The sequence below is a fragment of the Pseudochaenichthys georgianus genome, chromosome 1, assembly GCF_902827115.2.
Source record: "Pseudochaenichthys georgianus chromosome 1, fPseGeo1.2, whole genome shotgun sequence".
Taxonomy (NCBI): domain Eukaryota; kingdom Metazoa; phylum Chordata; class Actinopteri; order Perciformes; family Channichthyidae; genus Pseudochaenichthys; species Pseudochaenichthys georgianus.
In genome coordinates this window covers 37,876,663-37,948,751 of record NC_047503.1, presented here as the reverse complement: position 1 = coordinate 37,948,751, position 72,089 = coordinate 37,876,663, and the positions used below count along the sequence as shown (strand labels likewise).

Here is a 72,089-nt window from a genome sequence, read left to right as displayed (position 1 = left end):
ACATTTGGAAGCAAATGTTTTACTTTTTACTCCACTATATTTATTTTACAGATTCATTTAGTTACAGGATGGTGTGGTTGCCTTGGTAACAGGTTATTGTTATGACTTGATTATGCAATGGAATCCTTGGGGAAAGAACAATTTCCTCAGTGTTTTATACAGTTTGATTTATCTTACTGATGTTGTCATTCAAATATGCTTTTAATATCTTTTACATTTTTTATTTTATTTCATTTAAGGTTTGTTTCTAATTTCAGTAAAAAGCCACTTCTAAAGCTTTAAATGTGTAACACACTGTAAGAACTAAAATATTGCCAAGTAAAACTGTTCTAATATCTAGTCATAATATGTCTTTACACTTGCTATAAGACTTAAGAAGATGAAACCATTTTTTTAAGCTGCTGTGGTATTTGTAAAAGATGGATCATCTTGTTTCAAGAAATGAATCTTACTTGATTTTAATAAACAGTTGTATTGGAAACACTAACACAAGAACATCGAAAACGTTTCCAATCATTTCCTGATCCTGGTAAAATATAGTTCTAAATAATTGTTCAACAAATCTTCCCAAGCAAATGTTCACTTGCCATATTGGCAGGTTAAAGAGTGGAAGTGAAAACACCTTATTTTTATTATAATTTAACTTGATTTACGGGCAGCATTTTTCCAGTGCACAGTCTCTGCCCCTGAACGGCACATGCCGTGTCTACATAGACGTTAACCGTTATATAGCATTACTAAATAATAAATAATAATTCATTTATTTTATATAGGCGCCTTTCAAGGCTCTCAAGGTCGCTGTACAAACACATAAAAACAAGATACACAATACCTAACACCAGCATAAGAAACATAAACAAGACAATGCAGTATATAACATATCAAATAAATAAAACAGAGGATGTGTGATGGATAGCGATCAGGGTGGATATGCGAGTGTGAAGAGATATGTTTTGAGGCGTGATTTGAAAATGGGGAGAGAGTCAGTGTTGCGGATTTACTTCGATTTCCAAACAAAATAAAGTTGGTAAAATAGCTATGTAGTTTCTTATCACCTACCCAGGACCACAGCCGAGATAACTGCAGCCAGATAGCTGTTTTGAAGCACGGCATCCCGGCATTTCTTCACTAGGCCCCGGCCGTTTCCGAACCCCTGTTCAGGAACGTCAGTCTCCATCTTCCTACAGTCTGGTTGTTAGCTAAAAGTAAATAAACAGATATTAGCGTAAGCACAATTCTGAAATCATATTTAGATAATTTAATAATAAACATTCAGATTACATTTATAACAAACTGACATATTAACTAAAGCTTACTCACCAACAAGTTAAAAAGAGCTCAGCCTGGCTGTTGGTTGAAACTAAACAAACTGACATTCCAAAATACTTAACTGATGCCAAACATTCAGAGAAAACCGTTCAAACGTTTTTTTTACTGAAATAAAATGTATACATTTGACAGAATAGGTTACTCACCAGAACAGATAAAGTGAGGTCCGTAGCACCAGAACTTGTTTTAGTGTTTTTATTCAAACTTCATTTCTAATAGACCTAACGTGATCTATGAAACTCAACAGATCAGGCTCCATGGCAACCCTGAGTCCCTGACACATTACACGTTATGTTATGTAAAACATTCTCATTCTGTTCAATTGTATTTTCTATGAATAATATCTGTCTGCAAAGTAGTTAATATTGTAATGTTCCTTGTATGCACCGTTAGGGGGCGCCATTGCACCAATACTATCAAGCAGTCATCCTTCCTCCCCTCACAGGTGTTTTCGGTGCTTGTTGGTTAATATCATGTTCGTCATTCAGATTGTTTATTGTAACTTTATTATGTGAACATGACAATTATGCAGGCTTGGGGAGAAACAGATTACATATGGGATTATCTCTTCTCAGGATACAAAAAGGCAATAAAACTGTATCGCTTTGCAGTTACAATTAACATAGAGGTTACTGGTAAATTTGTATTTAAAGGGGATCCCTTGAAGGATTATTACATCATTCATTACATTTTGAAATAAATATAAATAGACTATAATGTCAGACGTACTGCCTGAAATGTATTCTTTGGTTTTTATGTAGGCGATTTTTCTGAGATCGAAGGTGTAGATGCTTTACATAATTGAAAGCCCAGACAAATGTGTGATATTCGACCACAATAATTGACCTGATTTGACATTCCATGTACGGACTCCTGTTGGGGAAGAACATTGAAATGCACTACAGCAGTGGTTCCCAACCTTTTTTGAGTACTGTACCGCCAAAGCATTTCAAGCCAACCTAAAGTACCCCCTACTACGCAATCAATCGTGGTGATCCCCAGGATATATTTAATAGTCTATATATTGTGGCAGACGTGCGTGTGTGTGTGTGTGTGTGTGTGTGTGTGTGTGTGTGTGTGTGTGTGTGTGTGTGTGTGTGTGTGTGTGTGTGTGTGTGTGTGTGTGTGTGTGTGTGTGTGTGTGTGTGTGTGTGTGTGTGTGTGTGTGTGTGTGTGTGTGTGTGTGTGACCCAATCAGACAATTAATGTGACACTTAAATCATATTCAATCATAACTAATCATATACATTATAATAGCCATTGTTTAAAGACTTTTTAAAAAGAAGTAAGGTATCTCACCAATTAATGTGACACTTGAGCCTGTTTCTCCCTCATCAGTTTTGTGAGTCTGGGGGAGATTGTTGCAACAGCTGTGACCAGGTTATTCTCCAAGTTGAGTCTGTTCCTGTGTTTAGTCTTGATGTGGGTCATGGCGGAGAATGTCACCTCACACAGGTATGTGGACCCAAAAGGCAACAGTTCATTCAGGGCATGTTTCCCCAGGATACTCCTTCTCCACACCACACCAGAACTGTGTCAGTGGTGTGCTTGAGTACCTCATCTTCAGGCTCCTATCTGAGGACACATCTATGAGGTCTTCTTGCAGTCTGGCGGGAATGCTGCTGTTAATGCACGTCACAAATGGATTACGCACCCAGTCCAGTGTGGATGACTTGTTGTCAATATCAGGGAAGTAGGAGTTGAACTCATTCTTGAGCTTGGACAAATGTGTGTGTACTATTTTCACAATTGGAGCTCTGTCACATTCACCAGCAATGTATGCGTTCAGCTGCAGGAAACAACTTGTATCCCCTTTTTCACATTTGCTCTGCCAGAGCTTGATCTTCTTCATTAATCCACACACTTTGTCATACAAGCTAAGAATATTCGTGTCTTTACCTTGAAGAGAGATTCAGCTGGTTGAGTTTGCTGAAAATATCAGAGAGGTATGGTATCCCAGCCGAGCTACCCAGTCAGCGTCGTCGAACATAGCCACAAGTGGGTGTGTGTGCTCCGACAGAAATGCCCTCACTTCATTGCGTAGCTCGAACAGCCGCTGTAACATCTTCCCTCGGGATAACCAGCGGACGTCAGTGTGAAGCAGGAGCTGTTCATGTTCTGAGTCTGACCCACCGTCTTCACAAAGTGACTGAAACAGTCTATGATTCAAAGGCCTAGACTGTATGAAGTTGATCCCTTTTACGGCATCATTCAAAACATCATTCAACTCTGGACTCATTCTTTTGCTAGCTAATGCTTCTCGGTGAGTCATGCAGTGCGTCCATGTAACGTCAGGGTTTACCTTTTTTATGTGGGCCATTAATCAATTCAGGGCCGTATTCACCATATACATTGGGGGGGGGGACATCCCCCCCAATATTCAGATACACTCAAAATGTCCCCCCCCCCCCCAATAAATAGCATGAGAATGATTTTTTGATTTTTTTAATTAAAATAAATTTGCTATTCTATGACTTCTTTATTTTGGTTATTTGTATACTTGAAAATCTATATTTTCTGTTATTGTGAACTTCACCAAAATGATATTTCTTTTCATATGTAATGGTTCCTTATTTTGTACCCGGGGGTGTATTTCGCTGTTGCACGTCTGAGTCCACCTTCAGTTAGCTTGATGCTCCAAGCAGGTCAGTCATGTTTTAATTTGCCCTCCATCAGTTCTGGTATCTTTTCTTAGCCCTAAAGTCATCTATATTATTTTATTTCGTAATGGTAATGTTAATGAACCCGCCGGTTTAGCTTCTTTGTGTAAGTAACTTGTAGTTCTGATGTTAAAACCGAACTTTTCAGGAATAGTAGCTAACTAGCTGTGGGCTAGCTGGTTTCAGTTGTTAGCCAGGGTTTGGCGGGCTAGTGTCAGCTATGTGGAAAATGACGGTGTCGTTTTGGATGTAATCCAATAGATATTTATTCATGTGGATTATTTATATTTTATTTTGTAATTTGTAGGGGGTGGAAAGATTTAAAACTGTGATGTGTGACACCTATGAAATACCAAAGGTGCCAGAATTAATTAAATAATAAATACTATAATTATTATGAAATAGTATTTCATAATCGTCAGAAGCATTTAAAAGATACTCACACGCAGGAGCTTTGTATTGTGCATCATAGCTTGTGCTGGGTTTAGAACGCTCAGAATTGCTAATAAACATGTTTAATTATCTTATATCCAGCGCTGCTGACCCGTATTCATCACATCAGCAACTGCAGATCGCCGAGGTCAAGCTGTAAGCATGAGCAAGAGGAAGGATGGCAGTGACATTAGACAGTTTTTTGGGCAGCCTCAGAAAAGAAAACAAGTAAGTTAAGAGCAGTGAGAAAGTGAGTATTGTTACCAGTCAGATACTGATAATATTTCTTCCATGTTCACTCTGGTGTGTTCAGAGTAAAGAGAGAGAGGGAGAGAGAGAATGTGAGCATGGCGAGCAGACAGGGAGAGTGCGCTGGTGACATGGAGGTAAGTCAGAAAGGAGCTATATTGATGGTTAAGACAGAATAATGACAACATAGCAGTTTAATGTTAAAGGGGTCCTATCATGCAAAATGCACCTTTGTACGTCTTTTAAACATGAATATGTGTCCCCGGTGCGTCAGGGAACTCACCAAGAGTTCTGGAACGACCTGCCCCCTCATGTTAAATTGTCGCCCACTCTTGAAGCTTTTAAGTCCCGCCTAAAAACCCACCTCTTTCCCCTCGCCTACCAGTCAGTCTGAGCTGTGTCATACCTATTTGTATGCTTTCACTGTCTGTCCATAGCCTTTATGTGCCTTGTATTTATTCTTATGTGTGCTTTTTTATCTTTTCGTGTAATATTATATTTTATTATAATGTTATGTTCATTGTGAAGCACTTTGGCAAACCCTCTGTTTTTAAACTGTGCTATATAAATAAAGTGGATTGGATTGGATTGAAGAGTCAGAAAACACAACCCTCTCTATTTTGTGCCCAAATCTCTAAAAAAGGGGCTGCAACGGATCTGAAAAAAACGGATCCAGATTGAGCACCGTCCTGTCAGCGCGACGGCTATTGGTCCAACTCCACCAATCAGGAGGAGACAGCCACGTGCTTTGCCGTTCTAACGCGCTGGAGAAGCTGTAGAAGCTGTAGTACATTTAAAAGGCCAAAAGGTGGTGCTGTTCTCACTGAATCCAAAATGTCAGGCTCAGTGTTAATTTGAGCGAAATGAGGAATGGCTAAAATGCATGATCTGTTTGGTATTTTTTAAAAAAAAAAAGTATAAATATGCCTTATGTAGGTATGGTCCTACACTATATTATTCAAATATAGCATGATAGGTCCACTTTAATGTACAGACTCCTGTGTCCCCCCATATGTATAATGTGTATCAACAGTCTTTCTAGTCAATAGTTTACTGATATTTCTTCCATGTTCACTCTGGTGTGTTCAGAGTAAAGAGAGCGAGAATGTGAGCATGGCGACCAGACAGTGAGTGTGCGCTGGTGACATGGAGGTAAGTCAGAAAGGAGCTATATTGATGGTTAAGACAGAATAATGACAACATAGCAGTCTAATGTTAAAGTTAATTTAAGATGAGATCATCCTCATATGTATTTCAGATAATGCCATCAAGCAGGGAGAGTGAGTTCGACAATGAGAGAGAGAGCAGCCAGGCAGGCGAAAATGAAGGTGCAGGAAAGGAAGGGGAGGAGCTTGGACTTTGCCCAAATCATCCAAATGTGAAAGTCATACCCAGTCAAACCCTATCGAATAGAATACTCTCAGGAGAAGTGGTTTGAAGATCATCCATGGCTCCATTACAGCCCCTCTGTAAAAGGGGTCCTCTGTTTCCATTGTGCCAAAGACTTTGCAGCACGAAAGTCTAAGCTTGCGTCAAAAGGAGCCAGAGCCTGTTAATGTGCAGCTTTCACGTGAGCTTGAAAGACGGCAGCAACAAGTGAGAAGACATCTGATGAAGATTGTTGAGGGTGTGACTGAGGTACTTGGCGCGGCGAGGTCTGGCTTTTCGAGGCGATCAGAAGGAGAGTGGGGATTTAAGCCAGCTTCTAAAGTGCAAGGCAAAGGGCGATGCAGAGCTGACCTCCTGGCTAAATGGTCCTCTCGATTTCACCAGTCCGGAATTGCAGAACGAACTGTTGAAGGTGATGGCCGATACAATCAGCAAAGAAATTGTGTCGGAAATTACATCAATGCCAGTGGTCCAGTTCGCAATTATCATTGATGGCACCCAAGATATATCAGGAGTTGAGCCGGAGTCAATATGTGTGCGCTCTGTAGATGCAGATCTACAACCAAAGGAAGAATTCCTGGGAATCTACCAAGTGTCCTCAACAACAGGGCGAAATATAGCCACGTTGGCATGTGATGTGATGACGCGCCTACATCTTCCTCTGTCTCAACTCCGAGGACAAACTTATGATGGTGCCGCAAACATGGCTGGACGATTGCAGGGAGTCCAAGCCATTTTAAGGAAAGAACAACCGCTGGCTGTGTATTGTCGCTGCAGTCCCCACTGCGTGAACCTAATTACGCAGGCTGCCTGTGGAGACTGGAAGTTGGGGGTCTTTTTGATTTTGAATGAGCGGCAAGCAGCTAGTGCGAGTCGTGGCTGTAAAACAAAAGGGCAATAAAGTGTTCCTGTTTCTACTGAAACTGCGTGGCACAGATCTTTCTATGGATTGGAATGCTTTAATGCAGGGGTGTCAAACTCAAGGCCCGGGGGCCAAATCCGGCCCGCGACTTCATTTAATGTGGCCCCACAAGAGCTCTGAAAGAATATAATAAGTTTATTATACGGTTACATGCCGATTTTACAGAAGCACATATACATATGTCATATATCTTTTCATATAGTCTAAAAGTCACAACCGGCCCTTTGAGTGCAACCATAATGCTGATGTGGCCCGTGATGAAATTGAGTTTGACACCCCTGCTTTAATGTGATTATGGTTATAGTTGTACTTTATTCATCCCTAATCTCTGCCATTACAAACAACAAAACAACAAAAGCTAAACTAGATAAAATAGGGCGATGTAATACAATGCACAATTAGACATTATGGTAAAACATTTTAACCAGTTAAGCCCCAAGCCTGTTTTTCAGGTCTCAGGCTCGAAAATGACATTCCCAAAACAATTGACTATATCTTCACTTCTAAAAGGGGTAAATGAATAATCTTTTTTCTCAAAGCAATCATAAACCTGTGAGTTGGATGTAGAAAAAGTCAGAATCAATATAGATGTTTTAGTAAATTCAGATTGAACATAGTAAAAAAATGTAAATGATAGTGTCCGTGCAAAAAATAAAACATTACTTATTGTGAAAACCACCCTTGAATGATGGGATAGTAGAATAAAAAGCTTTAGGAATCCAAACTATAACATGTAATAAGTACCCTGTATCAAGATTGATGCAAAACAAGTATTTCCAAGGCACACCTTGTGTCACGGATGAGTGAAGGAAGCAGGACCCAAATGCAGATAACTCTTGAGAAACCCTTTATTCCAAGGATACAGACAAACACAGAACAGAACACTCTCCGGTGAACTCCGTCACCAACAAACAATGACCCAACACTGAACACAGACAGAGACAAGACTAAATACAAGAAGGGGTAATCATGACAACGAGAAACAGCCGGGCAGGGGAGGAGAAACACAAGGACAACAGGTGAACACAATCGGGTAATCAGGGAGGGAAACAGACAGAAAGCAGACAAGTGTTCACCCCCGTTTCCTGCCTAACACAATAAGACAGGAAACCCAAAGACAAGAAAAACACCAACACAGACAAAACTACAAACGTGACATAACATGTGAATTGTGACAGAACCCCCCCCCTCAAGGGACGGATTCCAGACGTCCCTAAAAAAAACAAAACAAAAAAGTCCAAAACCCCAAGCAGGGTGGGCGGAGGGGGTCCGGAGGACAGGTCTTGGGCTGACAGCCCAGGAACACAGCGGAGGACCAGGAAGGGGTCTCGGGCGGACGGCCCGGGGGGCAAGGTACAGTCCAAAAAGGGGGATTCGGGCGGACTGCCCGGGGACAAGGCAGAGATCCAGGAAGGGGTCTCGGGCGGACGGCCCGGGGTCAAAACAGAGTCCAAGGTGGGGACCATGGAGGACCGAAGGCAGCGGCAGGAAGAGTCAGGAACCCGGGTCCGAGGGCGAAGGCAGGAAGAGTCAGGGGGCCGGGCCCGAGGGCGAAGACCGCGGCTCTCAGGGGGCCGGGCACGAGGGCGAAGACCGCGGCTCTCAGGGGGCCGGGCACGAGGGCGAAGACCGCGGCTCTCAGGGGGCCGGGCACGAGGGCGAAGACCTCGGCTCTCAGGGGGCCGGGCTCGAGGGCAAAGACCGCGGCTCTCAGGGGGCCGGGCTCGAGCCGGTGTCGACCGGACAGGATCAGGAGGCCGGGCAGGAAAGCGCTGATGGGCCCGTTCCGGAGATCGGGCAGGACCCGGTGTCGGCCGGACAGAAACCGGAGCCGGTCGGACAGGCTTCGGCAGGATCCCCCACGGAAAAGGACCAGGAGTTGGCAGGAACCCCGGCGAGACCGGTGATGGACATGGGGCTGGCAGGGCTCCCGGTAGCACCTCCAACGGCACGGGATATAGGGTTGGCAGGACCCCCGGCAGAAGAGTCTTCTGCGGGACCTCCAACGGGACAGGAGAAAATGTTGGCAGGACCCCCGGCAGGGGAGTAGACGGCGGGACCTCCAACGGCACAGGACACAGGGTTGGCAGGACCCCGGCAGGGGAGTAGACGGCGGGACCTCCAACGGCACAGGACACAGAGCTGGCAGGACCCCCGGCAGGGGAGTAGACGGCGGGACCTCCAACGACACAGGACACAGGGTTGGCAGGACCCCCGGCAGGGGAGTAGACGGCGGGACCTCCAACGGCACAGGACACAGGGTTGGCAGGACCCCCGGCAGGGGAGTAGACGGCGGGACCTCCAACGGCACAGGACACAGAGCTGGCAGGACCCCCGGCAGGGGAGTAGATGGCGGGACCTCCAACGGGACAGGAGAAAGGGTTAGCAGGACCCCCGGCAGGGGAGTAGACGGCGGGACCTCCAACGGCACAGGACACAGGGTTGGCAGGACCCCCGGCAGGGGAGTAGACGGCGGGACCTCCAACGGCACAGGACACAGAGCTGGCAGGACCCCCGGCAGGGGAGTAGATGGCGGGACCTCCAACGGGACAGGAGAAAGGGTTGGCAGGACCCCCAGCAGAAGAGTATTCTGCGGGACCTCCAACGGGACAGGAGAAAGGGTTAGCAGGACCCCCGGCAGGGGAGTAGACGGCGGGACCTCCAACGACACAGGACACAGGATTGGCAGGACCCCCGGCAGGGGAGTAGACGGCGGGACCTCCAACGGCACAGGACACAGGGTTGGCAGGATCCCCGGCAGGGGAGTAGACGGCGGGACCTCCAACGGCACAGGACACAGGGTTGGCAGGACCCCCGGCAGGGGAGTAGACGGCGGGACCTCCAACGGCACAGGACACAGGGTTGGCAGGACCCCCGGCAGGGGAGTAGACGGCGGGACCTCCAACGGCACAGGACACAGGGTTGGCAGGACCCCCGGCAGGGGAGTAGACGGCGGGACTTCCAACGACACTTGCGTAGGGGCTTGAATAGGGAATGGAGAGGGAACTCGAGTGGAGACTTGAGAGGGGACTCGAGAGGAGACTGGAGAGGGGACTCCAGAGGGGACTATAGAAGGGAACACGAGAGGGGATTTGAGAGGGGAACTAGAGAGGGGACTCGAGGAGGGACCAGAGGAGGGAACTCGAGAGGGAACTCGAGGGGGAACTGGAGAGGGGACTCGAGATGGAAACAGAGAGGGAACTCGAGAAGGGACTACAGAGGGGACTAGAGGAGTAACTAGGGAAGGGAACTCGAGAGGGGAACTAGAGAGGGGACTCGAGGAGGGACTAGAGGGCCTAAAGGAGGGACTAAAGGAGGGAACTCGAGAGGGGACTCGAGGGGGAACTGGAGAGGGAACTTGAGATGGAAACAGAGAGGGGACTCGACCAGAGACTAAAGAGGGGACTAGAGGAGAGACTAGAGGAGGGACTAGATGAGTAACTAGAGAAGGGAACTCGAGAGGGAAACTAGAGAGGGGACTCGAGGAGGGACTAAAGGAGGGAACTCGAGAGGGAACTGGAGATGGAAACAGAGAGGGGACTCGAGAAGGGACTACAGAGGGGACTAGAGGAGAACTAGAGGAGGGCCTAAAGGAGGGACTAAAGGAGGGAACTCGAGAGGGGACTCGAGGGGGAACTGGAGAGGGGACTCGAACAGAGACTAAAGAGGGGACTAGAGGAGAGACTAGAGGAGGGACTAAAAGAGTAACTAGAGGAGGGACTAAAAGAGTAACTAGAGAAGGGAACTCGAGAGGGGAACTAGAGAGGGGACTCGAGGAGGGACTAGAGGAGGGCCTAAAGGAGGGAACTCGAGAGGGGACTCGAGGGGGAACTGGAGAGGGAACTTGAGATGGAAACAGAGAGGGGACTCGAACAGAGACTAAAGAGGGGACTAGAGGAGGGACTAGAGAAGGGAACTCGAGAGGGAACTCGAGAGGGAAACCAAAGAGGGGACTCGAGGAGGAACCAGAGGAGGGAACCCGAGATGGGACTGTGGCAGCTGGGACCAGCTCTGGGTCTGGAACCAAGGCAGCTGGGGTCGGAACCATGGCTGCTGGGGCCAGAACTGGGGCTTAAACCATGGCTGCAGGGACCGGAATTGAAGCCAGAATCATGGCTGTTGAAGCCAGAATCCTGTCTATAAGCTCCAGCTTCGACGCCAGAAACACGGCCGTATAGGGCGCTCCCGGAGCCGGGACCATAGCCGCTGGGGCCGGCCTCGGAGCCGGAAACATGGCTGCGGGAGCCTGCACTGGGGCAGGAACCATGGCTGCTGGGACCGGGACTGGAACCATGGCTGCTGGGGCCCGTACTGGGACTGGGACCATGGCTGCTGGGGCCCGTACTGGGACTGGGACCATGGCTGCTGGGGCCCGTACTGGGACTGGAACCATGGCTGCTGGGGCCCGTACTGGGACTGGAACCATGGCTGCTGGGGCCCGTACTGGGACTGGGACCATGGCTGCTGGGGCCCGTACTGGGACTGGAACCATGGCTGCTGGGGCCCGTACTGGGACTGGAACCATGGCTGCTGGGGCCCGTACTGGGACTGGAACCATGGCTGCTGGGGCCCGTGCTCCTTGTCTGGCCTTGCGACGACTCTTCTTAGCAGCCGCCTGAATACTCCGTGGGCCTCCATAAGCCTGACGACTTCCAGCACATGACTCCAGAACAGGAGCAGGAAGTGGGGAAGAAGCAGAGGTTGACTCCAGACGGAACACGCCGAGACGTATGGTGTCAGGTTGGGAATTGGGAGGTAGGGGACTAGCATGCCTGGAGCTAGCAGACCGGGAAAAAGGTTTGACCTCAACGCTGCCCAAAAAGTCCTCCACCCACTCGGGGAGCAACTCCCTCAACCAGGGCCTTGAGGTTACCTCCTGGCGTGCCGCAGAAATAACTGACTGCCTCTCTTCAGTACTGGAGGCATATCGAAAGTCATTCCTCAAGCATGTTAGCTTGTACTTCACCTCGTACAAACTGTCTGCTGGGTCCATTCCTGGTTGGGTCATTCTGTCACGGATGAGTGAAGGAAGCAGGACCCAAATGCAGATAACTCTTGAGAAACCCTTTATTCCAAGGATACAGACAAACACAGAACAGAACACTCTCCGGTGAACTCCGTCACCAACAAACAATGACCCAACACTGAACACAGACAGAGACAAGACTAAATACAAGAAGGGGTAATCATGACAACGAGAAACAGCCGGGCAGGGGAGGAGAAACACAAGGACAACAGGTGAACACAATCGGGTAATCAGGGAGGGAAACAGACAGAAAGCAGACAGGCAGGAAACGGGGGTGAACACTTAACACAATAAGACAGGAAACCCAAAGACAAGAAAAACACCAACACAGACAAAACTACAAACGTGACATAACATGTGAATTGTGACACCTTGATATGATCATTATAGTTATACAAAATAAGAGAATAACAGGTATGAAATAATTCCAACTCATACTACAGTTTAAAAAGGGAGTGATTTGTAAAATATGCATAAAGAAAAAGTAAATCTGTTCAGTTCTGTTTCACATGGGTGTTGTTGAGATGTATCCATAGATTTAGTCCCTAATGTTGCTCTCAAAGTGCACCAGATTGATGCTTTTAACTTCAACATTTAAAAAAAAATCTCCCCTAGAGGAGGTTATGTCCCCCGCCCGCCCACCCCCCCCCGTCAAATTGTCCCACCCACATTGAGGATGCTTCCTACACCCATGCCTGGGACACAGTTTCGTGACTATTGTTGTGTTTTGCCCCCACGGGCAGGGGCATGGGGTTTAACAGGTTTTAAAGTATCCAATGTGTTCGTGATTTTTTATGTATTTTCCTTTAGAATGGCAGGAAATTAGTATTCAAAGTTTTATTGAATTTTTGGTCCCCCCCAATGTTCACACCATGAATACGGCCCTGAATCAATTTACTCTGTCGGTCATTGCCGCAGCGCCGTCTGTGCACACATGAGAGCAGGATTTCCAATCCAGCTTGTGTTGAGAGAAAAAATTGTCAATAACGTTAAAAACGTCCTGTCCGGTAGTTCTCCCCGTGAGTTTATTGCAAAACAGAATGTGCTCATTCATCTCCAAAGTGTCTTTGTAACGCACAAACGCAATCAGTTGTGCTTCCCCACTGACATCCGTTGATTCGTCCAACTGCAAAGCAAACGTACCAGACGCTTTACATTTTTCCACCACTTGGTCAATAATGTCAATTCCCATGTCGTCGATCCGATGGCACACAGTATTATTTGACAACGGCACTTTCTTCAGGACATCAGCTGCTTTCTTATCGAGCATAGTTTCTGCGAGAATTATAGCAGCAGGCAAGATTAGCTCTTTGGCTATGGTAAATGGCTTTTTCGATTTAGCAACGAGTAGCGATACGGCATAAGATGCCTCCAAGGCCTTGGTTAAGACCGATGTGGCTTTCTTTAGTTTTTCTTGGCTTCCCTTAAATTCAGCCAGCTTTTGGTGAAAAAACTCTGCAGGCTTACTCACACAGGCAGGATGTCTAGTACTAAGGTGCCGATGTAAATGGGATGGTTTCATGCTATTATTAGAAAGCACGTCGCCACAGATGAAACACATTGACTGCGGTGGCTCTGTAGTTGTGATCGTAAACACGGAGAGCACATAATGTTCACCAAACTGACGATTCTTCAACTTCTCTGTTTTCATTTTCTTGAGAACGGGTTCTCCTGATTCAGCAGTATCACCTGTGCTGTTGTTTCTGGATAAACCAGCTTGACTCAGCCATTGATCCACAATGATTATGTTAACAGAAATTTTGATCTCAATAAACACCAGCGCATTCACTTGATAGGATGTTGATATTTTGCTAGCTAGCAAGAAAACCAGCGCGCCACGACAATGATGATGATGATGTAACACCTGACAGTCCGGCGGTAAGCAGTATAGTATAAAATATATAGATATTCATTTCATGATGATAAACATTGTGGAACAATGATGAAAAATGGGAATGGATGTGGCGACGTAAAACTGACACAAAACAACAACACACTTTTGCCAGCCAATTGGAGAGTTTCATCAGCAGCACGTGGTAAAAACCACCAATGAGCGCTCAGCTCGAGATACCAGCGAGCCGTTTCCCATCAAGCATTTCGCTTCCGCAGCTCGTGGAGAGCAACTGCGCCAACTCGCCTCGCCTCGCTCTCAAGGCTGCGGGCGTCTTTGTCCCGCGAGATTTCAAAGTCTCATGTGGGCGAGCCTCCAGAGCAAGTCGGACAAAATGACTAACCATCATGCAACGCACGAGCAAGACGTTGATCGCAACTGCGCAGGTCTGCGCAGGTCTTGCTTGTCTCAAACAAGCCTTCTATTGCTTCCTGGGTGCTAGAGTTGTATCCTCTGGAAGACAGCGACATTGTTAATCTATCTATATATATATATATATCTATCAATACATACATACATATATTTGTCATCACATACATATATTTCTCTTCTCATCCGACCAATTTTTAGGAACAAGATGTCCCCTCTCCTTGGACGTCCAATGAGGTAAATTTAAACTTGTATTACATTTATACTTTCACGCCATTTTGGTTAAGACAAAATTGACATTTTTTTCAAGCGTTTTAAGTGGAAGTGTGAAGTGAATATGTGGAATCTCAGCTTTCATATGATAACTAGTTTGTACAGGTTGCATGAAGCATACCATATTTATACGGCGAGTGTGTTAGCACCATAGTTAGCACCATGCTAACCCACGTCAGAGGTCCAATCATCAGACAAGCTCCCTAGCTTCGTTTGATCAGTAATGGCGTGTTTCCTCTGCAGCGCAGAGCTCGCTTTAAGCGTGCCGAGCCGTGCGGAGCCCGGTGGCGTTTCCACTTGGCCTAGTACCGGCTAGCGGGTCCTAATTCACAGTTTTTCTGGCCCCATAACATCGTGGCTCAAGGGCCATAAACAACCAGGCTGAGTCGGGATGAGTATGCTAAACTATGGGCTACAACTACAACAAGTGATTTAATTGTAATACACGTTTTAAAATGATGCCGAAGTAACAACATACAGATATCAGTTAGTAAATTTAGCGATGTTACCAATAGTATGATATGCCCACGGCTGTGATTGACAACCTGGACAGCCAGTCAGAAGCTAGAATGCCAACCTAGAGAGCCAATCAGAACCTAGAACGGGCTGCAGGGCTGGCCAGATTATTGCATTAGGATCGAGTCATATGCTCATGATATTCCAAGTTAAATGATATAATATTAATATCTCTTTTATGTTTTGGCTTGACTGGGGAATCTAGCCATAACAGTACAGTATATGAGCATAGTAGTGTGGGTACGTGTATATTTTTGTATTATATATATTTGTTGAACGCTGAACAAACAATGAGGTATATGTTTTTATGTATGTTGTTTTTCGTATTATGTTATGCACTGACACAAGGTGTGTGTGTGTGTGTGTGTGTGTGTGTGTGTGTGTGTGTGTGTGTGTGTGTGTGTGTGTGTGTGTGTGTGTGTGTGTGTGTGTGTGTGTGTGTGTGTGTGTGTGAGAGAGAGAGAGAGAGAGTGTGTGTGTGTGTGTGTGTGTGTGTGTGTGTGTGTGTGTGTGTGTGTGTGTGTGTGTGTGTGTGTGTGTGTGTGTGTGTGTGTGTGTGTGTGTGTGTGTGTGTGTGTGTGACAGAGTGACAGAGTGACAGAGTGAGTGACAGAGTGAGTGAGTGACAGAGTGAGTGACATCCATCCATCCATCCATCCTGATTGCAGCTGAGGACAAAGTGGCTATATAAAGTCCCGTCTGGTTTCTGGCCAAATAGTTCCCAGATCGGACCTCACGGCCTACCGTAGCTACTGTGTCACAGCTCTTCTCATTCGACACAAGCTATCTAAAGAGGCAGTGGTGGAGTTCCAGGTAAGTGTTTGTGACCAGAGTTGGGAAGTAACTAAGTACATTTATTGAAGTACCGTTAGGACTTCAACACTTTAATGATCAATCATTATAAAACATATCATATATGTTATTCTGAAATGGACCAATGTGCACAATCACTACTTTGACTGCCGCTACTTTAACTATATGTTGATGATAATACTTTTCTACTTTTACTTGAGTAACATTTTTGAATGCAGGACTTTTACCTGCAACATATAATTCTCTGGTACTTCTAAATTGACCAAAGTACAATTTATGGGCGTGTGCATGCGTGTGAACCAAATCATTCTGCCCCCTGTAAACCTAAACATTGGTGTCACCGCTATGTTCCCACCCTCACAGGTGCATGACTGGTTGCATAGAACCACAGGTAATGACGGTACCACCATCCGGCTAACCAGCTCCAAGGCGGCAGGGCATACCTTCACCCTCAGCCAGCAAGAGGACGAGGTAGGTCATTATATTATTCTTGAAATGGGACGACAGTCTTTTGTGTATTAGGGGTTGAACAGAGTTATGATGAGGTGTTTTTTTTGTCTCTTTTTTCATGTGCTTGTTCCACAGTATATTTGAAGCTGCTGGAGTGCTATTTCTGCCATGTGAGGGCTGAAGCCACCAAAGGCCTGACCTCAGGGCAGGGCAGGTTCTTTGTGGACTGTGGCGGCAACCCACTGACCAACATCTACTCTGACCTGCAGCGCCTCAGAAAGAAGTGAGTGACTTACTCAACGAGCATGTTTCAAACTGGGGAATAAGAGCTTTGCAAAAATGCATACTGCCAAGGCACTCATAGCAGTCCTCCATCAACACAGGTATTTGCCACAAGAACCTGGGGCTGCGGTGGACGAGACGCCCTCCACCTCCACAGGACCGGCCAGGTATGTGTTCAGACGAGTCAGCTGGCTGTTTTTTTGAGTAGAGGGGTGCCATATGGGAACTTATTGTGATGATGTAAAATTATTTAATGATTTCACAGTTTGAACTCCAAAAACGCTGTAATTGTTGTTGTTATTGTTGTTGTTGTTGTTGTTGTCTATTACTGTGGGACTCATGGCAGATATAGAAATGCTCAATGCAGAGCGATATAAAAGGAAAACGTACTGTTTTATGTGCGCTAACCCTGCAGAGGTAAATTATGTTGTGGGATCAATATAATACTGCCTTCACTATGTTGAGACTATTGATTGGTATACAGCAGAGTGGAGGCCCACTTTCAACTGCATCAGATGCCCGCTCGCTGTGTCCTTCTCATGTAGGGTGAACTGTTGGCCAGTGAGCGGCCCTGCAGTAGCGTTAATAGACATGGTGTTTATTTTCCCCCTCCAGCCGGCCAACACCGCCTGTAACCGTGGGCATTCAGTGGGACAGGTTTTTGGAGGTCTTTCCTGTCTCTCTGCACTCTGTGGCGCCTAGTAAGAGGCTGTGTGTAGGGGCCGGCTTCACTGCATACAGGCCCTTGTATAGAAAGTGGAGGAATGTGCAGCTCCTGGAGAGAATGTCCTACATTCTCAGTAAGTATTTTGCACTCAGGCAGTGTTGTGTTCCCCTTTTCTTATTGTTCCCTTGATTGCACTGCTCACTCGTTTAACTCGTCACACACAGGTCAGGCAATAGGCAGGCATGCCACACAACCCACCGAGGAGGCGGTGCGACGGTCCCTCACCAAGGAGCGCTGGGTTAGCAACACCCCCTCCGTACAGGATGTTGTACGTGGATGGGTCGCTCCTCTAGGCGCGCCAACATCCAGTCAGAGCCTTATCCGCTCTATTTCAGAGCAGAGCTGGCGTGGGCTTGCTGTCCGGGACTTTGGGGGGGAGAAGGGCAAAGGTGAGTGCCACTGCCTATATTGTGTGAAATGCAGGCTCATTTAAAAAAGGTAAATGATTTGAATGTCTCCATAAACACTAACGCCCTTCACAGCCGCGCGACCTCTGAGTCAGACGGCACTTCCCCCTTTTCTATCCTACGGGTACAGCCGTACAGCCACTCCTCCTGAACCCTGTTGTAACAACATAATAAACCTTTTGGGGATGCAGCTTGGGATGTGAGGACATGGCTTAGAAAGGGCGTGTCACCTTCTGTCGAACTCAGACTTCATTTTAAGGATATTTCGGCCAGGGGTGTAGAGCTATATTTGTTCAAGCACCGGATTGGCAAAACAGGAGAGTGTGTGCACCAGTCTGCCTTGATCTATGTATTCATGTCTGTGACTCTCACAGTATCTGCTGCCCGCAGCTGTTTTATAGAAGGGAAACCTCCTTCACTTCATGAAATCTCTGCAGCACCAGGAGGCAGCGGGAGGGTTAACTCAGCCTCTGAGAAGAGGAGCGCGCACCGCCTTTCACGCACCGCCTTTCACGTACCGCCTTTCACGCACCGCCTTTCACGCACCGCTTTCACTGTGTTTACCTTCAGAATCATTAGAAACGCTAAAGAGTGGTGTGGCTGATGTGTTTTAACCACACACACCTCTACACACACACACACACACACACACACACACACACACACACACACACTTTAAAAGCAGACTTTTGTTCCTCCATGTTACGTTGTTATTGTTTCACATTTTTTTCAAACGCTCCCTTTTAGGTCCATCTGCGCGGTTTTGTGCGCTGTGATGATTCGGCTGTACCTTTGGTAATGAATATTAAATATTGCGAGGAAATCTTTCCACCAATAATTCCAATAAGTAATCCAAAATGTATTCACATCAGGTTTACGAAAGTAACTGTAATCAGATTACTCGTTTTTCAAATGTAACACGAGCTGAATACAGTTACTTGATTTTTGTATTCTGATTACGTAACACTGTTACATGTATTCCGTTACAACCCAACCCTGGCCACACCCCACTGGGCTGGGCTGGGCCGGAACACTTTCCAGGACATGCCGGGGCCCTGCCTGCCAGTAGCTTTGCCGATATCTGTGTTGATAGGTAATAGATTAAGAGCGGTGAATCATCTTAGATACAGTTTATCTAATTTAGCAGTGATTCCATGTCAGCCACAGCTTGTTACAAAAAACCTGACTGATAGTGTGTTTAACGAACTTAAACTAGCTTTATTAAATGTCAAGTCTTTGGCAGGAAAAACATTTGTAATCAATGATTTTATCACTGAGCACAATCTCGATGTTATGTTTTTAACAGAAACTTGGATTGAACAAAATAACAGTGCAGCTGTTCTTATCGAATCAACCCCTCCCAACTTTAGTTTTATGAGTCAGGAAAGAATGCATAAGAAAGGGGGTGGAGTTGCTATTCTGTTCAATGATTCCCTTCAATGCAGGAAGACATCGTATGGAAACTTTGATTCTTTTGAATATGTGGCCCTTCAGCTGAAATGCTCCTCTCGAGCTCTGTTCCTAAATATCTATAGACCACCCAAATACTGTGCAAGCTTTTTTGATGATTTTACTGAACTGCTGTCTATAGTGTGTATTGACTTTGACCGTCTAGTCATTGTTGGTGATTTTAACATCCATGTTGACAACCCCCAGGAGAGAGGGGCTAAAGAACTGTTTTGTGTTCTTGATAGCTATGGACTGACTCAGCATGTGACGGAGCCCACGCACAATAAGGGGCACACTCTGCACTTAATTATCTCAAAGGGTCTGAATATCTCTAAGGTTGTGGTGACTGATGTTGCACTCTCTGACCATTCCTGTGTTTTCTTTGAGAGCTCTATTTCTGTTCACACAAGTGTTCAAAAAGAGGTAACCACAAAGCGATATTTAACTGAAAATACTAGGGAAATGTTTACTCAGAATTTTTCTTCCACACTTGCCCCTGCTAACATCTCAGTAAATGAGCTAGTAGATCATTTTAATTCAAAAATGTAAAATGTTATAGATGCCATTGCTCCAACTAAGGTAAAGGAAGTGACTGGGAAGAAAATATCTCCATGGAGAAAAGCCATGACCGTGAAAACAGAAAAAAGAGAATGTCGAAAAGCGGAACGCAGGTGGCGAAAAACAAATCTCCAGGTTCACTTTGAAATCTATAAAGAGAGACTTGGCCTTTATAATTTGGAATTGAAAAACGCACGACAATCGTTCTTCTCTGACATCATTACCAAAAACAAAAACAACACACGTGCCTTGTTTGCTACCGTCGACAGACTAACTAAGCCCCCAGTATCAGTAGCCTCTGAATTTCTATCCACCAGGGTGTGCAATGATTTTGCCTCCTTTTTCACTGACAAAATTCAGAAAATCAGACAAGCAGTCAGTGCCTCTGCATCAGGTACAGCAAATGTGTTGTCTCTGTGTCCACTTAACATCAAGTCAAACACCATGACACAATTCCATCAGATTAATGATAACAACTTAGAGGACATTATTCAACTTCTGAAATCCTCCTGCTGCTGCCTTGATATTATTCCAACAGGATTTTTCAAAGATGTTTTGCCTTGCATGGCCTCAGATCTACTTCATATAGTAAACAAATCTCTTCACTCAGGTATTTTTCCACAGGCCCTGAAAACTGCAGTCATTAAACCGCTCTTAAAAAAAGAATAATCTAGATTCTTCAGTAATGAACAATTACAGGCCAATATCAAACCTTCCATTTCTAGGTAAAATCATTGAAAAAGTTGTTTTTCAACAGTTGAGTAATTTCTTGCATTTAAATGACTGTTTTGATGTGTTCCAGTCAGGCTTTCGTCCAAACCACAGCACTGAGACTGCTCTTGTAAAGGTCTTTAATGACATCCACTTAAACACAGACAGAGGCAGAACTTCAGTGTTAGTATTATTAGATCTCAGTGCTGCGTTTGACACTGTTGACCACAACATATTACTAGATCGACGAAAACTGGGTGGGACTTTCGGAAACAGTTCTAAATTGGTTTGAATCCTACTTAAAGGACAGAAACAACTTTGTTTCTATAGGTAAATACACATCTGAGTTAACAAATATGACATGTGGGGTACCTCAAGGCTCCATCTTGGGGCCTCTTCTCTTTAACGTCTACATGCTACCACTGGCTCAGATAATGAAAAACAACAAAATAAGTTACCATAGCTATGCAGATGACACACAAATTTACGTAACACTTTCACCAGGAGACTATGCTCCAATTCAAACACTGAGTAAGTGCATTGAACAAATCAATGACTGGATGTGTCAGAACTTTCTGCAATTAAACAAAGATAAAACTGAGGTAATGGTTTTTGGAGCCAAGGCAGAACGTATAAAAGTTAGCGCTGAGCTTCAGCCTGCAATGTTCAAAACAACAGATAAAGCCAGAAATCTAGGTGTAGTCATGGACTCTGACCTGAGTTTCAACAGTCACATTAAAACAGTTACTAAATCAGCCTACTATCACCTAAAGAACATATATAGGATTAAAAGACTAATGTCACAGCAGGATTTGGAAAAACTTGTCCATGCTTTTATCTTCAGTAGACTGGACTACTGCAATGGTGTCTTCACAGGTCTCACTAAAAAATCTATTAGAAAGCTGCAGCTGATTCAGAACGCCGCTGCTCGAGTCCTCACTAACACTAAGAAAGTGGATCACATCACTCCTGTTCTGAAGTCTTTACACTGGCTTCCTGTGTGTCAAAGAATAGATTTCAAAATATTGCTGCTGGTTTATAAAGCTTTGAATGGTTTAGGCCCAAAATACATTTCTGACCTCCTGCTAAACTATGAATCATCCAGATCTCTCAGGTCTTCAGGGACTGGTCAGCTTTCTGTCCCCAGAGTCAGAACTAAACATGGTAAAGCAGCGTTCAGTTATTATGCTCCAAATATCTGGAACAAAGTCCCAGAAACCTGCAGGTCCGCTGCAACTCTTACTACTTTTAAATCCAGGCTGAAGACTTTTCTTTTTGTTGCTGCTTTTAATTGAACTATTCATATCTTAGACTGCACTGTAACTTTTATTAAAACTCCCGGTATTCCCAATGGCCAGTCCGCCCCTGACCTGGGGTATAAGACCGTTGGAAGTCACGCCCCTTCTCTCTCTATCCTCAAGCCTCTTGAGATGTGTGCCTCTAATAAATAACGCTGTGATGAATGGCTAAACTTGAACTGCTGAGATTATTCACCTTTCTGCTGCAGGAGACACAAGGTTTAAGTCTAAATCTGCTAACATTAGGAAAAGTAACGAAGTTTGAGCAGTGTGGGTTTTATATTAACAGAGTTACACATATTTCAAAACGCGAAGTGTAATAACTGCAGTTTTCCTCGCTGTCAGAATGACAAAGATCCTCAGTTAGTACAACTTATTAAAAAGATCAGTTCAATGCAACTAATGTCGTCTTAGTGTTATTGCATGATGTTAAAATTGGTTTGCCATGAATTTAGTGATGGATTGTAAATATTTGAAATGTAGCATTTAAGTGTTTCTCAGTTACACGGTTGTTGTTTTAATAAATCAGACACTGATGGTGCAGCGCTGCACTGCACCTCTTTATAGGCATTTTTTCCGTAACAAATAGTTTTTCGCGCTGATCAGGGGGTACTTGGCTGAATTTCTTTTCAAAGGGGGTACATTATTGAAATTTTGTTGAGAACCACTGTGCTAGCTTGTCAGAGAAGCTTTTTAGTAGCTTTAGGTGTGGGTTCTCGAAGGAGATGCTGCCTCAAGAAGATAACCTTTCGGGATTGTTATCTTTCCTTCAGGATTACCAAATATGAAAACAAGACAACACGATCAGGTAAGTAGCCTTATCATGCTGGTTATCACCTGTGTTCACAATGTGGAAATTGTGAAAAAGTGCACTATGTAGCCTAGAATTGTGCATTGTTGGTGTTGTATCTGTGTAAACAAGTAGTTGTTGACCTTCCCTTTTCCACCTCAAAATCAACTTCATACAGATACAGAACATGCAACCAGTTACATACTGCAATACACAATTATTGTAACTTCTGCAGGTATTAGGTGAGCCAGTGCACAACAGAACACATCCGGGATATCACAGGTTTAAAGACCTTGCTCATGCATCCATGTACCCTACCACATTATCTATCTCTTATCAGGGAGGCTGTGGCTCAGTGGATACTAGTGTGCTGGACTTCGAATCAAGGGATAGCAAGTTCGAGTCCCACTGCAGTCAGCATGTCGTTGTGTCCCTGAGCAAGACACTTCACCTCAAATTGCTCCTGTGGGGATTGTCCACAGTGCTGCATGTATGTAAGTCACGTTGGATAAAAGCATCTAACAAATGACATGTAATATAATGTTATCATTTGAGGAGAATATTTAAAATGAATGTAACAACAAAACAAGGACTGCAATTCAGTGGTCTCATCATGCATGTTGCAATACTTTGTATACGTTATTTAAGGTTGCATGGATATTCATGCAAATGTTTCTATTTTATTTTATATGAGCTCAAAGTTCTTAATTATATTTTTCTGGACATTACCAGCAGTGGAAATAGGATGAACATATTGTATACAGCGACTTGATCTTGAAGTTTCCAAGACCCTTCACTGACCACTTTCTACCTCTAGGTGGTGCTCAGTATCTTCTTGAAAATTGAGCTGCTCTTCTGTTCATTGGGCACTTATGCCTAACCATATATTTTAAGTTGTATCTAAACAAAATGGTAAAAAAGTAGTCAAAAATATATACAAATACAAGCTTTATTATTATTAAAAAAAATACAATATTTTTGATTATTGTCAAAGGGATTACAAGTATATGGTTCATGCAGCCAATCATGGACATCATATAGTCACATAATCATGAACCCTTTTTAATTATTGTGTAGTACTGTTACTGTGTGCATTTAATTTGTCTTGAAAAGTTATATCTGGTATATAAATTGAATTCTAGAATGGTGGTACGAATATTAATATTTTGTTCTCTCTTTGATATATGAGATACAATTAATTGAAATGTGGCGTGCCTCAATCAAAATACAATGCTTAATTTATGTTTATGGTAGGGACTGGTGGAAGTAATGTTTATTTAAGGTAATAAAGCACAATATTGTACAGCTGACACAAACACAAAGAATGCTCAAAACTCATAAAGGGCAGGTCAGAGGAAGGTATGATGCTCTGATGTCCTGAGAGGAAGGACTGCTGTAAATGGTCATGATCGATATACTTCCATCCAAAGGGCCAAGTCTTTAAACTTGGGGGGTGGGGAGAGGAGACGGGTGGTGCACTTATCTGGCTGAAATCAACACATGACACCACTCTCACACATGAGCCTCGGTTAGTTTACCCAGGAATTAGTGAATGGGAGTTCAGATGGAGGGTTTTCTAATAACGTTGTGCAGTAAAGTGAGCTCGTTCTGTAAATGTCTGATCCTGTTCGAGTCCCAATAAAACAGATCAACCCCCTCCTGTCCCATTAATCCCACACATACACATCTGTCCTGGTCACATGACAGCTATAACCACAGGGAACAATTAAAGATGGATGACATCATCTCAGTGTCTGGGTAAAGTGTCTGTCCCTGAATCCCCTGTGTGAGGAAGGAATTCCCAGGGTGGCCGTGTGTGTGTGCTGTACTTCATTTACAGCCATGTGACCTGCTGTTGTTATAAGCATTGGCTCTGGAAATGGTTTGGAATCAAATTATATTTTTAGCAATTGATTTTCAGACAAATCTCCTACGCAGAGGCCTTGTTCATGTCTTATTCATGTCATATGGTGTCTTGATACTAAAAGAGAAAATGCCAGACAAAGATATTGTCATTTTGTTTGTCACAAAGCTTTTTCACTTGTCTCTTATCATTAAGGCTGCAACTAAAGATTATTTGTATGCGGTCTACATCTTAGTTAATTATCTTCTTTTTGTTTATGGGTTGTTTCAACATATTTAAAAAAGTACCTCTTCAAAAGAGCATGCAAATAAACTAAATAATGCTCACAACAACACTCAGCACTGTTTGGCCAGGTAGCCCCCCCCTACCATACCAAATCTAACATGTATGCTGCACGTCACCCCCTCTCTCTCCCATGTTCTGTTCTAAACCAGTCAACAACACTACATTTTTTAACAAGGCATACAAAATAAATCCATGGCATTGCTAAAATGCTATGTGTTGCAATGTTCACCATCTTTGCTTTGTAAGAATGCTATAGACACTGGGAATTTTGTTCGTTTGTAAGGAATTTGCTCATAATGGACAAAATAAACATTTGATCCAAAGCTGAATGGATAAAATATTAAGGGATCATCAAAGTTATTACAATTCATCCCCTGAAAACCCCAAATGTGTGTACCGAATTTCAAAGTTATCCATCTAATAATTGTTGAGACACTTCAGTCTGGACAAAACATGTTGGACAGACTGCCATCGCCTTCCCAAGAGCTATTAAGTTACATTCTGCTGGAAAAATGCAATGCTTACGTTATCGAGGACATACTGGTAACCTTACATGTGTTTCACAATCACACATATCCAGAAGACCTTCAACAATTCATCAACCCCATATAGACTCTTAAATAATGTGCCACTAATGTGATAGAAATATCTGTTATGTTGGCATTAAATGCATTTGATCAGTTAAAGAATCTCATTATCCACTCACACCTCTTTGATTTTCTCTATGTCATTTAACCTCGAATGTCCTTGTGATTGATCCACTCGCGTGATCATTTTCACTGAAAACAATCAGTCATCAGCTTTGTTTGATGAGCGGTCTATTTTTGCCCTGCAGATCTGTCTTTGGAGCCCAAACCAGGAAGAGGTGATGTCATGATGGCTATCGCTTACAATGCTCCTACAGCCAGCTCCAGATGCACAGACACCCCCCCCCCCCCCCCCCTTCTCTCCTGAGGTATGACCTCAGCCTGGTCCTACGGAGGGAACATCTGCTTAATGATCCGCTGAGCAGGATGCAGGTTTGATCTGGCGCAAGATATTACACTGGAGAGAGGGGGAAATATTCTAGGCTTCATCCAGTGTAGCTTGGTGTTATTAGGTCACAGCAAGAGTTAAAGATGTGTTTGTCTCCTTCAGTGGTGGAGAGTAACTAAGTACATTTACTCAAGTATTGTACTTCATCGTTTTTTGAGATATAATTGAGTATTGAAATGAGTATTTCCATTTAATGCTACTTAATATTTCTACTTCACTAGGCAAATATTGTAATTTTGACTCCACTAAAATGATTTAACACTCCCAGTTACGAGTTACTTTGAACATATAAAAACACTATATGCTGATATGGTGCAGTACCGTACTTCTAAAATACACACTATTTCAGGTATCTAAACTTGATTGACAAACTACAATACTAAAATGGTCTTATATGTATAAAAAGAGGATAATACAATAACCGTAATATAATACTGTGATATATTCATTCTGTATAATGAGTACTTTTACTTTTGATTCTTGAAGTACATTTAGCTGATAATACTTCTGTACTTTCTATTATTCTAAAACAGGTCATTGTGCAGTTTGAGTACTTTTGCTTTTGGTACTTTAAGTATATTTTGAAGTATATTTGACTCGTAATGCAGAATTTTAAGGCCGTATTTGTACTAAATGATCTGAGTACTTTTTCCAACACGGATTTCCTTGTATACAAATGTATAATAATGAATTCACTAAGATTGATGAAAATATTTTTGAGACTACTTGCCCATTATTTTGTTCCAAAGCCATCGAAAATATCTTTGGCAAGAAGATCCAGTAAAGTACTGGATGTACTGCTTGAAAATGTGACCCTGACATTCTTCAGCGCTGCTGTCAGATGACTCTGACTATCTGCTCAGTCTGATGAGGATCTATCACAAACATGCTCAAATTAAACCTTTTCTTAAGCGTGTAAAGCTTGTTTCTTGGCTTACGTGATCTCTTAATGGTGCCACACTCCAACACATAAACGTTATGGTTTGTAGAGAATAAACACACATGATAGATAACATGTTAATTTGTAAGCTTAAAAGGTGCTGGTGTGTGTATATTGTTAACTTTAAGACAGAGTCTAATCAGCTACTAGCTGTATCCCAACATGGACCCTACAAATAAAAGTGTTAACAGTCGTGTCCAGGGGCGGACTGGGACTAAAAATCAGCCCGGGACTCTCGACCGGCCCACCGCGGGACCGCAAGTAAATACCGCTAGTGAATTGTCACTGGTCTTGTCCTATAACTAGGCAACAAGGCAGTCAGTGTATTTACATAAATGTAGACATTTATTTTAAAGTAAAACGGAGAGCTTGAAACTAAATAGTCCTGTTGTAGCCCTGTTGGCCTCCGGTGTAGTACATGTCTTGCTTTCTATCTTTATTGCATACCATCGTTCTCAATGTGCTTTATTAGTCCGTCCATAATAAGAAAAGCGCATCCGAAGCATAATTTAATGGTTTACGATGTTGATGGATGATCATTTATGTCTGTTTCATTCATTTTTTTCAGGCCCATGAAGTGAAAATGACAAAGTGATTTGTCTTGCAGGCCTCAGCAAGCCTTTGCTCAGCAGCTGATGTCAGAAGGATCTTCAAAGGTGTACCATTTCAGGCACGAATTCATTAATCAAACAGAAACCCCCTGAACCTGATGCCAATTCTGTTGTAAAGCTGTGTACCCCTGCTATTTAGAGTTTCAAATTTCACTTCACTTCCATGTCTTTGTAAAATGAATGAAAACTCACACAAACACTGGTAATACCATCAAATGCAGTAAATCTTATCAGGACCAAAAGACCCTTCCTTGGTGAAGAAATGCTTCTGACAGTGCACCTGTACAGTGAGGGGCAGCTGGCCAACATACAGGTGAACTGCCATGTGTCCAACAGCGTCGGCAGTTGGTTGAAGTTCATAGTGTCACCACCCCCTTGAGCGAAATGTGCCGCGACTGCTTTGACTGACAGCTGTTTTATCTCGGGTTAACTGTCCCGCCTAACAAGTGATTGTGACAGCTGCTGTCAGACTCTTCCCCTCCCCAAGACTCAAAGACTTTTTCCAAATAAACCAGAGGCAGACCACCCTCCGTACTGAGCCCGGGGAATCTCTCTTGTCGGGGTGAACTGAATTGTATGTGTGTGCATGTGTGAGGGTAGGGGGTTGCAGTCACGGTCCTCAAGGGAGTCTCATTTTACACAGTGGGTTTAGATTGGAATCACAGCATTGTGTAGTGAGAGGACCAGTGATCAAACCTTTAAAATATTTGCGAGACCAATCAATCAAGTGTGTTTGAGTTGAATTGTGTAAGATAAGATGTCTGCCTATCATGCATGCGTCATATCAATGAACTTGTGGCATGTAAATGGACATACCAAGACCAGAGTGGCAAGCTAGTTGGACTTGAGGGTATTGCCCCCCTCTGATTGGTGCATCCTCTGTCTCTGTGCAATGAAGGTAGAAAAGGAAAACTGAGAGCCCCTGGAGACAGCATTCAAATTTTACCACCCCAGACATTATTTCTAGAAGGACTTGCCAAATGAGCCACCCGTTTGAAATGTGAGCTCGCCTGATGCTCTGCTGCCATGCCTCGCATTGCTGCGAAGAAGAAAATTCGATGGGCCTGCCAAGAGCCCTCGGATGGCAAAATGAATTGCATGTGTGAAGGAGTGTCATCTTAACACTTGTGTCAGTCACCGTTAAGCATTTCTACCCGTGCTGATTCATGGAAGTCTATGGAGTTAATGTTGTAATCAATCCTAACCAGTGAGTCCGCTCTTCCTCCGTCCGGCTGGAGACAGGCACTGCTCCAAAGTTTCTAAATGGTTCCCGCTTCTTCATGAACCTTGCCCTAATAGAGCCTACTACTAAGTGTTTTAAATGTTAATGTCCTGTTGACACGTTTTGCATGCAACATCTTGACCTTCATAGATGTGTTCCTGGTGTGCTTTGGGTTGAGGAAACAGATTGAAGAATATGACTATTTCAGGACCTGGAGTTCTTTTAGGTATAGATATGTGTCCTTCTATGCCTCATGCATGCTTGTGATTCTGAAACAGACAGTACAACAGAACTAACTGCCAAATAAATGTTGATGTGACAGGATGAGAATTTAAATTTGAGGATGACATGACATTTTTTCTTCAGCTTTGGGAACAGTATGTGTAACGAAGCCAACGTTTAAAAATAAATGACGTTTTTCAACTCTCATCTCTGAATGTAATACAGCCAAAGGGATGCTGCTGTGACTATTCCTGAGGTTTCTCTTCTTTTCTCTCTTAAAGTAGTCTCTTTTTGTGTGTATGGAGTCTGAATTAAAAGCATTTGCCATCAATGGATGCCTCATATGCAACAGTTCTCCATCAGGACAATGATTAAAAGGCAACTGATGCAACATGTAAAGCTGATTAGTGTTCCACAAATCTGTTGTTAAAACATATACTGTAGATAGCAATGTTAACTTCATTATGATCCGATCATGGCTGGTTAGACTTTAACCCCAATGGACTGGATGTGTGGTTTAAACTCTAGCCATACTAACATTTGTATTTGTTCCTGACCAATACAAATGTATACTTTGTTGCATTATACATTTTGGTCAAGTTCATCTTCATGCAGGCTTTTCAGCTAAAGTTAAATGAACTGAGATAACTTGTATATTGTAGTTAAATGCTTAATATCCACCATGGGGATGCATTTAACCGTGTTAATAATTAAAATATACACGTTTTTTGTGTGTTGTGTTTTTGGTCCAGAACAAGTGGTTGTGATGAAGTCATATTTCAGTCTGAGAGTCATTAAATGTCCCCATGTCTTGTCATGGCTTTAGATTCGCAGGATGCTTTCTGTGTCTCTTTCAGCATCAGGTTACCTAAAGTTGGCTTTAAGTGACGTGTACTTCAACTTTTAGAGAGATGATGGAGCTGACCCTTCATCAGTGGCTGGAGTCCTGCTGTGTGATGGTTCAACAATAGGGATTGTCATCTAATTGCCTCTACATTCAGTTCTTACCATTACAGGGTAGTCGAGGAATAGTAAATAACAGCCCTATATCTTTGTCTGTTCAGAATATGTATGAAACATGGTATACATTAAATGTTTAATTCTCTTCTCTGCTAGTAACCCTTGTTATAACGTTCTATTTTATACATAGTTTGAGGTATTATAATACATTACAAGATTGATTTAAATGTGTTTTTACATTTTGATTTACTAAATGTTGTGGATGAAGATACATTTAATTCACCATGTATTTTATTGAGTAGTTTAGGATTCGACAATGCAAAAATATTTTACTATGCGATTGTTATGCATGTTGAATAATCAGCAACATAACATTTGGTAACTGTATTCTCACATTAGTGTAGTGGCTATTTTTACTTAAGGAAGTATAAAGGAGTTAAAATTAGCACAACTTTAAACACACTTCAGCAGCGGTAACAATAATTCAAACAAAATGATGTGATATAAAACAGAGCTCTAGCTTATAAACTCAGGATTTTTTCATTTGGCCACAAATGAAATTGAATTTAGCAACAACGGCTACTTTGGTTATGCTTTCAAACTTCATTGCTGAATTGCATGTGATTTGTACTTGTGGAAAAGTACATATGTATCGCTGTAGTGCTACCCAGTAATGACCCTTGCAGACAATTAATGATGCACGATGAATGCTTTTACGTTTAGCAGACCTTCTGTAAGAACATGTTGATTATAACACTACATTCTTTAACTTGAGTGAGGTTTTGAGTGCATGATTTAAGTGAAGCATCTGAGTATTTCCTCCACCACTGGGGTGCAGTAAATATGCAGTTGCTTGTTGTGAGTATTCGAGAGAATCGTTATTCTAAAAAAAGTGTGTGTAGCCTTCTCTCTATTCCTACTCATAATCATCATCGTCGTCCACTCCCTACCTCCCCCTCCTCGCGCTGTTTCCCAGATTTATTCACGTGCAGCTCGCTCCCGCCTCACTCAGACATTCTGTCGCCAGCGCCGTGACGTCACCTACACCAGGAGTCTCCTCCGCTCTGAACGTTTCCCTCCGCCTGTCTTCAAGATAATCTAGTCCCTCCTCACCGCTGCAACTCTGAACTTGTTTAATAAAACTCGCAACAAAAAATACTTAAACACTTAGTTTGTATAATTGTCTCGTCATATAATATTTATATTATTTTACCATACATTTACATGTATAAGCACTTAAATATAACCGGGCTAAGAAACACATACTATTCCTGTACAAATACTCAAGTAACCATCTGTAGTATACGTGAAATACGTGTCAGTGTTTTTGATATTTTAGATCTCAGGCATTTTACCTGTCTTCTTTTTATAGTATTCTATTTGTATCTATAACCCCTTCAACTTTGTCAACAACAATATTACGTGTTCAAATGATATTCTGATTTATTCTTAAATATGACCCATATTATTTCTGATGCACATATAAATTGTTTTGGCTCTTTTATGACGAAATGACGCTTCATGTCCTCTGCTGCTGCTGCCCTGGCAAAAGGCTATTTCCATGCATTATCATGAAATATTAATGAGATGGTTTGAAGAACTGTTGGGAGTATCACCCTTGACATTGCACAATAATCCCTCTACACACCTACCAGTAGAAAAACCTACATCAGGGCTGGACTGGTTGTATGTGTGTATTACTGTTTTGAGGTGATAAATTGAGATGATGGCATGTGTAAGCATGCTTCTGTGCTTACCCTGCTCATGGACACTTTTGTTCTCTTGACAACTTAAATAGAGCTTATCATATCACAATCAAAGCAAGAGGGGAACTGAGAGGCAGGTTTAACACCGTGCAGTTCAGAAGTTCACTGCAGATAAACCACAGAGTTGCCTGCCTATCAGTTAAACTGCTGCAACAGATTACTGGCCAAGTTTGAAGAAGGAGAGCTGTTTTATGTAGTAAAAAGAGAGAAAATGAATGAATTAGTGCTTCTTCGTGTTCAAACAATGTCTGAAGTTGCAGGAAAACTTGTGTTTTGAACATATAGTAGTGATGTCCCATAAATCCCCATTTTAGGATTATTGTTGTTGTTGCATTTTGTGTAGGGGAAGTTCAGAAAAAAATCATCAAATGTCCAAACTGCTATAATACATGCAGAAAAGAGCTAAATTAAACAACCTTCCCACATTTTGCATGGATGTTCTAGCCTCACTCTGCAACAAACAAGCAACATTTTAGCACAACTTGCAACAAACAAACTCTCTCATCTGAAAAGAAGCTCTCTGGTGCTGTGAAGCTCTTAGTTTTAGGCGAGAAAACAACATTGTTTCTCACAGTTACATAATCACTTTCCACACAGTGAACGAAGATGTTGGATGTGTGAAAAGTAGGTCTTGTTATTGTCGGGGCTGCATCCCCGCGGCGTGATACTGGCGCTCAGCGGAGGGTGAAGCGGCTCCGCGACTGACTGACGCCAGGTCGAGCAGACCCAAGACAGGCAGAGAGAGGAGAACAGGGAGTGAGAGAGCAGAGAAAGAAAAGGTACTGTAAACTTTCTGATTTATTTCCCAACGTGCTAAATGAAAAGTTTCTTTATATGTATTTTCACGTGTTGTTGTGTGCATGGCTCTGTTTGTAAGGAAGTAGACCCCAACGCTTATCAACTCAACAGTGTGTCACTTGGCAGCTTCAAACTTTTTTTTCCCTTCACATTTTTAAACCTCACTTTCAGTCTGGAGCTACAAATGTAGCCACATTTTCATGAATGTGTAAACTACTTGTTTTGGCTACGTGATAAAATGATCAAAGTTTGATTATGAACTATAGTAATCTTGCAATAATGTAGCCTAGAGTCCTAGACTACTGTATCGTGCAGACAATTAGTAAGTTTAAATTGGAACATTGCAGAAGTGCTGCATTTGTACACTAAACGCACTATACGTTGGGGTTAAACTACTCTAAAGCAGGTATTAGTAGAATCACCAGTTAATGTACATGCACACTGTTGTACACAGTGATTATCCATGAGTAAATACAGATACAACTGCAGTTATTAGACACATGGCATGGGCCTATTTGGTTTATTAACCTACAGGATGTGCCATATAATGAATTGCATGGTCTATGAAATGTCAGAACATTTGAAAGATTACCAATTCCAATGATATGAAGGCAAAGCCACACATGTATAGGGGCAAGAAGTGGACTATATAGCATTATCTTCTTGACAAATTACTTCAATTATTAAATAATTTCCTTTATTTCTATACTATATAAAATATACTATTTTTGGCTTTTTAAACTACAATATGTGAATGATCTGTGTTCACTTTGCGTGACACTTGTTTACTGATGATATATTAATGAAAAAGGAAGAATGCAATTGGCTTATATTGCATTTCTTTGTACACAAATCACTCATGATACCCTTTTGCATCTTGCTATTTAAAAATAGTGTTTATCATGTCTTTTGGCTGCTGCAGCAGACTTGCTGAGGCAATTTGATTTTGTGCACTGGTGTGCAGCACAGGACATGTGTCTGGTTTTAGGTATGTCAATATATTTATGAATCTGTGTAAGTGTGTATGTGCAAAGGAAAGGGGGAAAGGAGGGAGAGAGAGAGAGAGACCTACAGCAGCTAAGGCTAGATCTCCTGACATTATTGAAGATGACATATCAGATTACCCAAAGGACAGGAATTTGTCCTTGTCCGTGATTTACTTCCAATTGTTTTATCATTCCTGCATTCTCAGGGTATGCAGCTTTGAATTTGGTTTGAAAATCAAACAAATGGTGTTTTTATAGGATTAAGATGACATGGTTAGTCTTCTTTAATAAAAGGTCATTGAGAGATGTGATTGTCACATGATTCTATCTGCTTAATATCCTTCTTTATACATACAAATACTATCTACCTCAATATACCCGTCTATCTATCTATCTATCTATCTATCTATCTATCTATCTATCTATCTCTATATCTATATCTATCTATCTATCTATCTATCTATCTATCTATCTATCTATCTATCTATCTATCTATCTCTATATCTATCTATCTATCTATCTATCTATCTATCTATCTATCTATCTATCTATCTATCTATCTATCTATCTATCTATCTATCTATCTATCTATCTATCTATCTATCTATCTATCTATCTATCTATATCTATCTATAGCAAAGGCAACAAAAACCCTACTCAACAACAAGGTGTAAATATAGGTTAGCAGCATTCCTGTATCCAGAGAGTCAGTCACAACAGTAGTGAGTGAACGAAGTTAAACCCTCCTGAGTGTCTGCACGGCCGGACAGCATAGCCTGCCATGTGTCGGGGTGAGGTGTCCACCCTAACACAACACTGAGTGCCATGCATGGTTGAGATAGCTGCTTGAAACCCCATGTGTTTGCTAGTTATGTCTGCAGTCGTGTGTGGGACGGACTGCTTCGTCTGGGACATACAGAGTCTCATTCCACATCAGACAGAACAATACTGACCACAGTGTTGGTGTCAGAAGGTTTTTGTTTGACTATAGTAGAAGTGTGATTTGCTAGACTTCTGTCACTTGTTCTAGTGTCATCTTTATGTCAGGTCAGAGGTGTGTATGTGTTGGTGTTTGTGAGGAGAAGTGACCCCAGTGACTTTAAAGAGCCCGCAGGTCAATGCCATGTCTAGTCACTAAAGGCAACACCTCCCATGGTTATTTCAAGCTTTCTCTGCAACAGCTTTTAAAAGACACGGGGCTGTGGTAAATTAGTATCTACTACGTCAGGCTATTTAGTCGCTATGCTTTTTTAAACCAATGTAAATAGTAATAGTTGTGGTCAGGATGGGATGAATGATCAGCCAATATTATTTAGTCCCAAATACTGTACATGTGTACCTTACATTGGCCAATAAGTAGCAAGACATGTCAGTATAGAAACTCAAAATGACCTGGGACATTGAAAGTTTGTCTGCTAAAGACCTCGAACAGATTTGCATAAAATGTATTTTTGAACCGTAAAATGTCCATCTCATATTCTGGTCCACAACTCAAACAATGTGAGGGATCTTAACAAACAATCGGTATGATCATATCCTGGTTTGAATTCTGTCAATTCTAAACTACTATAAATTAGAAAGAATAGTTTTGTAAATTTGCTTTCTTTGGGATGCAACTAGCAACTATATTCACGATCAATGAATCTGCCAATAACTTCTCTGATGAGAAATGTACTCAACAATGTCTTCACATTAGGTCTGAATAACAGTCCTAACCCCAACTATTTTACATTTACAAATAGCTAAAACAGATTTGTTCAATGTTTGGCCTCAAGTGATGTTAAACTTTGCAACAGCTGCCCCTCTGGAGATGCTTTCAGACGTCATTGCTTCATGGCTATGATTTGTATTTGTGTAAAAGCATATATTGCATCCTTGGTGTATCTCTTAACTCAGTAATGACCCTTGAATACACTTAATGGGGAAGTGCTGGGTTAAGAGACCAGATACACGAGGGTCTTCGTCTCTCTCCCTCTATAAAACAATCACTCCGTCTTATTTCTCTATCTCTGCCGTCACTCTCACTTTCTTGCACTCTTTCTCTTTCTGAATCATTCCCCCTCCTCTTCCTCTCTCTCCCTTTATCTTCCACTCTCTCTTCCTGCACTCCTCTGTTTATAGCCAGTGACTCCATTGAGCGGGGGCTAATGGAGGCCCCATCCAGGACCCTGCTGATAAATAATGTAGCTTCTTTATAATGCTCCGTCCCTGGGGAGGGTCCGGAGAGCATCATTACTGCCTCCTCATCCTACACAGCCCAGGCCTAAATTGATTAACAGACACTGAAGCAGTGCAAAATGATCCATGGTGCTGGTGTAGTGGCGAACCGCTCGCACCAGGTGGGTCAAAGCCCCCGTCTGACAGTGTCGCGTGATCCCACTCTGTGCTCCCATTAGCCCTGGATCTCTGTCCGCTGGGCTAACAGGGCCATAACGAGCTACCGCTAACACAATAGAGAGAGCATTGCCTGGACTTAGCTGTAGGGAATGTCAGAGTGGTTTTTATGGAGCTGTTGTGTAAATGTGGTGTGTGTGTTTCAGCTTTTATAGGGAGGAGAGCAGCAGCCAAGGCCACTGCAGGCATCTGTGGGACTCTTCATTGACTCTGTAAGACAAGTAATACATACAAGTCAAAAAATGCCTCGCAGTTAATGATGTTAGTTTTCTATCCCTCTGAAACTTCCTCTTTTTTTTCTGTTTAATTGTTAATTTAATACATTTGTGCTTTGGGCTGTTTGTCAGACAAAACAAGCAATCGATTTTTGCAACCTTGGGCAAATCATTAAACTGGAAAAAAAAATTATATTTCGTTGCAGATTATGAGATAATTGTTAGAAGCAATTTAAACCGCTCACCATATCAAAGATTTTTTAAGGGGTTCAAACAGGTCCAATGTTTTAGGTGGAGAACAACCAAACCAATCAGATATTTGTTGGTGGGATTTAGTTTAATCTCTCAGGGAAAAAACTGAATGAAAAACTGTGTCAGAAATGGCAACAATAATCAAAAGATCAATGCAACGGTACATGTTGTTTTTAGTCATTTTAAAGAAATAACTACTTTCATATCAGCCTTGTTCTTTGAACTGGAATGCAAACCAATATCAGACAACATGAACACAATCAGGATGCCAAAATAAATGGCAATTTAGTCTGATAATAAGTTTATGTCATGCAAACATCCTAGTCTATACATAGGTATAGTAGGAACAGGCAGGCGCCTTTATATTTTGACTGCCTCACTCTAAACTCTAAACTAGCATTATCCAAAGCACCAACACAAAGCCATATCAGACCCTTCGAATAAACATGTGGTCTGGCCAGCAGTCAGATATTTCTCTCTGTCAGGGATGAAAATATCTGAGAGATATCGTCTCCAGCTGCAGCAGAATGACAACAGACGGTCGGGAAGCCTGCTCCAGATGCTTGAAACGTCTTGCATCTGAAATTGATTAAAAGTCGTCTTCCCGCAACTAGTTCTGAACTTGTGCCGATAGTGCTGAATGTTACTGAGAGGCCATCAAAGCTCTGCGGCTGGAAATGGATCAGAAAGACTCACTGTGTGTCTGGACGGTGACCGTGGTGCAGAGATGATGTTGCAGTTATTCCCTTCTGAACTTGATGTATTGTTGTGCTCAGCACTCAGAGTTCAAGTACGTCTTTTGCTTTGTGTGAGGATGTCAGTTCTGCGTCAGACAAGGTCACAAAGTACTATCAGCTTTTGAACATTTGGAAAATATTTAATGATATTATACATAAAATAATAAACGCGGAACAAGGGGAGAGCAGAGACCATAGTCTAGACATTTGAGATGTTCTTGGGTTTTAACCCCAAAACTTTATTAGCACCTTCAGGAATGTGTGCATAAGCGGTCAAATATCAAAAGCAGGTATTAGATGTCTGGTTGAATATAATACTTACAAACATTTTTAACAAATATTCAGTTGACAGGAAACCTTGTTTGATCATTTAAGTTTTTCAAGATAAGATGTTAATATTTGATGTTTCAAATATCAGGGTTTTAAAACGACAACTTTTAACTTGTAGAAAAACCTGTTTCTATTCTTTAAAGTAAGGCATCTAAATAGTCGTTAATTGGTCATGAAATACAAAAATATTACATTGGATTACGTACCCTGACAACAAGAATTGTTTGAGGTTTTTTTAAGTTGGTAGTAATATTTCTGCAATAGAGCTATTTTAATGACTAAACAGGCGGGAACAGAGGCAACACCCATTACATTTCTGACCCATCGTCCTCCAGTTGTAACAATCAGGAAACTGGTGAGAGAGAGCGAGAAAGGAAGATCAAAAGTCAGGGGTGGTGAGTTGGGGAAACTGCCTTTTTCTCTCCCACCCTGCACCTGTGGAAAAACCTGCTGCTCTCAGCAAGAGGAAGTGATGTCACTGCAGTGTGAGCGATGACAGATATAACACAGAATGATACAGCCTGTTTCCTGTCTCTATGATGGTGGAGAGTTGTTATTTTTGGATGCTAGCAATTCATGATATCATAGTGAAAATGATTTCAGTGTGGAGATATGTTGTCCCTTGATCTCACACACACACACACAAACGCACACACTCCAGTTTCCTCTCCCTTGTATGTAAGTAGTAGCGTAACTTATGATTAGCCAGTGTGATTCTAAAGCTAAGCTAAGTATAGGTACAACTTGCTGCTTTCCCGTCAGTGGGGTTGGCAATAGAGCACACTACACACAAACACACCCACGTTGTAAACAGCACCTGTTCTCATCAAACTACCCTCCCCGTTGGTCGGTATGATGTAGCCTACACATGCAGTAGCTGACAAAGATAGAAATCGCTATTCATCCCATAATCTGAAGGGCCAAGAATAACTACAGGGCAGTCTTAATGATGTATTTGTGCCTGCGTGTAGGAAATCCAATATACTGCAGGCTTTACTGTCAGGGAGTGATGCATCCCCGCCCGTGAGTCAGTGCGGATAAAAGGTGGAGGATTTCTGACAAGCTCTTTATTTGATTCTAGGAGTGCAAAGCCAAACCTCAACCATAACTCTGTTTCTATCTTCCCTAATTGTATTTAGAAAGAGAACTTGAAAGGAACTGGGAGAGCTTCTGTTTTCCCACTTAAAAGCTTGAATGCACGTTATGTCCTGGCTACAAAATTGCTCCTGTGGGTCCACGTGCACTTCCTTTTTATTGTCCTGCACATTGCCAGATTGCTGCCCAGTGTCTGTGGGTTGGTGGCGTTCAAGCTTTGTCGGACATTTTCCTCAGCAGGCGACTCATTGGAAGTTTCCCTCTGAAAGTATGGATACAAATATCGCATAAATAACCAAATTAAAGACAGCAACTAGGGCTTTTGAAATGTGTGGGTAGTATTTTAACTGAGTATCCAACGTTGCCTCACGCTGATAACTCCTTTAAGATGACTAAATATGATTTGTACTCTAAAAGGAAAATTGAATAATTCATTATCAGCATTATTACCATTACTTGCCGCTGATGCTAAAGCTGAAATAGTAAATCAAATAAACAAATAATTCGGCTGCCATACTGTATAGTTACTGTATAAAATAAATGTTGAAGAAAAACAGCGTGGCAGATTGAACCTACATTTAACAGTGTACATGTCTGCAAAGTGACTTAGGGGTTAAACCTGCGGGCTAAATTCCTACAGGTTGTGTATGCTACATATGAAGTCATTTACAGTAAATTACATTAGAGAGCGGTGGTAATGTGACAAGCCATACGCACAGGAAGCTATCCGGAGAATGCCTGATTGGGGCGGACGTTCACGGGAGGTTGTCCGTCATGACTCCTCTGCCAGTTTCCCAGAAGCCATGATGGACTTGGCCATTACGGCTATAATGGTGACATGATCTCCTTATGAAGTGTTGTCCAGGCAGTCTTCTGGTGAGCCGTCAGTGCTGCTCGGGGGAAAAGGGGGGAGAGGTTTATATTCACCAGGTTGCTACAACTTTGTAAGAGAAAGGACACAGTTATCAGGACTGATCTGCAGACATGTGTTTGAAATCTCTGAAAGAAAGGACATCTTACTCATAAATGCTAACCTAACTCTGCTTTTCTTACAGTGAGTGACTATCAAGAGGATCTGATCCTACATCTTGGAATCTGAGGATTACCTGAAACTCCAAAAGGACGATATTTTCATCCTCTAATACTGGACTTTCCCCAACCGCTGCTCACACTTTTTTGGGGCAGAAAGGAGAGGGGAGGAGGACGGCTCGTCCATCATGAATGTCACCTCGCTCTTCTCCTTCACCAGCCCGGCGGTCAAACGGCTGCTGGGTTGGAAGCAGGGAGACGAGGAAGAGAAATGGGCGGAAAAGGCTGTGGATGCTCTGGTTAAGAAACTGAAAAAGAAGAAGGGAGCCATGGAGGAGCTGGAGAGGGCTCTCAGCTGCCCGGGTCAGGTCAGTAACTGTGTGACCATCCCCCGCTCTCTGGACGGGCGGCTGCAGGTGTCCCACCGGAAAGGTCTGCCGCACGTCATTTACTGTCGGGTGTGGCGCTGGCCCGACCTGCAGTCTCACCACGAGCTGAAGGCCCTGGAGTGCTGCGAGTTCCCCTTCGGCGCCAAACAGAAGGATGTGTGCATCAACCCCTACCACTACAAACGAGTGGACAGTCCAGGTGAGTGAAAAGGACCTGAAATCGTTTTTTTATGGATGCACTGCGACTATCAGAACCAATACTGACCTTATTAAGTGAATAAGTATTGTTGGGGCTGACACCAGTGGCGTTTTTATATGTACAAAAGTGGTGGGGCACAAAAAACGTAGATGTCTATAAGCTTCTGCAGTGAGGTTCATGGCTGGTGAGGCACTGGCACTGACAAATATTATATTTTGACCTAAATCAAAATATAATATTATTTTCAAAAGCTTTTTTTGTCTGATGCGTCAATTAATTTTAAACAGACAGTTCAACAGAAGGATACCCCAAAAAATGTAATTTTATCATTTAAATATTGAATTGTTCTCTCTTAGTAAGATCCCATTTTCAATAAAATTGCAGTCTTACCTTGACTTGAAGATTAAGTCCATTTGCCTATCCTTCTGGACAAAAATCTCTATTACTTTTTTCTAAAAGTCCTCCTTATCTTCTTCGAATCATAAATCTAATCTAATCAATAGATTTATGATTTGAAAATGATAAAAGTAGGGTAGACATGTGGATATTATCCGGCTGAACAAAACGTACATTTATCTAACAGCTACGTTTCCCACAGATTTATTTGGAGCTATTTTCTAAAATCCTATGGAGAAATCTCGTTGCTTTTTTGTCGAGGGAAGCCATGCGCAGCTTACTTCCTGGTTTTAGGTCACGTCACTGCAGCTCTCTCGTCTCCTCTTCACACACCACACTTTTCGCGGCACACGTACTTACAGCCAATCAGCTCTGAATGATGTGAGATGACGTATGGTGGGGATGGCAGCACTATGCCCCTATGGTCATTATTTTTTTGCCACACACATTAAATCGGAATATATTCTGAGTTCAGTGTAGTTTTTACAGTCACCGTTGACTTAGACAGAGAGAGGGAGGGGCAGGATCGGGTTTTGTCCCACATGGCTCTAAACAGCTCAATAGGCACACACTGTAGACACTAATTAGAAGAACACAGACAAACAGCAATGTACAGACGAATCAGATGATTAAACATGATCTTAAAATATATTTAATATATTTTTTAATTTATTTTTTGCATTTTTTTGTAATAATTATTTTTAATACTTTCTGCTGACACTAGGTGTTTTATTTATAAAAATAAACTTGATAGAAATTATTTCTAAATTGATGTTAAGAAATCTGGCCTAGTGGTTACAGCACCCCATTGACTGTGATCACAACATCCCCATTTGTACTTTTCCTAAAAAGAGGACGAAACATTTTATTTAATAGAATTTCAGGAACTTCTTTAGCAGTTTTCTAAGTTTGTAAATGATTACTCCTACCCAGAACTTTGTCTCCTTTCATTTTCTTGAAATTACTTATGCAGATCTATCTTCTTACTGCCTCTCTTATCATTTTTTCAAAAAGGTTTTTTATCTGGTCAAAATGACAAGAGAAAACACCACCCTCCTTTGATTTATCAGACTGTAAGACTGACTGCAGAATCTTCGCCTCATTAAGAGATTATAACAAATCAAAGATTAAGAGATTTAAAAACTATCAAATGGGTTAAAATAATAACTAAATAATAAAGACCTAAAAAGGCTTTATTTAACTACCTATGTTGGGAAGGGTTTTTAGAAACAGTCCAGATACTTGGGGCCTTCACTGCAAAGGTAGCGTAGAACCAAGACAAATCAAACAGTATTTGGCCTCTTACTAAACTAATAAGGGTCAGCTGACAAGATAGAAACAGCTGTGTGCCGGGTGCTAAGTGTGTTAGGGGCCAAGTGTGTGTGTTCGTTCATGTGTGTGTGCAGCAGGAATTTCCATCTGGGGGAGAATGAGGGCTTTGTTTTGGGCATGCTCGGTGCTGTTCGCCTTTTTGTAATAGTTATGCACACATGGAGACACACACACACACACACACACACACACACACACACACACACACACACACACACACACACACACACACACACACACACTCACACACACTCTTGCTCGAGGGTTACAAAAAACAGGATACACACGTGAACACACACACACACATGACTACACACAGTTTCTCCGTGGATAGCTGGAACAGGAAGCCTCTCACTCACACACACAATTGGAGGAAAGAGTTGCACACTTTTTGTTTTAGCAGCGGGTGTAGGACGGAGGGCTAAGGTGATTAAAGCCCACAGCACCTGTCTGTCCACACCCTCCCCCCTCCCTCTCTCTCCCCTAACAACACTCGTCTACACACACATCCTGTCAATCTCCCTTCACTATTCCACCAAACACCTGCTTCACATGTAACCTTTGATATACACTGCTACATTGATGCATTGGCGCGCTGCAGCACACATGGGCTACCTGCAGAATTACTGACAGCAGCGTGGGCCCGTCTAATATTTCAGCACCAGCTTTATTTATCTGCACAGGTATTTATAGACACAAGTGGAGCATATCTCTGTGGATTGTATGTACTGCACCTGAATAGCCCTCACATCAGCCAGGATAGTTTCGCCAAGTGATGAATTACTCAAGAATGGCTAGACTCAAAAATGTCTTTTCAGAGCAGAAACCAGAGAGTCTAGTCCAAATACTGCTGGCAAACACCAACAGGCTGGAAGCTGACATTTGAAAAAATGCAGGGACATCTGCAACAAGAATGTAGACAGAAAAAGAGTGCCAGACCAATATTTTATTATTATGTTGCAGTTAAATAACTTTCTTTTTCAGTTTGTGTGAATAGATTTCACATGTCTGAGACGCAAGCCTAAGGTCAAACTATACATACAGACTTACACTACAAAGTTATTTTTTATGGATTTTATGGTAATCTTGGGTTCTTTTTATAATTCATTAATTAATTATAGTTAATTAATTATAGTTAATCTACTTTTACATCATGATAGTGATATATGTTGTGATATAAAAACAATCTATGAATCAACTAAAATAATTAAGGTGGATAAAATAAAGAGAGATGCATCAAAGCACTTCCTGTTTTAACCGTTGTTATGTCTTCCTCAGTGCTGCCCCCTGTGTTGGTACCGAGGAACAGCGAGTTCAACGCCAAGCATACAATGCTGCCTCGCTTCCGCAACCCTCTACAACAGAATGAGCCGCACATGCCGCAGAATGCCACCTTCCCAGAATCCTTTACTCAGGTCAACACAATGCCCGCCCCTTTTCCCACCTCGCCGGTAAACAGCTACCCGAGCTCGCCAGGAAGCGGCAGCAGCAGCGCCACCTTCCCACATTCGCCATCCAGCACGGACCCCGGCAGTCCCTTCCAGATGCCAGGTGAGATCCACGGTGAACATGTCTTCAACTTGTATTTGTTTTCCTCCGTACTGAACAACAACTCACTTCCCTGCCCTTTGTGTTTTCCTCCTTCCTGATGCAGACACCCCTCCTCCTGCCTACATGCCCCCAGAGGAGCAGATGACGCAGGATATCCCCCAGCCGATGGACACCACCCTCCTGGCTCCAACATTGCCCATAGAGAGTAACAACCGGCCAGGTAACCATAGCAATTACTACAGTATATCAAACAAGCACACATCTAACCTTGAATTCCCGCTGATATCATCCACATAAAGCTGTCTGCACCTGCTCGCCTTGATCTGCAGGTGCATGGATTTCTGGGAAGTCTAGTTATTTTTAAAGTTGTTTTATTTTTCCTGTGGTCAACCTCCAGATTAAAAAAACAAAAGTCTCAGCTGAGTTGGTCGGACATATCCGATAAGATCTGCGTGTGGAGAGGATCTGCCAGTTTACAGCGAGCCTCTGTCTGTGGGTGCGAGCTCAAAGCCTCAGCAAATTAAGCCTGGCCTCAGAGCAGTTTTATGAGGCCTATAAAAGCTTATAGTGTGTCTTCTCTGCTGGCGGTAATGACTTGAAACTCGTTAACGATAAGATCACTAATTACCCCCATCTTCAGATCTGAAATGTGGTGCGATAATTGCTGCTATCTCCATTCTGTGGTTTTGGTTTTATTGTACTAGAGACACATCTGAACCTGGCATTCATGAATACGTAATGACTGTACAGTATAATGGACATGTTTTGACTCCACAGCTTTGTGATTGAAAGAGTAATTCCATTCGTTTTTGGCTGATAACGTTTTTTTGCCCCAATGTGAGTCATTCAAAGCCGTTCCTAACGTTTTTATTTTGTATTCAAGTTTGTATTTTGTTGGTCGAACGCACTTATTGTAAGTCGCTTTGGATAAAAGCGTCAGCTAAATGCAATGTAATGTAATGTAATGTATTTAAACCCTCTGTAGTAGTAGTAGTTGTTTCTAATGTGTATAATTATGATGTTCTTGGAGAGTTGACAGTAGCTGCACTTGTAGTGTTGCTGAGCATGAAGGTCTCACAAGTACACATCACCTGTGTGACGGTGCATTTGAGATAAAACAAAGGATCAGATTGAGCTCAATAAATCCTCCATCAGCCCGATACGGATCTTTGAGATTAAAATAAACCCCTACATCAGATAAGAAGAGGAAAACATTCCATTGTAGTCTTACTTTTCAGTTTACAGACTGACTTCCTTGTACAACTCTTACCTAATACATAATATATATAATATAACTCAGTTAATGTGAACTGAAGTAACATTAGGTACATTAGGATAATTAGTCACATATCAGATTATTTAGATCAGTGGCTCCAAGCCTTTTTTGCTTGTAACTCCTTTATACAAAGCAATGTCAACTTGCGTCCCCTTATAACAACAGGCATGTCTAATGAGATGTAAGCAGTGCCATCAAAGAAGGATTTTCTCTTCTCCAAATTATTTCTAGAGCATGAATTTATTGCAGGCTGGTATACAGTGGCTTGTATAAAACATGTCTGACTGTTGTTCCTGTCACAATTGGGTGTCGTGCATTGCTACATCTTACAAATTACTTTGGGGCGAAATGTTTTTTCACAGCCAATTAAAAAACAAACAACAAAACTTTAAAAAACTAAATGTTTCTTCCGTGGTTACATTTTGTCTGCACGAACACACCATGCAGGTGTTTGCAGTTACATTATTCTCACCTCATGTTGGAAGAGCAGCTGGACTTTGGTCTGAACTCTAGTTGTCCACACCTGACCATCAAAATATTTGTGCTTTTTTATGATCATGCACTCCGGGCCCAAACCTTCTGCCCACACATGGAGCAGCAGCAGCAGCAGCGGGAAAGAGCTGTTGAAATGTTTGCTGAAGTGGGAGTTTGGGGAGTTTTTTAATTCTTTTGCACAAGCTGCATCCCGTACGGCGGAGAGGGTTTCTATTGTAGGCCAGCTCCGGGAAAGGGACAGACAAAACACACCTGCTAGCCAGTGCCACGCTACAGGGGAGGTTTGGGAGAAGTATGTGCTTAGATAAACATGATGTATTCCTCTCTCTCAGATAGGGAGGGGCCCGCTGGCACTGGCTCAGAGAGCATGGCCAGGCACCTTCTATTGACAGGTTTTCTGCTCAAAAAAGCTGGCACACAGACAGTGGGCATTTAGGATGCATCCACATTGATTTTGGTCTGCATAAATGTACTCAAATGTAGCCGGTGGGTCCTATATGTTTATTCAAATCACTATTATGGGCTTTGGGGGATGATTTGCATGAAATAATTGTGCAGATGAGTAAGATTTATCGCTGGCATCAGTGGCTCCTGGCATCCGGAGTCTGCTCAGAGGTATCTTAAATGTGCATATAATGTGTCTGGGTCCATCTCTGTGTGTACAGTGTACTCAGCTCAGTCCTGTGACCTGTTAATGTGTTTCCTGCGCAGATGTGCAGCCGGTGGCCTACGAGGAGCCCAAGCACTGGTGCTCTATTGTTTACTACGAGCTCAACAATCGCGTCGGAGAGGCCTTCCAGGCGTCCTCCACCAGCGTGCTCGTGGACGGCTTCACAGATCCCTCCAACAACCGCAACCGCTTCTGCCTCGGCCTGCTCTCAAACGTCAACCGTAACTCCACCATCGAGAACACCCGGCGGCACATCGGCAAAGGTGCAGTACGGACACAACCATTTAGCGAATGACTGTCAGCAGCCAAGGCTACATCAATTCACTTTGTCGATAGGAACAATAACAACGGATTGAGTCAACATGTGTGTGTGTGTATTGATTGTAAATGGCCACACTGATGTTTGGGGGACTTTGTTTTTTGCTGATGAAAGTGACCAACACTAATTCTCCTTGTTTCCTCTCAGGTGTCCATCTGTATTATGTCGGAGGGGAGGTGTACGCAGAGTGTCTGAGTGACAGCAGTATCTTCGTCCAGAGTCGTAACTGTAACTATCACCACGGCTTCCATCCCACAACCGTGTGTAAGATTCCCAGCGGCTGCAGCCTGAAAATCTTCAACAACCAGGAGTTTGCTGAGCTGCTGGCCCAATCCGTCAACCACGGCTTCGAGGCCGTCTACGAGCTCACCAAGATGTGTACCATCCGCATGAGCTTCGTTAAGGTGGGCTTTTTTTATTAAAAATATGACATTTGTTGACTGGGTGATGTTAATGTTTACCTCCCTGTATTTAGAAAAACGATTTGATCCAACTGACTTGGTCCATTGTTCGTTTTTTTATAAAAAACAGAAAAGAAATATGGGAAAATATAAACATGTATTTTGACTATCAAATAACACTTCATTTGGAATATCAAAATCACCAACACTTTTTTTTTAGTATTATATTTTTGATGCACAATGTACTTCCTGTACTTCCTATTAATTAGGCACCCCAAATGTGCTGGTTGTAAGTTGACGCCTTTCTCTGCAAAGTGCAATTAACAGTATCTTCTGGCAGCAACAACTTTTGGATGTTTGGTGACATTATATAAGGCTACAAGTGTTTAAAAAACAGTTTTCTCCATGTTTAGAGGTCTACGTTCATCCTCAGTAAAAAATCTGTAACATGAATACATTCAGATACTGTAAAACTCTTTTCCTGAATTTGCTACAAATATCTACAATAACAGTGGAAATCTTGATTCTTAAATCTTGAAAATTAAATCTTTATATGAGCAGAGCTCAACATTAAGACTCCACAGTAGTAGGGTCTCTCTGGTAGCTCACCTGTAAAGCAGATGCTCCATGTACTAAGGCTGAGTCCTGACCACGGCCCTTTGCAACATGTCCTCCCCTTTCTCTCCCAGTTTCCTGGCCATCCGGGAGAAAATAAAAAAATAAGACTTAAAGGTGGGGTAGGTAAGTTTGAGAAACTGGCTCGAGATCGCTAGAATTTGAACATACACAGCCGGAGAAAATCTGCCACTTCCTTATAGAGCCCCTCCTCCAACACACACAAACGCGCACATGACCAATGAGGGCACGAGAGAAGTTTGTGCCCCGATGGAAGGCTGACAGGCAGGTAGGCCATCCAGTCCGTTTAGCCGGGCCGGATTGGTTGTACTTTTTACAGTATTACGGCTTCTACAGATGCATTTTTTTTATGGATTTTTTGTCAAAGCACTTAAGATATTCATTGCTATTGGGATGTTAAGAGCATTCCATGGAATATAACAAAAAGTGTATCTCAAGCCGGTTTCTGAAACTTTTAAAACCCACCTTTAAGCAAGACATATACAAGTACAGCAGGATGTAGCAATATCCTGTGGCATAATTCAAAATGTTTTGTCTTTATGTGTTCCAGGGCTGGGGAGCAGAGTACCACCGTCAGGATGTGACCAGCACACCCTGCTGGATTGAGATTCACCTGCACGGCCCCCTGCAGTGGTTGGATAAGGTGCTAACCCAGATGGGCTCCCCCCACAACCCCATATCCTCCGTCTCCTAGGCTTCGCTGTCCTCAGCCTCGTGGCTGTCCATACCCCAGCATTTTAGTCTAAGTAGCAAGAATAGCTTCCCAGATTGGCTTGTGGTTTAGCAAGTCTGCCTTTTCCCATAACTGATGGAGGTCTGAAACACAAGCTGATCTGGGACCAGTGGGGCTGGGCGTTTTTGTTAAATGGGTCGGTTTGTTCTCTACTTGAAGGATGTCTGAATTGGGCACATTTACAGTCTGGGAGAGGCGTAAGCAAAGTGAGCGTGATGCAACTGGAAGATACTTGATCTTTGTGACCAACTGTAATAATTAGAACATCACACTCATCATGACGCAAGTATCCTCCCTGATCTTGCTCCAACAATGTCTCTTATTCATTGTTCTATTATTCTGACTCATTGCTAGTTTTCATCTAAATATTCCCTCTGAAATCAAGATAAACGTGTAGTTACAATAATAATGGGACATTCCAGGTCACCAAATTGCAGCTGGCGGATGTTTACTGCCCGACTGCAACGAGGTTAACATGAAATGTACTTACAACATGTACAATGTTAGCAGGGAGTTGGACTGAACATTTTTAATCATCTCTAGATACTTAAACAAGTATGCTGTTTTCCTCAAAATGTTCTTTTTTTAGGTTAACAAATTAAAGCATTACAACATTTTTATAAAAATAGAATCACATATCGCCTTGAAAAACTAAGGGGAGTTTGAGAGTTACGACAGGGGTTTAGTGTGGGGCATGGCACTAAAAGGGCATTTCAGACGACTCATGAAAAAAAAATTAATGTTTAAATGTTGCCCATCTTGCATTGAATGAGTTTTATGGAAAAAAAGAATAGTGTTTAGATATATTCACTATTAGACTATGTGCTGTGCAGTCTGGTTTTGCAAAGCATAGTTTGGTTAGTGTAGTTTCACACATTTAAGACTGGTAGCTTAACACCACAAGAAGCAGAGGCAAGTGCAGTTTAGTTTGTCCTTCGCTGTAAACTCTGCAGCAAAATGAAATGTGTCAAATACAGAGTGACATTGAGGACATAAATATTTCAGCAACTGCATCGTTCTCTTATTACATTGACTGAGCAACACCTTCTAAATGACTGCTATGGGAAAATGTTGAGCATTCAAATTGTAATTGTTGACTGAAAAAAGGTTACTGATGTCCCAATATTAATTATTTTTGTTTTTATAAAATGCAGATGTTGCCATTCGATTCTTTTATGCAATCCTCTTTGCTATTAAACTGTATTACTCTTTACATTCTTTTTGTATTTTTCTGAACATGTTTTTTTTGTTTTGGTTTGTCTGCACTTTCACACATTGCCTCTTTGTTTTGTTTTAGTTTCTTTCTCCTTCTTTCTGTTTTTGCTCAGTAAAACTCCCAGAAAAGCAGTTTTATTCCATGAATATCAAGCCTCGACTGGAAGATTCAATAAATTTGTTTCATTACATGCAGTATCTCAGACTCTTTTATATGCACTGTGTCAGGGTGATTGTGTGATTGTGTGATTGTGTGTGTGTGTGTGTGTGTGTGTGTGTGTGATTGTGTGTGTGTGTGTGTGTGTGTGTGTGTGTGTGTGTGTGTGTGTGTGTGTGTGTGTGTGTGTGTGTGTGTGTGTGTGTGTGTGTGTGTGTGTGTGTGTGTGTGTGTGTGTGTGTGTGTGTGTGTGTGTGTGTGTGTGTTTGTGTTTGTGTTTGTGTTTGTGTGCCTGTCTGTTTAATTACAGGCCACCCATGATAGGAAAATATGCAATATGGTATTGTCGGGTCTTTAAAAAACATCAACCACTTTTTGAGTGTGTGTGTGTGTGTGGGGGGGTGTGTGGGTGTGCGTGCATGAATGTAGACCTCCAATTAGGGAGGTGCAACAATTACAAGTGCAGCCAACTGCTCTAATGTGTAGTGGGATTTCATTTTCTATAAACTTGCTGGAAAATACATGTGGGTTTTCTTTTGTTTTATAGGACACATTGGGACAGTAGTGGAACAGTTATAACAATCTTCCAGGAAACTCCCTTGGAAATCACTGATTTAAGCGTGTGTGTGTGTGTGTGTGTGTGCCGGAGTTCCACATGACTGTACATGACGTGGGTGGTATGGTTGCACAGTGGTTAGTACTGTTGCCTCCCAAGAGTTTGCATGTTTCTCCCAAATTCCACAGACAGGCACGTCAGGTGGACTGCAGACTGTGAACGTCTATGACTTAGTGTGAGTGAGTGTTGGGACCTTTATATATACAGTCTATGGTTGGGACTCACACGTCAGTCTTTACTTTACCAGACTGAAGACAATCTTCCTGGTTTTGTAGCTAAAATTGGGTGGAAACAATTATAGAATCAGTGTTTCTCTACCTTGTGATGTACTAATGATTAATCTGTCAACTCTCCATCTTTCACTTCAAACTCTAACTGAAAACACAATATAATGTGGCTGTCTACATATAAGATACAATTATTAATTTAGGAGTAATATTGCCACATGATGTCAAGTGTTATGATTTTTAGGTAGAAGATGGGTTCGGGTCATAGTGTGCATGACCAGAGCCATATAATAGAATAATAGAATCTCTCTATATGGCGCAGTCACAGACTATAGTATGTATTATAAAGCCATGGTTCAGTTTGGATGTGAAAATTAACCTCTGCTGCCACCTTCTGCTGAAATGTGTCCACTGTCCCCATAAGAGTTTACATTTTTTTTCGTAAATGACTAACATTTACAAATCCTCAATTTTTGTAAAGACAATTGGCAGTTTTACATATATTTGGTAAATATCTTTATTTATTGAAAGTTGTATTTCATAAATGTTTGGACGGAAGAATTTGTCGGGGGCGTTGCGTTACGTCACCGGAAACAGGAAGTTGTTGAATGTAACAACCGTAACACCTCCATGAAGCTGGTACGAGGTCAGAGTTTTTATTTTTCTTCTAACAATTGGTATAAAGTGTTTTATTAGCTATATTACACGTGTGACACAGTATATACTTGCAGCTCAGATAAACGTTGTGTTTACATAATGTTAGCCCAACGTACAATGAAGGATAACCGTTAAAAAATCATGTTTGTTGATGTTTTCTGGAAGTTAATGAGCTATTTCCAAGCATCATTGCATGTTCCAGCATGAATTGGCGCATATATACATGACAAAGAATACGTAGTCCTCAGTGTATTCATCATTGAAGCATTATGTTGTCATACAAATGTTATTTTTTATAGCTAATGTTATTTCTAGGTAGCCAGGGCAATAAATGAGCTGCAAAATATCACTACCTGAGAAGTACTCCCTTCTTTGAATCACTTTACCCTCTATGCTTTTTTAGAGGGAGGAGGAGAGTAAAAAGTTGACACCATTTGTTACACAGAACTTGTCCTAAATTCTTAATTTTTCACCACACGAGAATTGATTAAATGGTAAATCCACATTTACCTGCCAAGACCTTAAGAACCACACTTTTTGTAAACTAATTTAGGAAATCTGTTCATTCTCCCAATGTCCTGGGTTTCAAGTTGGTGGTTGTCACGTGTCATGTGGTTGTGATTATCCTAGAGGTTGAGTGTTGTCAAAAAAGAAAACAAAATGGTTGGCGGACCTGTGACCAGATAGCAATCCATAGTTGATACAACGACCTCCAATTTAGCTTTAATAGTGGAATGTTTGATTTTTAAAGTATTTTACAAACTGGTTTGAAGGAAACAAGATAATACTCAAAAAGTCACCCCTGACTCATTGTTTTCCATCTTCTTTCTACTCCTAGATGCCCTACGTATTCCCTAAAATGAGACGGTTTGGTTTATCCCTCCTCCGCCACATCTCTTCTCTCCCCTCGGCGAGTCGGACATGTTGCCTCCACCGAAGGGTCTTTACTGGGTCTTACACGAGCACCATCACGGGTCACGGCTTCCAGCAGCACAGGAGGCATATGAGCAGCTCAGCCCTCAGGCAGCACATACAGGACCTGAGTGGAGCTGAGCAGAGACTGTTGGATAAACTGTACGAAGGTCTGATCGGGGGACAGCGGGCGTCTCTAGCTGAGTCCATCACTCTGGTGGAGACCCAGCATCCCAGGAAGAAAGAGCTGGCCCAGGTGCTGCTGCAGAGGGTGCTCGCCTACAGGAGGGAGCAGGAGAGCCGGAACGGGGGGAAGCCGCTGGCCTTCAGAGTAGGTGTGTGGTCTGGCTAACGTTTTTTTTGTATGTTATGCATGTTACTGCTATGCTAGGGAAACAACACTATAATTCACGCTCACTGGCCACTTATGTCGAACGTTTTATTTGTTTTATTTGGGTCGGAGGAGGAGGTGAGTTAGTGGCTGTCTTCTTTTTTTATTATGGGTGTTTTGTCGTATGTTTTATCCTATGTGTTACCTGCTGCCGTTTTATGCCTTTTATTCTACATTTTATAGTTGTACTGTGAATTGTGTCCTGTGTACTGTACTGTAAAGCACTTTGTACATCCGTATTGAGAAGGGTGCTATATAAATAAAGTTTTACTTACTTACTTACTGTGCATGCCTACCACTTAGTTTCAGCTGTGGTTTCTTTAAAATGTACTGGAAATGTTGACCACTCTTGACAATTACCCTCTAAACTTGACATTAAAGTGTCCGTTCCAAACGTCCATGTTGAAAGGCAAGATGTTTTCCCCTAGATTTGTGTACACCAGATTCATCAGGCTTCCTCAATATAATCTAGATACATATTGCTCTGTCGATTGCTCAGGTCTGTCTGGACCTCCAGGAGCAGGGAAGTCGTCCTTCATCGAGGTGGTGGGGAAGATGTTGACAGGACGTGGACACAAGGTCTCAGTGCTGGCTGTAGACCCGTCCTCCTGCACTACAGGAGGTGAGCACTGGTCATCATACGATACTGATGAAATGATGATATTGTGCGCATTAGTCAAGGCAAGATAAGTATATACTGTACATTTTGCATTAACACAAAGAAACACATTGTAAAATGTCCTTCAAATACATTTAAACAGACATTTAAAAAGCCAAGAGAATACAAATAAAAGAACCCTAAGATGGTAAGATAGTTATTTGATCTAATAAAAGGAAGAAAGAAGAATCACAGATTGATATGGCAGTTTGTAATGTGATGTGTAAAGATGTTTAGCTTATAGATTTAGTAATGACTGTTTGTACATTTGATATGGTAATATCACTATAACTATAATATTTGTAAACTCAACATCACCACTGTGTTGTTTCTGATACAAACAGAATCCTCCCTCTTGTTGCAGGGTCTCTGATGGGTGATAAGACTCGTATGACTGAACTCTCCAGGGACATGGACGCTTTTATCAGACCCTCTCCGGCCTCAGGAACTCTGGGTGGCGTCACCAGAACCACTAACGAGGCAGTAGTTCTCTGTGAGGGGGCGGGATATGACATCGTCCTCGTGGAGACCGTAGGTAAGACACTGTGTCCCTTTCTCATTTCTCGAACTCCCCTCCTCGACTCCTATCCTCGATACTTAGTCCCGCCCACAGGAGATGCGAGCGGAGGAGCCGAGGAGGGGAACCGAGGAGAGAGGAGGGGAAGCAGCAGGCGGTTAGAGAAATGAGAACTCCTCTCCTCTGAGCGGTCATTTTAAAGAGACGTCCATTAATGATGACAGGAGGCACAGCAGCCCTCTGTCTGAGGGACAGATGTGTTCATGACGACTTATATATTTACTTTGATTCATTCACAGTGCGGTATAATGAGACAATAATGGCTACAGATGCGGACACACACACATATGTATATATTTATATAAATATATACAATTTCAGAATCAAACAGAGCACTCTCATAATAACGTAACACTATCAGAGACTGGATATATCTCCCCCCCCCCCCCCCTCTCCTCTCTGGTCGCTACAATGAGGAAAATAAATTATGGGCCAAAAGTTGTATTTACAAGTATTAAAAGTAAGCAGAGGACACCAAACCAACTGAGACCTGTCTGTCCGCTGCATCTACGCACACACTTACACCACACACACTTACAGCTCCTAAAACAGGCAACAGCCGTTGTGTATTTTATTATGTGAAGCACTAAATGGTTTTAGAAAAATATCAACTCTTTGTTTGTAGATATCTACTAAACTAAAGCAAATAAAGAGAGTAGGCCTGTTCTACTGAGTGATATATATTATACACACTGCTCTGCTTTCTGCAAGGACCTCACAGCTGTACTCTCTGTAAACATCGCGTCGCGATGAAAGCAGTTAATAAAATAATATCCAGGGGATGCATGCAGAGCTGTCATTGGCTGAGATAAGTCTGGCCGTGCGTCCCGACTCTTTGAAACATCTCTGTTGCCGGAAATGCATCCACGAAGGAGCCGTGGAGGACCGTGGAGGACCCATCAGTGTATCCTCGGTTATAGCTCCTCCAGAGAGGCTCCTCGACGCTCGGTCCTCGGTCCTCGAAGTGCATTTAGAGAAATGAGATGTCCTTCAACATGGCGCGCTAAAATTCATTTCCGCGTCACTACCGGAGGACCGAGGAGGGGGATTTGATGAAATGAGAAAGGGCCTGTGTCTTCAGGTGGGTCTGAAAAGGAATCTTCTCTCAGGAGGATATTATATTGTATTGTTTAATCACATAATACAGCTCTCATTGAAGCAATGTTCCTTGTGTTATATACATCTTTTTAAATTAAAAACCAATGTTTACCTTCTGTAGATTTCCTCCCTCAAACTCCTCCATCATATTCAATCTTTCATTTTAATCAAGTTTCTTTACACCTGAAGAGTGATCTATGACAAATAGGTTTTGGTTCCAGCAGTAAATATCTGATTAAACATTAGAAATGAAAAGTGAAAAATCATAGCAAAGAAACTCAAATAGAAATATTCAAAAAGACACAATCAGCATCAGAAAAAATCAACATAAATACAAAAATAGATATAATTATACATATATAAACTAAGTTAGTAACTTATTAAAGGATGTTAATAACAGTGCTAATTTTTGTCTTTTATTAACCGGTGAATTACCTTTTTTTCTCTGCTCACTGTCAAATCTATTTAACAGGCAATCTGACCGCAGATTACAAGCTCTGTTGCTGTGGAGTGTTTTTAGATGAGCATTCTTCAGTTGATCAGTGATTTGAAGAGTGAGCATCACATGTTGTCATCCTGCTGATCCGTGGTGACACATTCTTCTCTCTAGGTGTGGGCCAGTCAGAGTTTGCAGTGGCCGACATGGTCGACATGTTTGTGCTGCTGATTCCTCCAGCAGGGGGCGATGAACTCCAGGTCAGTGAAGAACCAGAGAGCAAGAAGCAATTCATCAGATGTTAGGAGCGGGAAGAAATAAAGTCAACGATGTGCCAGGTTTTTATGTAAAGAAAGAAAAAGCTTATTTCACGAGTTAATCAGCCCTAATAGCAATTATATCATAGGTTATCATTGTTGTCCATTAAGCAGTTATTTGTCAGGCATCAATGTCATTGTCATATATTACATAAATTAAATCTCTGTCACATAATTGTATAGATTAAACTGGTTAAACTATCTGTGCTTTTAGCAAAACTATTATGCGATCTGAATAACATTTTTACCTTTTTATATCATAGTTTATTTCATTTGCATTGCTATGCGTTTAGTTTATAAATATATATCACTTATAGAGATTTGATTTGATTTCTACATGACACATTGCATGACTAGAGAACAACATTGATGGCTGCAGTCATGTCAGCAGCAGTATACCAAGACCTGATCTGAAACTACATTTCAACAGGTGAACATTGTTTTTTACAAATAAACTAAATTGCTTTCCTTGTTCAGATCAGTCAGAAGTTGACATCAGTGAGGGATGGACAGAGAGCACCAATATCAAAATAATAAATTAGTAAACTGGCAGCCGAGCACAGCTCCATCGATCCATCCATCACTCTGTACACAGATCCCTCAGCAGATTACATGTCTAGACATCAGATTTATTTACAGTGTTTGAGGAAGTTAATGAGCCTCCCACTGTGTTCTGCCAAAATCCATGTCCAGGGTATCAAGAGGGGCATCATCGAGAGGGCCGACCTGGTGGTGGTGACCAAGGCGGACGGAGACCTGATGGGGCCGGCCAGGCGGATCCAGGCCGAGTACACCAGCGCTCTGAAGCTGCTCAGGAGGCAGTCCAAGTCCTGGAACCCTAAGGTGTGTGTGTGTGTGTGTGTGTGTGTGTGTGTGTGTGTGTGTGTGTGTGTGTGTGTGTGTGTGTGTGTGTGTGTGTGTGTGTGTGTGTGTGTGTGTGTGTGTGTGTGTGTGTGTGTGTGTGTGTGTGTGTGTGTGTGTGTGTGTGTGTGTGTGTGTGTGTGTGTGTGTGTGTGTGTGTGTGTGTGTGTGTGTGTGTGTGTGTGTGTGTGTGTGTGTGTGTGTGTGTGTGTGGAAATGAGTGTGTGTCTGTAAGCAGTGTAGTGAGGCAGGGAGCCAACAACAGAACGATTAGGCTTTTAATAAAACAAGAAAAGGATAATTGACAAGTGTTCAGCGTTTGACCTGGTGGGCCGCCACAGCAGAAGTAACACCGCTCTGTGGACCCAACAAGCCGTCCCACTGAGGGGTCAGCTGACCCAGGAGGGGGTGGGAGGATGAGGATGGTGGTGATGATGATGTCATGGCATCACGGTTTCAGTACTGCAGTGTCTCCCCCCTCCCCGCATGTCCCAGCTCACCCGCCTGCCTGGCCTTGTCCCTTTGTTTTCCCAGCCCAATGCAGCATCTGCCCACTGGGCATTTTGCCAGGAAACTCCCCCACCTCCCGTTCCCCTCTCCCCGCCCCCTACTCCTCCTGCTCTGAATACTCGGCTGCTGCGTCATGCATTTTGCTGATTAGAAGCCTGCGCACTCGACATAAAAGCTCCTCTTCATAGTCTCCTCTCTGTATTTATCCTTACTTCTGCTGTCTTGCCCTCTTTTGTGTCTAGCTGCGTGATCTATTGAGTCTCTCGCTGTCTCTCATCTCCATCAGTCTGCCCTCTGTTGTCCAGCTCACTCAGCATGAAGACACACACACACACACACACACACACACACACACACACACACACACACACACACACACACACACACACACACACACACACACACACACACACACACACACCATGTATACATCACTTCAGGGGACATTACATTGACTTACATGCATTTCCTGGAGACTTATCCTAACCTTAACCATAACCAACACATGCCTAACCCTAACCCTAACCCTAATCCTAAACCTAACCAAGTCTTCACCCTAAAATGAATGATTCCCCTCATGGGGACCTCCAATTTGTCCCCATAAGGGAAGCCAGTCCCCACACGTGACGATGTAAACAGATTTAGGTCCCCACAAGTATAGTAATGCTAGACCACACACACAAACACACACACACACACACACACACACACACACACACACACACACACACACACACACACACACACACACACACACACACACACACACACACACACACACACACACACACACACACTACTCTGATTTCTAAGCTCGTTCTTATGTGTGAAAAATCTTGAGACCTTCTGATGAAATAGCTTCCCTAAAAACTAGGGCTGCAACTAACATTTCTTTTAAATCCAATAGTTGTTTGTGTTTTAACATTTAAAGAAATTGTAAGAAATCAATGATCAGTTTCTAGTCGTCCGACCAATTGTCCAAAATCCAAATGACATTCAATAAACAAAGATATGAAACAAACAGAAACAAGTCCAAGGCCCAAGCTCCAAACCTTTAAAAGGTTTTATGAAAACTGGGCTTGTAATTGATCTGTTATCAGAAAAACTGAAAATATACACTCCTAGGTAGAGTGAATAAAACTAACTCTATGTGCATGGCTACACAGATTCCAGTAGGGGTAGGTAAGGTAATGTATGGATGGTTTTTAGTTATAAACTGGCTATTTAAAAAGATAATTAGCCAACATGCAGTACGTTTCGTTTCACAAAGTTTGATTTCCTGTTTTTGCATTAGGCTCAAATCAAGTCCTCGTAAAATGATTAACTCTCTGATGTAATTAGAGGATTTAAAATTGGCTGCCGCCAATATTTATCAGCCTGTCGCAGTCAACATTTTTGATTACCAGTGGATGTCAAATTATCTCCAAATGATACATGTAATTTCATTACTCTTTAGCAGCCTGAAGATAGTGGAGTATTTGTAATTTTCTTTGACATCCACACTGAAGAATACCCTCGCCTCTCCTCCTCCAAACTCCTTTTATTCTTTTTAACTGTGAAGTGATAAAAAACCGAAAGTTAACTTTTATATTTAGCAGGTTCATGGGTTCTTAATGCACCTCTGAATGAAAGGCCTGACCTCTTTTTGGACTTGTTTTTGTACTACTTCTGACTTCTCTTTCTGTGTTAAATTTGAAACCTGTTACCCAGAATTTCATCATTTGCTCTTGAATCTGCAGCAGGCTGTGATAAGAAACAAACTGTCACTTGAACTAAATAGAAGTGACATTTACCCCCAGACTGCTCCTACAAACAAGCTTCTTACAGGTTGGAGGTTCGTCGCAAAACAGTGGAAATAGCAGCGACTCCCAACTGCAATTAAATCTATGCAAAATGCTGTTTGATTATTAAAACAAAGCTTAATGCACATGTATCATGTCTCAGAGTAATTACACTCTGTAAAGCCCCTGTCACACTGTTCCGAAATTGACACCAGGTGGACACAGGATAAAGGAAATGTTCAAAATCGTAACATCGGGCCATTCGTGAGGGCATCTTAAGCCATCGTATGACCGCCGGTGGAGTTTCTCAGGCTCCGGCAGCAACTTCGTGAGCGGTGGCAAAATATTTGACGTGCCAAAAAATTGCCGAAGGACCTTGCGAAGGTTCATTTTCGTGTTGAATTGCCATCGGGCATTTTTCGCCTCACGAAGACAATACGAAGGAAACAAGAAGCTGCCCGATTGTCTTAGGAAGGGAACACGACTACGTGAAGCCGTCGTGTAGCCATCGTACTATAGTAAGGATGACATCAAGATGGGACCACGGTGTGCAATGTTTCCTTGCAGATCGCTTCTCTGGTTGTTTTACTGCACGACAAAACATGTAAACATATTATGTAAATAACCCAATTTGTGTTCTGTGAAACTGAAAAGGATATTACATGGTTTTTGCTGCTTTCGTTGCAGTTGTATGTCTTAAATGTAATTTAGGTTAACTTCCTGTTTTATTTAGATGCTTTTATTTTGAAGGCGAGTTTACGCTGTTGACAGGAAGTTGTTGTTGCTATGGAAACAACATGACGGAGATAAGTAATATCTTCTAATCTACATATAAAGACGGAGAAAGTAAAGAATAACGTGTATGTTTAAATGTTAGCACCCCCCAAAGAGGCACAAGCTCTTACGTTGAGTCTGGATACATTCTAAATCATCAGTAAAGTCTACGACCATATTTTCGTGTGTGGTTCGGGTGCCATCGTGTGGCCTTCTGTAGGCATCGTACTTGCTTCGGCTGTTGGTTGGCTGTTGACCAAGTTCGTGGCCATCTTCGTGCAAACTTCCATATTCGTGTGTCCATCTGGTGTCAATTTCGGGACAGTGTGACAGGGGCTTCAGTGAAAACTGACAAAAATAATTTTAAAATCACTAAACAAAGTGAAGTCCCAATAGAAATAAGAGGATATTTCTTACAGCATGTTGTCCTAACAGTCTTAAACAAACTAGCGTCAAACTATTTAAGTATTTAATTAGACAATAAAATGCTGACATGCAACAAGGCTACTAGCACAATTTTAACCATATCTCCTATCAAGTTTTTTTTTTAAACATTTTGGCGCATCTGAGTTGGACAATACAGTGACCTCTGACAACTGCAGTTTTTATCCTGGATTACGGTCCATACGTCTGACAAAATAGCTTAAAAAAGGGAGTGCGTTTTCACACATAATATGAAATATGAGGCAGAAGTTCCAGACTGACCTAAGTTTGGAGGGCAGGTTGCTTTGCCTTCTGTGACGTCCTCAGGATAATTATCCATGCTCCGACATGTTTGTTGGGAAAAAGGCGCTTTATAATTCACACCTGCATCCCGCACCCCTCCCCCTGACTCCCTCTTCAGGTGGTGCGCGCCTCCTCACACACCAACGACGGCATCCCAGAGGTCTGGGCCATGTTGGAGTCGTACCGGGACGCCATGTTGGCCAGCGGTGAGCTGCAGGGCCGGCGGAGGGGCCAGCAAAAGGTCTGGATGTGGAGTCTGATCCAGGACAACGCCCTCGCGCACTTCCAGAATCACCCCAGTGTCAGAGGGGCTCTCCCCCAGCTGGAGCAGCGGGTCACCAGAGGAGAAATCTCCCCGGGCCTGGCTGCTGACCTGCTCCTCAAAGCCTTCACATCTTCATCACCAAAGTAATCACTGGACTGCACTTTACGAGGAGGATGGACGCCTCGTGGTGGCTGATCAGGAAGCCCCTACGCACAGCTAAACCAGGACACAGTGAGAATATGTGACCTTGGATCTGAGGTTTTCACAAAAGAAGCAGTCTTGCTCTTTTCACACTTCATTTGAAATTGAAAACACCTCAGATAGAAGTCACCTCTCCACTGAAACGTCAGTCTTATGAATGCCTTAATCCATATGAGGAGAGTGCTGACAGTCACTTCTCACAGTCTGCTTCAAGACACAGTCACATTTGAACAGTTTAAATGAAGCATTTGAATTGCTATGAGATATGAATGGCATGTTTTTTTCTAAGGTGTATACTGGGATTGTCTTTATGGACAAAAACACTACAGACCCTCGTGAACTGTTGAAATGAGAGCAGTGCCAACACACAAATTGTAAAGGCCATGTTGATACATTTGGAGTTTGTCCTCCAAATAATCCCCTTTTACAATCAGGGGCAATATAAGGCGAAGCAGGGTGTTGCTCCTGCCATAGTTATGGACAAGTACTGTAGTGGTGTGATCTATTTTTACCCACCGTCCTCCTGCTGCGATCAACAAGAGACACATTTCATAACTCCAAAAAAGTGTTAAAGCAATGATCCGGTTAGAGAAATGGGATTTATTATGGTCAGTTTTTTAATTGGTTCTCGTGTTGAACTGCCGTGGACGGTGCTCATATATCAAACAATTCCCTGCAACTGGACTTGCACAATGTTTTAATTCTCTATTTGTGTTTCTGCATTGAATATAATATTAAAAGAATGATGTGAATCTTAAGTTGATAAGTGGAAATCATTAAATCTGTCAGTACAGCTGGCCAGGCTTTCTCTCGCCGTGTGTTTGCTCATGATATGAAAAAGGCGGTGATTAATGTTACCTCTACGAATATTAGCCCTGAGATTTGTCACAGATGTAATGAATTTTTTTTCATGCACTCTGGAGCCAGAAATGTCAGTGCTCCGTTTCCCCTGAACGAGTCTGCTGCTTCTTATTCAGGCATAACACACTTTAATATTTTCAGAATTACTCTCATAATACACTCCTGGACGCCACCAGAGCATTAAAGACAAATAAGTCACACACTCATAACTCCAGTGCTCGATATGAATTTAAACAGACGTGCTGCTTTTTGCAATGGACTCCAGTGACAAGTGCTTGGATGATCTTTACAAAGGCTAAGGAAATAACAGGCATCATTAATTAGGGTGAATTGGTATTCATAGATTAAAATATCTGTGTAAAATACCAGTGCAAACTAGGGCTGCTACTAATAATGTTTTATATCAATTAATCCGTCAGTTTGTTTTTAATTACTCTTTATCAGTCCGTTTTTTAAATGCTTGAAATATGAAAAATACAGATAACAAATTATTAGTTGTTCAACTTTAAATACACTTTCTGGTGCTTTAATAATACAAAACATTATTAAATGAAGAACTGAAGACCTCGGTACGGAACATTAGACATTTTAAGGCGGAGGAGGAAAATACTTGGGTTGCTCCAATCCAAATCAGTGTAGGATTCGAGTTGCCATCGTTACCCTTTTGTACTTTGAAATACAATGCTCCAAATCTAACATGAAGCCAATTATAGAAAATCTTCAACTTCATTTAAAAGTGATCTGAAGGCTCACTAATACATAATACAATTGGAGTAATTTGTTCTTGTTTAAAGCCAAGTAGCTGTGTTGTAAACCAGCTACACTCTGAATAAACTTTAAAGACCTTAGAAAGATAGTAACGAAAGTAACATTTCTATTCATTTTAGTATGAACAGCAGTATTCACAATACTGTATCTCCCCCTCGCTCGGGTGTCAGTTTCTACTTTGTGCAGCCACTAGAGGTCTCCCAAATTCCACTCACTCTGGATTCATTATCCTAATGACTGGGCCCTGAGTGCCAACCACCTCCTCTTCGTAATGCCCCCGCCTCCTCCTCCTGCCCTCCATCCATTCTTCATTGAGGTTGCCCAGGGTGCCAGGTCACTCAGAGGTGAGGACATCAGCAGCTGCCACTCTCCAGGAGCAAAGGCTGTACTGTAGTCTCACCCTCAGTGCCAACCCTCCTCTGCTACCCTCAATCCCCAGAGAGAAGCAGAACGGAGCCATGCTTGGTACAGAACAGAACATGAGGCCTCAGACTGCTTTCAATCCTCTCTTCGAAAGAACCTTTATTTCAAGGGGAGAAAAAAAAAGGTAAATTCAATACTAATCCACGCTCGTCCTTGCTGCTCTGCTTCGAAAGTAGTGAGCCCGAGCCCCCCGACCGCTGGACGCGCTCCCAGGTCGCTGCTCGTTTGCTCCTGCCTGCGTACGAGAGGAAGAATGCCCCTTGCATGCAGATGGATTCATTAGGTCTGAGTAACACCCTTCTCCTCCATCATGCTGACACAAACACATACACACTGTAACTGCTCTGGCTTAGCAAAAGGGAACAGTGAGTCCTGCAGCTCTGGATACACTCCACACACACACACACACACACACACACACACACACACACACACACACACACACACACACACACACACACACACACACACACACACACACACACACACACACACACACACACACACACACACACACACACACACACGCGCGCATACATGCATACACTACACTCACAGTTGTCTCCAGTGTAAACAACACCATGCGGTTTCACTGAGGAAGATTAACTCAAATGCTGCCGGATCGTGTTCAGCCATTTTAGCCTAAACACGGGATCCATCCACATGTGTTTAGCATTTCACTGGATCTCCTGAATGTAAGCAGAGGACAGAGGCTGGCTCTTTGATGAGGGTTTTTCATGTTTAATGGAGGGGGCTTACATTGACAGCCTTTCTTTGTGTCAGCAGTCTGAAGTCAGATACTTTCCTGGCTCAGGACAAAATAAAGTGCCCTCATACTGTTGTAATTGCAGTCCAAAAACTCAGCCCCCCCCCCCCCCTAGAAACCTCAAAAGTCTGGAATGAGCGTTGAACAATGGGGCTGCTGCAAACGTCAGTAAACAAAGCAGGCATATCATGGCACGCACACACATCTATGTGCTTGTTCTCGGTGGTTATGTCACTGCTGGTTGCTTTGTGGTCGGGGCAGAGCGTGAAGGAAGCCTGACACGGAGGGAAATGTCAGACCGGCCCTCCTACCAGGCTGATTTGGGAGCAGTGTGTGTGCAGTGTGACAACCGGTCATGGGCTGCTGCCGCCACAGAGCCTCACCCCGTCTCTGCCCTGTTTGCTCTGCTCCTCACACACATACCGCCACACTCCCCCACCCTCCCTCACTCCCCTCTCTTTGAACACTCGTCCTGCTCACCTCCTACACATCTTGTACATACATACGAGCCATCCATCCCCTGTCACACACACACACATGCTCCTGCTCTGTCTCGACTGGCTGCACTGCTGTCTCTCTCTAGTGACCGATGAGTGTGCAAGAAGCATTTCCTCCAGGCTCACTTTCAAGACGGCTGCAAAACGATACAAGGAGCCGCGCGCTAATGGGGTTGGAGAGCTGCAGCGAAGCCCTGACTTTGTGTGTGTGTGTGTGTGTGTGTGTGTGTGTGTGTGTGTGTGTGTGTGTGTGTGTGTGTGTGTGTGTGTGTGTGTGTGTGTGTGTGTGTGTGTGTGTGTGTGTGTGTGTGCAGATGTGACACCCCACTCATTATGCTGCTCTGATGGGTCACCGTGCAGCCTCTTTATACAAAGACCCTTATGGCGACATGTCTTATTACATCAACTGCTGAGATGGATGCTAATGCTGTGCTGTGCATGCTGCGCTCTCCAGCCTGTGGAGTGATGAGATCTAGTTGGTATTCAAAGTGCGTCTCATTGCATGGGCTAATTCTATTTAACCTGGTGAAGTCTGCTCGATGGTACGGTCAGACTGCCCCAGGGAGAGCAGCATGTACCTCTGCTTTATTACCCACCTGAGGAGGCTGGCTCTCCCACACATCCACTGCACTGTTTGCTGTGTGTAATTTACTGGGCAGCCTGTGGGCCAGGCCTTCATCTGCAGGAAGGCGCGAATACAGCCTTGGCGCCAGTAATTGGACTTTAGAACTGATTGGGGAACTTGATTGACCCCCGGTAATGGATTTGAGTGAATAATTATTTGTAGTTATGGTTTGAAGATGATATCAGGGAGAGAGAGACCAATCCCACCAGTGTGACTCACCCCTGCCGCCAGAGCAGAACGCTGCCAGCACTCAATTAATGAAATCCAGCTGCTCAGACTCCCCACGTGTAGTGGCTGATCAAAAAAGCACACAGGGGTCTGGTCAGAAAAAGGGTTATCTTCTGCAACCTTTCCCTTTCGCCCGACTTGCAGCCCGTGGCCCATCACAATAGCGATTATAAAATCTTCTCCACTCCAGGTACAAGACATTAAGGTTGATAATGTCTCCATTATTTTTTAACTGCCCGTGGCAGTGCTCAGCGCAGCCCACGGCAGCCATGTTAATGAGACCTCTCAAGATGGCAGGCAGCGCCTCCTCAGGACACAAAACGCAATCACTCTTAATCCAGCACTTTAATTGCTGGCCAAGCCTGCCTAAGTGAATTCAGCTGTTCCATCTCTGCAGGCGAGTGGCTTCACCACAGGAACGCTCCAAAATCATACTCGCAAAGATAAACTGTGCTTCCAAACAAATGGGGAGAGATGCACGGCGGTCGCTCTGGTTTCATGATGTAGGACAGAGTACTCAGAAAGCAAGAGTCAGATCTTCTCTTCCTCGCTCTCCGTCTTAAACCATGTGTAGCTTTCTTTAGAAGCTCGAGGAGGTAGTATTCAGGAGAACAGCCGCCACCCTCCTTACCTCTCTTTTATCTTCCTCTCTTTGCTTCTCCATTGACCCACTTGCTCCCACATCATTATCCTCACAGCTCTCCTCACCACGGTGCATCCTCTCTTCTTCTGCCTCTCACTCTCCTGCCTTCATCTTTCCATCAGTCCTCCTGTCATATGTCCTTGTCCCCCTCCTCCTCCTCTCTCTCTCTCTCTCTCCGTGCGACCCCTCATTGCCCTCTTGCCAGTCTCTATTATTTCTGGCTGCCCAGTGGCCTGGTCAGGCTGCTGCTCCGGGGCTCCAGGCAGCCCGTGTTATGACAGGTAACACTGGGCCGCACACTCTCTCTGGTAACATGCGGAGGTCAGCCTGTCATACCTGTCCGCAACTCCACTGTGCACAGACACACACACACATGCACACACACACACATGCTATGATTCACTGTGTATGGATAACTGCCAGACAGCCCTGGCCGTAACCTTAGATTCAGCAAAAGTGAGCGATGAGGCGCAGTGAAGTAGAAATACACCTTTCCTCATAGGGTTCCTTTGTGCTCGCAAAACAATGTCTTTTTTTCTAAAGGTCTCGACATGATGTGTTGCTTTTACAGCCTTGGCAACCGGCAGGAATGCTGTAGTTGTTCCTGTTTAGCAAAGAGCAGGAGGACTGAGCTGGATGGTGGCTGTTAACTACAGCTCGACTCCTCTCTCCTGGCATGGCCTGCTCCCCGTGTTAATGACCACTCACAGTTGCTGCCCTGAGGGGGCTGCAGGACAGAGTCAGCCAACACCAGACCCTCAAAACACCTCCAAGACCATCTGCTCAGACAACACAAAATATGTTCCGCATGTTATTTGTCTTTTCAGCCATTGTTTTTGGCTTGTAAGAGGAGGCACCAAGTTACAACTTGTTTCATTCATAACCAGTTTTTAATGGGATGGGATTGCTTCTGCCGAGGGTCCAAGGATGCTGCCTGAATGCATTTCCTGCTCATTCGATGTCTCATTTCAGTCCAGCTGCCCTCTATCAACTAGTGAATAGCCACGTTTTGAAAGGTTCAGGGCCAGTAATGAGAACAGTCATCCTCTACCGGACCGAACAAGCTCCATCCACCCTGCACAAGATGGTGGCGCCCCGGCAGTCGATCAGCAGTTGTTGTTACCGTGGCATGTTCCTGGCTCCCCGTCTGATCCGGGGCAGGCCCCCACACCACCAGGCCTGTGAGGGCCAAGGGGCCGGCATGGGTTGGTCACGCCAGGTTGACATTACAGGGAGCTTTGCCAGGACACCACCGCACATTTTGTCCTCCTGGACATGTGGTGTGGGAGCAGACGTGTCAGCTCCGGCAGATGGGCAGGCGTCAGTGCCAGTCGCAGTGAACCGCACCGGACCGCTGGCCTGGCAACGGTGGGCCGGACAGACGTAGCGCTTCCTGGCACAAAGTGAGGGGCAGGTGTCTCCCTCTAGCAGCGAGATCTGGAAACATGTCTATTTGTATACGGTGTATATGCCAGTGTGTGTGAGACAATGAAAAAGAGATAAAACGATATAAGTTATTGTAACTGAAATTAGTATGCACAGAATATTACTGACTATCATAGAAGAAGTTATGTTAAATAAATAAATAAACGAGAACTATCCAAAGGAGAGTCTGCAGGCCAAAGATGCTCCGCTATAAGCTTCAATTTTGCTGCCAGACTTTTGAGTAAAACAATTACAATTTAGATGTATCCTATTTTTTTTTTCTGTGTAGCATACCTACATACTTTTTAGTTTGTTTCTTAAGCTGAGAACAGTGGGCATAGTGACTCTACAGGAAGTCAGTTTGAGGTTTAAAATGTCATAGTATAGTTGTTTTAAAAAAACATTAAAAATATTTTTTAAATGTCCTTCTATAGTATGTGAAAGATATTCCATGGAATGCTCTTAACATCCCGATAGCAATGAATATCTTAAGTGCTTTGACAACAAATCCATAAAAAAAACGTCATCTGTGGAAGCCGTAGTACTGTAAAAAGCACGACCAATCATTTGAGCCGGCCCGGCTAAAGTAACTGGATGGCCTACCTGCCTGTCAGCCTTCCATCGGGGCACAAACTTATCTCGTGCCCTCATTGGTCATGTGCGCGTTCGTGTGTGTTGGAGGAGGGGCTCTGTGAGGAAGTCGCAGATTTTTTCCGGCTGTGTATTTTCAAATTCTAGCGATCTCGAGCTGGTTTCTCCAAAATTACTTACTCCTTAAGTGAAACAAAGCATAGATACATTATAAAAAGTCGATTCTGAACATAGTTGGTGTTTTTAAGTGAGTGATACTTGATTGATGATTTGTTATTTTAAAGCATAGGCTATGCGTCACATTGTCTGCACAGAAGATTATGTATGTGGCTAAAATATGTAAACATATATGCATACATCTAGTAGCATTTCTCAATCTTTGCCAGCATCCACCTGTGCTTCTGTAGGAGTAAGCCTGTGTTCTGCAGCACATCTCAGCCCGGCCAGCTTGGAGGGAGGGCCATTAATCTTCGCTAAATCAAATAAATCAAGTGCACTTTAGAAAAGAGCTGTCAGTGTAATTGTCGTGATAGCCATTGCCTGGCTTCTCCAGGGGGAGCTCTATTGAAAATGGTGCCAGGGAATGCACACTCACCGCCGTCCAAAAAAAAAAACCGCAAAGGCTCTGAGAAAAGATGTAGCTGAGTCTGCCCTCTGAATGAAGACATCTGAAGCTCCTCAGTAACATGAGGATCACTGCTGAGAGGTATGAGATTGAAGTTTGCTGCCATGCTTCTGCCGCAGAGTCCATCATAGTGGGATGCTCGGACAAGGCCGCCTCAGTGTCGTGGGCCTGTCTTTATTTTGATCTTCAACAATGTAAAATGTGGCCAAAACGCCCCTCTGCTCTGCTTTGCAGTTGGTGCTGCTCTTAAACAGTTTCCGCTCAAGCGAAAGCCACCGCGGTGATAAAGACATCAAACCTAATCTGCAGCTCCATCCTGTGCGTCGGCGCAGAAAGAGCACCATTTGGTATTTGCATTTAAAAGAATGCTAAACCCTTTCAAGGAAACCATATTGGTGGCTGCGGGGATGAGACAGAGGAGATAATGGGGATGGAAAGAGCAGCATGTGAATAGGCTGCTCTGCCCTCAGAGTCCCTCTCAACCAATGAGGGTTAAATGACTATCTGGGCACCTTGGCAACCATTTCTGTGCTTCTTCTTCCTCTAATTCTGCTGTGAACAAGCTGCATTCATCAGTCAGGCCTTTGCTTTTCTCTCACACATAACCTGTTGTTCAGGAGTCTTGGAATATGTTTGCTCTCCCTTGAAGACATGTGTGATATTTCACTCTATTCTTTCATAATTCACTTGATTAAATATGCCCTTATATCAATATTTCACATCTATGTTTCTCTTAAGGTTCCAGCAGATGGTGCCAGACTCTGTGTGTGTGTGTGTGTGTGTGTGCACAAGTGTGTGTGCCGATCTCTTCAAGTGTGTGTCTCTGTACACACGCTTTCTTGAGAGACGAAGAATGCCGCTGTCATCCACCTCCACGTCAGAGATTACAATAACCAGCGCAGGACAAAAGGGTTTGAGATAAAGGAGTATACTTTGAAGGCTTCAGTAGAATACATTATACACACCAGCACAGCACTGGTTTGTGCGAGGGAGGGATCACAGTAGCAGGAAAGCCATATGGTTACTGTTTATAATGAATTAAAAATATATTCAACTGCAATTTCCATCATTTGTGATTGGGAATAATCTGTAAGTCATACAGTGATTCTTCGTGAACAGATTCACGGCGCAGGAGAGTTAAAAAGTAAAAGTAACAGAAAGGTTAGAAAATGTGAAAAAAGGCGAGACGACATGGATGGATGCGATCTCTGTTAATTTGTTTGACCTGTCCCCCTTCTCAAATGAGAATGGATGGAGGGATTCCCGATGTCCTGATTGGAAGATGGATGAGTGTGCAGCTATGGCTTTAATTGATTGAAGACAGGAATTCAGTTAGGGATAATTGAATCATGGAAATCATTAAAAGCTCAAGTGCATGAGATAATTAGGAGAGTGTAATCAACCCTCAGAACAAATCATCTTTAGGAGACAGACTAAAAGCAGCCTTTTATCCCTCAGAGTTTAAGGTTTTGTGGCATTTAGTGTAAACCCTTCTCTTCACATTAAAGCACTTTGATGCACTTTTTTTGGATGACTCGGATCATATTTATGAATAAATGACTGCTCTGTTTAAATATTTCCGTTTACTTTAGGCTAATTGGTCTCCGGGCCAGTTTCCCCTGCTACAGATTCCCAGGGTCAGCCGGGGGTCAGCGTTCTACTTCATTACTCCATCCAGGGAAATGAGGAGGCTGATTGGTTCGGGCTTGACCTTGGGCTATTCTGTTAAGCTCTCTATAAGTACATCTCCTCACTTCACGTCTCAGCAGAATCACTGAAATGGGAGCATGTCTCAAGCGAAAGCGATAAAAAACAGAAAAGTGTGTAGATGTTTAAAATGAACATCTTGTGTGAGAAATTTGACTTGTAAGACGCTGAGAATCGGTGGGCGTTATCTTTTGGTTCGTCGTCACAGAAGATGTGAATGAAGCGCCAACTGTTACCCATAGAAACCAAGTAACCTATGTCTGGTGACTGTCATAGAATGCCATGGTAACAGCAGAGCTTAACAACAGGGGAGTTGGCTGGCTTGTGTCCTATCTATTTCAAAGACATGATCATACTTAAGTAGAGCTGCTCTCCCTCTACCCATTACCATCCTCTCTTTCTCCCCCCCTCTTTCTTTCTCCTGTAATGTGTTGGCCATCCAGTTGGAGTGGCCTAGGAGTAGCTGTATTTCAGGCAGCACCCAGCGGGGGGGTATGATCTGTCCTCCCTGCTGGTTCAGGCCGCCCTGAGTCTGGATGTGTAAGGCCCGGGGACTTTTGGGTAAACCCTTCCCTCTCTCGCCCCCCCGCAACCCAACACCCCCTGCAGGGCTTCCTGAATCAGGTTTCTGCTGACCCCCGCAGAGTGATGTCTCACCCCAGAGAATGGGGAACGGGCACGGCGGGGGGGTGGGCAGGCACTGATGCTATGCCCACAGGCTGCGCACCAAACATGCATGTAAATACATGTCCCCCCATGCGTGTCCAACCCGAGAGGACAAGCCTTTGGCAGTGAGTGACGGCAGCACGAGCCTCTCAGATCATCTCTCTCTCTCTCTCGTCCCTCAGGTGGAGCTCCACTGTGCTTTGTCTTTTTTGCACACACTTGAAACTGACATCTTTGTTTTTGGATTGCACTTTGCATACAACTGCATGTGTTTCCTTTAGCCTCTCCAGACTTCTACCCACGATTAAGGACTGAATAAACATGGAATTTCATATTCACCAATTCGTTTCGGTGCCTATCTTTTTTTTAAGATGAATAGATTTACGAATCAACAAGCAGCCTCAGTGGAGCCTTGTTCTGCGCAGTTTTTGCCCTGTCTTTAACCCATGCCAAATCGATTCCAGAGGTCATTTTCTTCCTTCGTTTTCTCTCTACCCTGTGTGCCAGTGGTCCTGCTCTGCAGCCCGTACTGAAGGCTGCGTACGGCAGGACTTTGTGTGTTTATTCTCTCTTTTGGAGAAAAAAAAGATCTGTCTCCACTTAGCAAAGCCTCGGCTCCTACACAGGGTAAAAACCCTGATGTTGGAGGAGGTACGGTGAGGAGGGGGAGTCCTGGAAGTATTGTGGCTGAGTGTAGCATGCATGGAGTTAGCTGTAAAAGACGAGGAGGTAAACAGAAGTGGAGAACATGAGAATTGAGTGAGGGGGAACGGAGAGGTTGTGTGTTATGAGATGTAGGGCTGGGTGAGGTATATGTGGTCAGCGAAATAGCAGGAAAAAGAGGCAGAGACAGGCCGGGCAGCTGGGAGCTCCCACAGACACGCACTTCTGTCTAAGCAGCTTTCCTCTCAGGGCAGGGTCACGGCGGGTCACGGCGGGATTACACTTTTGGCAAACAAGAGGGAGCTCCTCTCTCACAAAGCCGTGCACGACTCCCCCATGACTCTCAGCAGCTGTAATAAAGCCAAGGCAGCCTGAACCTTCAAACAAAAAGCTAACACGCCATCGATCGACAGCGGCCAACTTTCGCGAGGTGGTGTCGAAAGGTCGACATTGTGCAGACAACTCGGGCCGGGGTGAAGGGCTATTATTGGGATGAGGAAAACTCCAGCACTTAGTCTTATCAAAGAAATTCCTCACTTAGTTGAACATCTCAGCAAACTGTCAGTGCAGGAACGCAGTTATTGTTATTCGGTAAATGAAGAAAAACCGCTCTCTGTGTACAGTGCGGTTTTCCAATCACAAAATCCAAATGAGGTTTTCTATCCTTTCAATCAATAGCCATCCCCTGCAGTGCCTGCATGTCTCCTCACTTCCTAATCAACACTTCCACTCATAGCGAGGTCAGCTGAGCAGCGCTCGGTGCCCCGGGCACTGCTTTGAACTTAATTAAGCAGCTTTAAACACAGATTCATTATTTCACAGGCAAGATGAGCGACTAGATGAGAACATGGCCCTTCCACAGAGGACTTGGGATGGCTGTTGAACCCACATGGGTCAACACAGAGGGCACAGGGACTGCAGCATCCTTGACATTTTATGAAGGTTCCTCTAAAGCCTTTTCTTTTCTACAGCTACCTCACTGCAGCGAGTATACATGCTGTGGAGGACACTGTATATACATGGAGCTGTAAACAGTGATACAAGCTGTTTAAGCAATGTAAAATCTGCATGAGAGAAAGCGGTGTTCAAGTGCACGGTAGGCTGCAGCGTGCCACCAGGGTGCTTTGAGGCAGGGCCTGTGAAAGCAGAGCTCCAGACCAAGGTGTTCTATAGCTCGGGGGCTAACGGTGATAAATGAGTCCCTTAATGTCGGCAAACACTTTATCTCTGCTTCATCTGTTTTCATTAGGCAGGGCCAACCTTTGGCTGGGCGAGAACGTGCTGTAACTTTCATTACTACAACACAGGAAGGAGAGGGAGAGACCTCCCATCGGTCTAATAAAAACACCACGACAGATCCTATCCCTTATGATGATGATGGCACGCCAGCTTTATAAATGAGAGGAAGCTGTGTCCCTCAAAGATGATCATCATGTCCCCTTCTCCTCTCTGCTCTGAAACGCGAGTCATCTCTTCTCGGCGTTTATTTTCATGTCTTTACTCGCTTTTCTTTCAGAGAGGAATATTGAATCCAAGGCTTTTG

At 43.2% G+C, this 72,089-nt stretch overlaps 3 protein-coding genes and 1 long non-coding RNA gene across 7 annotated transcripts in view; 3 read left to right on the top strand and 1 right to left on the bottom strand.

Annotated features, from left to right (window-relative positions):
• LOC117448896 (excitatory amino acid transporter 3-like) overlaps window positions 1–1,458 on the bottom strand; it is a 7,933-nt gene extending 6,475 nt beyond the window's left edge. The window contains exons 1-2 of the mRNA XM_071204062.1: window positions 1,321–1,458; window positions 1,060–1,199 (exon numbers count right to left, since the gene is read on the bottom strand). The gene's annotated coding sequence lies outside the window, so the exon portion shown is untranslated. The remainder of the gene's footprint in view (window positions 1–1,059; window positions 1,200–1,320) is intronic.
• A 14,354-nt stretch (window positions 1,459–15,812) lies between these two features.
• On the top strand, window positions 15,813–16,596 carry LOC117452022 (uncharacterized). Its single transcript, XR_004552758.2, has 3 exons — window positions 15,813–15,869; window positions 16,233–16,340; window positions 16,466–16,596. It is a non-coding gene; the product is annotated as an uncharacterized lncRNA (long non-coding RNA).
• A 15,538-nt stretch (window positions 16,597–32,134) lies between these two features.
• Window positions 32,135–49,085, top strand: smad1 (SMAD family member 1). 2 transcript variants are annotated; one of them, XM_034086190.2, is made up of 8 exons: window positions 32,136–32,225; window positions 35,771–35,836; window positions 39,309–39,870; window positions 42,877–43,149; window positions 43,253–43,369; window positions 45,632–45,853; window positions 46,057–46,313; window positions 47,497–49,085. In XM_034086190.2, exons 3-8 carry the CDS (start codon window positions 39,471–39,473, stop codon window positions 47,638–47,640), a joined length of 1,413 nt encoding a protein of 470 aa, XP_033942081.1. In that variant the 5' UTR covers window positions 32,136–32,225; window positions 35,771–35,836; window positions 39,309–39,470; the 3' UTR covers window positions 47,641–49,085. The 2 variants fall into 2 exon arrangements, with proteins under 2 accessions (XP_033942073.1, XP_033942081.1); XM_034086182.2 differs by lacking the exon at window positions 35,771–35,836 and having other exon boundaries at window positions 32,135–32,225.
• A 1,365-nt stretch (window positions 49,086–50,450) lies between these two features.
• On the top strand, window positions 50,451–60,889 carry mmaa (metabolism of cobalamin associated A). 3 transcript variants are annotated; one of them, XM_034086164.1, is made up of 7 exons: window positions 50,451–50,540; window positions 51,390–51,798; window positions 52,354–52,476; window positions 52,877–53,047; window positions 54,798–54,883; window positions 55,634–55,783; window positions 59,711–60,888. In XM_034086164.1, the coding sequence occupies exons 2-7, from the start codon at window positions 51,390–51,392 to the stop codon at window positions 60,002–60,004; spliced, it is 1,233 nt and encodes a 410-aa protein (XP_033942055.1). In that variant the 5' UTR covers window positions 50,451–50,540; the 3' UTR covers window positions 60,005–60,888. The 3 variants fall into 3 exon arrangements, with proteins under 3 accessions (XP_033942055.1, XP_033942046.1, XP_033942063.1); XM_034086155.2 differs by having other exon boundaries at window positions 50,480–50,533; window positions 59,711–60,889; XM_034086172.2 differs by having other exon boundaries at window positions 50,522–50,571.
• The last annotated feature ends 11,200 nt before the right edge of the window (window positions 60,890–72,089 follow it).

What these genes read in the sequence shown, in the direction of transcription:
- smad1 (XM_034086182.2), top strand. Translation starts at nt 39,471, where the DNA reads ATGAATGTCACCTCGCTCTTCTCCTTCACCAGCCCGGCGGTCAAACGG. An exon ending in CAGTCCCTTCCAGATGCCAG is followed by an intron (nt 43,150 to 43,252) that starts GTGAGATCCACG and finishes TTCCTGATGCAG; the next exon opens with ACACCCCTCCTCCTGCCTAC. An exon ending in AGAGAGTAACAACCGGCCAG is followed by an intron (nt 43,370 to 45,631) that starts GTAACCATAGCA and finishes TTTCCTGCGCAG; the next exon opens with ATGTGCAGCCGGTGGCCTAC.
- mmaa (XM_034086155.2), top strand. An exon ending in CAGGGGGCGATGAACTCCAG is followed by an intron (nt 54,884 to 55,633) that starts GTCAGTGAAGAA and finishes ATCCATGTCCAG; the next exon opens with GGTATCAAGAGGGGCATCAT. An exon ending in CCAAGTCCTGGAACCCTAAG is followed by an intron (nt 55,784 to 59,710) that starts GTGTGTGTGTGT and finishes CTCCCTCTTCAG; the next exon opens with GTGGTGCGCGCCTCCTCACA.